Source organism: Lycium barbarum, chromosome 5 (assembly GCF_019175385.1).
Source record: "Lycium barbarum isolate Lr01 chromosome 5, ASM1917538v2, whole genome shotgun sequence".
Classification (NCBI taxonomy): domain Eukaryota; kingdom Viridiplantae; phylum Streptophyta; class Magnoliopsida; order Solanales; family Solanaceae; genus Lycium; species Lycium barbarum.
Genome location: NC_083341.1, coordinates 128,425,944 through 128,485,996, shown reverse-complemented (window position 1 = coordinate 128,485,996; position 60,053 = coordinate 128,425,944). Strand labels below are relative to the sequence as shown.

Sequence of the window (60,053 nt, the reverse complement as noted above, 5' to 3'; positions counted from 1 at the left end):
CCTTTCGGCCTTTGTTATTTCGACCTGATCAGACAGAAAGCTTAGCATATTAGAACTAGTTTTGGTTCTGCAACCATAGTAGGAAAAGATAACTTGATAATGGCCATAAGAACAGAATTTACAATAAAAAAGCTCGTAACGATTTATAAACCTAAGCATAAAAAATATCTGACTGGATGCAGAATGATTACAGCTGAACTGGCAAATACCAGTTCCAGTGTTGTTAGCATTTTGAATATATGTGTCGAATTCATCAACAAAAATACCATCCGAACATACTTTCTTCTGAAATACTATAATTTTTCACCTTATGACAATCTTATAACCTGATACTTCCCTAAAGTGCTTCCAAGGTTTCATGTATTGCATGCATGTAATATGCATTTGTTAGTTTTTTAGAGGTCCTTTTCACTGTATCATCATAGAGCAATTCTAAGAATGAGTTGGTTTCACATTGATTGGTCAGAACAGAAAATAAGGGAATCGAGCATGTTAACTGAAGAAATATGCAGAATGTCTGTTCTCCTCTTCTCACCGTCCTATTCGTTCAAACTCAATCAACCACTTCAATTTTCAGATTAAGCTGAAATTAACCTCAGAGGTCAAAACGAACCTGCAGCACTCAACATGTTTTTCAGACTTACCGTACTCCGACAGTGGATCTTGTTCCGCTTTCTGAGTGAGATAAGATTTCCTATTTCAGATCGATTACCAGAGAAAATGTGATCAAAGAAGACTGATGGGGTTCCAGGGTGAGTCAGGATATAGGCATAACCTTGCATCTCCTTCCCACCAGGAAATCTCCAATGACCCTTCAAGGAAAAGCCAAAGATACAGGAAAAAATATTAAGGATGAAAAACAAGTCAATTCTTATGCTTAATATTATTCCATGATATCAGCTATTACAATAATCAATCACAAGCCCATTGAGGAGATCATATGACAAGCCCTACAGATTTGACTAGAGGTTCAGCCTGAGACGGAAGAATATGGAACTAAAATAAGGTTATGCAAGTAACCCAAACAAGTAAAAGAGAAAGGGTTCCATTTGGTTATTTGATTGCATTGGGCTCGTGAGGACTTCTAAATTTGCAACTACAAGCTAAGTACTTGTGAAAACATAAAAAAAGATTACATCAATGGAAGAGTTTGGAGTGCTACCTAAATTGGGAGACAAAAGCCATTTCAAAGTTTACAATTATCCCATTAGTTCATCTTGGAAAAAAATTCAGCTCAAGTGCATGGATTTTAATCAATGAGTCCAAATGGAACCTAAGAGAGATGTCCTGTACCAAAAAAAAAAAAAAAAAAAGATGCTGAAGAATTTTACAGCCTTGTGTTGCTAGAACTTTTGCCAAATAAAGAGATATCGACAAGCAAATTGTGGAACATCAAGAGAAAAGAAACTGGGGAAAATCAAAGTTGACAACTTGGACAAGGATTTTAGTTTCTTCACTGATTCCAAGGAGAACTATTCTTCCTAACTATGTTGCTCGGACTCGTAAAAAATGTCAACGGGTGCGTGTCAGATTCTCCAAAATACTTTTGGAGAATCCGACATGGGTGCGGCATCAAAATGAAGAGTCCGCGTAACTTAGCTTCCTAATGGTGGTCACAGCTGTGCACTAGTGCCAATAGAAGAGACGCTACAGGGATTCCATTTCATCATGATATATCTAACTCTAAATAACATTTGTAGGTAGTTCCCAGGATTCAAGAGAACATTTAGCTCTCATGCTTGAGGGATCAGAACATTTAGCTCTCATGCTTGAGGGATCCAACCACACTATGCAGGAAAAAGGTATTAAATTAACTGAATAATCAAGAAAGGCATAAAATTGGTTCAGGCCAGCGGACATGCTGAACTAGCTGCCTCCTCATAAAAGCCCTTTTATCACTGTGTAAGATCAAGAGAGGAGCCTCTTTAATCCTCTGATAAATAAAGAGCATATTTACCTGTGTAGAACCTGTATCATGATTCTCTATAAAGGTAACAGCACGAGATGGCCACCATCCAACAACACCGGGAGGTCTTCCTTTCTGATCCGATAATCGCCAGTATTCACATCTCCCAATTGCCTAATTACATAAAATTTGAAAGAGAATGCTGTTAACACTAGAAAAACTGATTTCCCTATCCTTTCTTTTATTACATACTGCCGGTCAAGTAGTTGCATCCACTGTGCCAGGAGTAAAGTTTGAAACACTTACAGAATGAAGAATTCCCTTTGTTGTCACATCAAATGCTCCTGCAGTTCCATTAGTAGCATTAATCCAGTCAACAATTCTCTGCCGATGCGCATCTTGATTGTGATCCATCTCTCCGTAAGTATAGATGAGGGAATCCCAATACTCGCCCACAGCGAAGTAAGGCTCAGTTGCTTCCAAGTAATCCTTCACATAACCACCCCAGAAACCACGAACAAAATCCAGCCTCCATCCATCATAACCAATCTCCTCCCTGCCAAACTAGCGTTACTATTAAAAATTCGTTACAAGATGACCTTTTAAGATGAGACATTCTTGAGTAACACATGGAAAAATGAAAGACAAGACACTTATATTGTATCGTATAGCAAGAAAACAGCATCTTCATACAATGAGGCAGAAACGCCCATGAAACAGATGGAGAAATACCAATTTCTTAGCAGATTAATAGTTGTGCAACTTGACTTGGCATTTCACTGTCGTCTTTATGAGCGGGTGCAATGCAAAGACAGTTAATTCCAGAGGAGTGGATGGGATAAAACAAGAACATCTAGTCGACATGGATGAGATTCTATTCCGCTGCTATATGCAAATGATTAAAGTAAGACCTACTGATACTGTTTTTCTGTTTCAAAATATATGGATAGTGCAGCAAAGAAAGCCGTAATTGAATTTTCAACTATCATTAAAGTATTTGTTTCTGAATGTTCATAAAGGATATTCGTTGCACCTTATTTAATTTTCACATTTTGAATCAAAGCATTAGTGTGGAGCAAGTAATCTAGTCCCCTTGCCAACCACAATCTCAATTTTAACTGCCTTCAATTAACAATTGTTTCCCTTGAATCATGGTGAATTTCTTTAAAAATTGGCATCTGATGTCTTCCAGAGTGATAGCAGTATATTTCAAGTCTTCTCTTTAAGCATTCTCCAATTTCAATCTGCCGTCTCTTTCCTATTCTTGCCACAGAATGCATCAATCTCCAGAAAACCAGAAGTCCTGTCTGAATCACCTGATATCTATATCCTGCTGGCTTCCTTTTCTAATGTGCTTGACATAGACACAGTAGAAAACCCCTTCACTTTGCTCAAGCGCTTTGCATTTTAATATGTAATGCTAAATATGCTTTGGTCAATTAAAATTTAACCCTGGTTTTACAGACATCAAAGGATGTTTATTTTGACAACGCCTATGTAATTATTGCTGAAGATCCTAGGTCACTAAAAGCTCAGGCATTACAAGACAAGGATGACATTCTCTTGATTTAACCATCAGACGGTCTTCAAACGAGAATAAAACAGAAAAATATGAAGGAGGAAAAAGAAGATCGATATAGGTCAAAGCAAAGAGAGTTGAACCTCAGCCAGAGCAACCATTCCTTGATATCCTTTCTCACGAAATCCTGGGAGTGATCAATGTTAGGAGCAGCATGGAAATTATCTCCACTACTTTTATTGCCCCTTCCCTGTAGATAAAAGAAAAGGTAGTTCAAACATCTGGTTCAGCATATCTTGTAAAATCAGTCAGTATTTCATTGAGGGGAAGCAAAAATGTTATAATAGCCACAATGTCTGGATCATTCTGGCTAAACCATAGTAAGGAGTCGCAGAACATTTCTTTGGCGATTAATAGATTCTTTAAACAGTAAGCTAGTCAATTTTAAAGCACAAATGAAAATCAAATGAGTATGGCAAAGTGCACCTCCTCACACACACCATCTACTTTTGGAAGTAAGCAAAATTGAAATCAGATAATGCACTCTGGAAGGAAGATAAGAGCAACCGGTAAAAGATGACGCTTTTGGACTCCTTTTTTCTGCTTCACCCAACCCCCAAGGAGCTTCAACCATATTTATGGGTTTTGCTTTAGTAGGTTAGCATTGTCTCAATTTTTCAGTTCTCAAATTTTCCCTTTAAGTTACCTTTGCCATTTTATCGCTTCAGGTTATTTTCGTGTGTTTGAGCCAAACTCCTTCCTCTTTCCCCTTATTTTCTTTTTCCTCGTCCCTCTTTCCCCTTAGTTACTCTCTTCTTCTTTTTAGATTTCTCTCTCACGGGATAATTTTGAGCATCGATGATCCAATGATAGCAACTTCTAAATCAACTACGAGAATAGCAACCACATTAATCATTCTTCTGTCTTGGATCATTTCCAATTACACATGTTTGTGATTAATTCAAAGACTACAGAAAACAATGTATGCTGGAAAATGTACAAAGCAAAATGTTCAGGCATGGGCTTCCACTACTAGTCCAAAATTGAAGCCGATGGTGGTGGTTCCAATGGAGTTCCGCAGTACGACGGTAGTGTTGCAATGGCTAGCACCACAGATCAAAATATGAAGAAGGGAAAACAAAAAGAAAAAGAAATGGCAGAGGAAAAAGAGGAAGGAGATGCTGGAACAAATTGAGAGGAATGGCAAAAGAGAAAAGAACAGACAGGGACCATAAGAAGCAAGGATTTGTTTGGTATTTCCCGAAAAAAGACAAAGATATCCTTATAATGAAAGAGATAGTAATGTAACATAAATGACAAATTTGAGAATAAAAAATGGGAACGATGTTAACCTACTACAGCCATATGTGTTTATATAAACACACACACACACATATAATATACTTAGAGCTTCATTCAGTTTTCAAGATTTAAATGTGTTTTAAATGATATATCGAGCACATGGTTCTAGTTTTTCAGTTATAAGCATATTAGAAGGCTAAAGAACCGTAATGTTAGTTTGAACAAGAGTCTCAGTTACTCCTACCATGAAGTTCCAACTGATACAGCAAAATCACTAGTGCCACATTACGATGAGCAATAGACAGAGACATTTAGACCTTTCACCTTTTCCAACTCCAACAGTCCTTTGAAAACCCTTGTTTTCACATATCAAAAATATTTTAATGTAAACTTTTTCATATCACTGCAATTGATTTCAAATAACAAAAATGTGGAAGGAGTATACTATTCACCCAGTGGTGGACCAGCACATTCCCAAATATTCCAGTTTGCTACTTCATCCTCTCTGAATTTGTGATTATTTCTACTTTTCCAGTGAAGGACAAGCATCACTGCAAAAGTTTCCTTTGCTAGTACAACAGCACAGAAAAATCTAAAGAGAAATACATACCTGGAAATGTGGATCATCAGAAACAACTGCACGCTCATCCCAATTTAACCGACCCCCAAAGATATTCCATATACCATTTTGATTCCGTTCACTTGCACATCTATGATTTAAGACAACATCACCAAGAACCTTGATGCCCACTTCATGGAATTTCTTTACTGTAACTTTCAATTCATCAAAACTACCATATCTGACAAAGATACAGGAAAATCACACAAAAATGAGATACCCTAAACAAGTACAGATAGAAAGGCACAAATCGAGAGAGCAGTAAATTTTATTCATTTAAGTCTCATTTACCTAGTAGGAACTATCTAATCATTGCTCAACATGAAGGATAAAAATAAGATGCTAAATTCTGTACTAAGGAACAGTCTGCTTGAACCAGAGAGAGACAGAAAGCAGCTTCAGTAAATCAAAAGAACAAAACAGATGTTCTTGTTGCAAGCCACTTTTCATGTTTAATCATAACAAACGAGTATAAAATGAAGAGATTGGAAATAGGAATGACGAAGTACGAGCAATGTGCCCCCTCTTAATTGTTGGCATATCCCCTATTATAACTTCAAATGAAGAGCTACTAGACGAGAAATTGAATTCTCGCCAGTAAAACCTTAACATGACACTGCCCTTCCTAATATTTGGTGTATTTCCTATTTTAAATTATAATGAAACAAATACTAGAAATCGTATGAGATACTTATAACTTCATCTCATAAATCCAGATGGGATATCCATGACTTACGCAATAAATTAGACCAAAAATGAAAGCGAAGAGGATTTGATCATAATACCTGGAATTTAAGTTATATAAATCCGTAGGCATGTATCCCTCTGGTGACACTGAGTCAGTTGGTGGAGGTAACCAGATGACAGTAAATCCAAGTGCAGATAACTCTGCAGCTTTTTCATGCATCTCCTTGTACCATCTTCCAGATTTATGAGATTCCCAATTAAAACCCTGGCACAAAATCTCAAATCCTGTACCGGTTCCTGAAGATACTTTCACGTCAGCTTGTGAAACCTCAGCTTCAGAAACCACAATTTTTGACATTGCTGGGCTTGAACTTCTGAATATACTATAAGCTTCTGCAGCAAGCTTCTCAATTTCTTGAAGAATGGTTTCCTGTATTTCCTTGCTTTTTGTCTTCCGGCTCTTTTCAGAGGAAATGTCACTCACCAAATTCCTTATCTCCTTTATTATATCATCAGTATACACAGACACTGTTTGATTCTCCTCAGGTGAACTGTTGACTATCTTGGAAGAATTTGACTCCTCGTTTTGTTTTCTCTCCTCCAAATGTATGGTGCTAGACTGATGCTTGCTACTTGACAGAGGTATATAAAAGTCGTTTCCCTTACAATTTAACCACGTATCATCATCCAGCTTCACCGCAAAAACAAATCCGGAAAGTCCTCCATCCAAAGTGAACTGTCCCGAAGAACCATTGCCTCCCTCTTTTCTCTGTCACGGGAGAATATATCATCAACATGCAAAGGTAGCTGGTCTTAGAAACAAAAGGTTACTATATTTTTCGGGATACTGAGAAATTTTCCAAAGAGAATCTAGAAAAGGAAAGTGAACAAGATGATAACCCAAAGAGAAAGAGACCCACAAGTATGGCATTGCAACTTTGTTTCGCATATGGATCCATTCTAAGTAACAGATGTGCGCTGCATACATCCAAATCCTAACTGTGGAGACATAAACTAGTGTATGAAAAGAATGCTAGACGCACCATTCTATCGGACCCTTCCATCATGGGGAGATTCAGGGAAAATCTAAAATACAACAGTTGTTGAAGGGAAAATATTGCAAACTTTTAAGTGCTTGATGACAGTAGCAAACTTATTTGCCCAGGTTGGACCTTATCTTTTCATACAGTCATGTTTAAGCCTCCTCATGAGAAGCATTAGTTCAGAATATGTTCACGTTCCCAAACGACTAACTTCCTTGTACTTTCTCCTCTAATCACGGTACACAAACATCAAGCATCGTCTCTATTTACACGTTAGATATTCAACTGATAGCAGTCTAGATGATTCTAAGTTCCCTAGCAAAAAAATTGTTTTAATTTTCCCTACATGCTGGAATTTCCCTCTTATAAAAACGAGCAAATAGATTAAAATCTGGGGAAAAAAGATCAAACATCCCTTTATTCATTAAAGAAGAAAAGAAAGGCTAGTTGTTTTGATGTATATGTGCTAGTAAAAACTTGCACATGTTAAGCAATCTGCCGTGCCATAGCAGCCCCATTTCATGTCCAGAACTATTCAGCCACTTTCACTAATTATGCGTAGAGAAGGAAAAGATTCTATGATCCGTGGAAACTAAAATGTAAGCAGTATAGTAGATATCAAAGGGATAAACAAGTGACCAAATGGGAAAGAGAAACAAAATAAAATAGTACTCCCTCTATCTCATAAGGAAAATGTCTTATCCTTTGCAGACCATCCAAAATTGTTACCACTTTCTTAAGAGAAAAGTTCTTTTATATATTTTTTTTTATAGAGTTTATGCACTCAAAAAATCATGTAGGCTCCCATTTTACACTTTACAATACTATATTTAATCTACTCTATTCTCTAAAACCACAAAAATCAACATACCGCGCCCACATATTCCCCCACGAAATACTAAATAAATTACGTCTTGCACGCTTCCTTTAACTGATACGCTGAATTACCCTAAGACAATTAATTTTGAATGGAGGGAGTATCAATGAAGATTCCATGTTTTAAGCACTCCACAAAATCCATGATTGGAGGTTACGGCAGCATCTATTCCAAAATAGCAAGTTAGGAAAAGCATGGCTGGTAGAATCCAATGACTTACTGGTAAGAAACAGATCCACATGACACTTCCATTTTTCCTTTTCATAAGTAGTTTGATTAATATACCAGCATCAAGATAGTGCTTACAAAATTGAACCAGCAACCTAGACTCACTCCTTTACATCGATTCACATGGCATTTTCAATGACTAGAATATTAAATCCTTGCTAGACTTAACTGAACCAAAAACCAACATAAATTGGACCAACCGATTAAAAATCTTAAAATAGAAAAGGTTATAATGTCCCTTCATTCATTAAAGAAGAAGAGAAAGGTTAGTTTCTCTGGACATACAGATACTAGCTATTACAGATACATAACCTTACACATTACACCAACAAGCCCTGTTTCATGTCCAGAACTACTGAGCCACTTTCAAGCAGAAGGTGTAGGGTAACCAAATTCCATTTCCCAAGGAACCCAATATATTAAAAGCAGTAGATCCATCCAAGGAATAACAAACACAAGACCAGTGGGAAGGAGGCACCCAAAAAAAAAAAAAAAAAAAGAGGAAGAAAAACAGTACTCCATCTATCCCAGAAAAAGTAATCTTACTTCCCTCTTTTGGAGTATAATGTTAGCTTGAGATGAATTTAAGTGGGGAACATGGTGAGTGGGGTTTTATATAGCCAAGCCCAACTTGTTTGGGACTGTGGTCTAGTTATTATTGAGTTATTGTACTTTCCTCTTTTGGACCGTCCCAATATTGTGTCCAGAAAAGCTTTACTACAGCTTAGATATTGAAAAAGTTATGTAAGGCCACAAGATTTACTCTTTAAAATACAACTTTTACTCTATGTTCTGAAGCCAAAAATGTCATCATATTAGGCCCACATGTTCCCCCCTAACAATTACTAAAGATTTCACATGTTCAACTCTTTTCCAATAAACACACCAAGTCAAGCAAAGCCTTCTAACTTGGATGAAGGGAGTATACATGAAGATTCCAGGCGTAAAGCACTTGGAAAAATAAAGGATTGGAGATTACTATGACCACAAATCTACAATAGCAGGTCAGGAGAAACCTGGTTGTAGAACCCAATGACTTGCTGGTGAGAACAGCATTTTGATTGGCTAACATTAAAGGCATGAACTCTTGCTAGAGATGAACCACACAAGGAATCGGAAGTTCATTAGCCCAAAAGTAAGTACCTGGAGCAAAGTCCGCAGTGCCTTATTCTTGAAAACTACTGTTTCCGCTGGATATGGCATTGCAGGAAGTTCCCATCTTTTAGCATCATCTTTGCAGACTCCCCAGTGAAGAATTACATCTCCAGGTAAGTCGGTATCTATATACAAAATATTCTTGGCAGTCTCTGGACACTGCTTAACAGAGACACTCAATGTGTTATCAACAATAGTCTCTTTTCCTATGAAATGCTCCTCATAGAATCCTTCAAGACGCCTGTTTTTCACACTAGGCCCATCATTGCTGCTTGATTCCTCCTTAGAAGGAGCAGCTTCTGGCTTAAGGAGGATGTTCGACAGCTGCCCTAGCGGTCCTGCAATGAAAGAAGAGCCACTGAACTGTCACTTTCTTTTCTCAGTACAGCTTGAATTTGGAAAGACACAGAATTATTTGGAAAGACACAGAATTACTCAAACAATATAAGACATAACGGATCTATCTGCCCGTGCTGATATTTTAGCTAAGCAGAGGAATGGTTTGATTAGAAACTACTATAGTATTAGAACTTATAATACAAAATAGCTTGGAAATATAGAAACTCAAAACAGTAAAGTAGTGCATCAACAGATATACCAACATACCATAAACAGATACAACTCTTGTTTAGCCTGGGTGAACAATCTTCATATTTAGAAAAGACAGGTTTCAACACAATTGAGTTAGTTCTCCTCTCCGGAGAAAGTCAGCCAGGCTAACATGAAAGACGTGATAAAGATTGAATATAAGGGAGAGGCAAGAAATATGAACATACGGTATGCATTTCGCAACAAAAAGTGAAACCCTGGCCATATCCCTGATCCCTCTTTACCTCCAACAGTATTAGCATCATCTTCAAGGTAGTCAGTAAGAGGAATCTTGAAGTCCCGCCCTTTGTGCTGATACCAATCTCCAGTTTCCTCATCCTGCATCATCAAAATAAACCAACACCAAAGCACCATCACCACCAAAAAAGTGAAAACTAAAGCTATCAGAGGAGCAGCATACATAAAGAAAGAAAGTTGAAAAATCTAAGCATAGAAGCTAACCTTCAAAACAAAATTTATAGCTGCAATAGACCACTTAGAACTTATGTCAATCTTCACCTCTTGAAGTGTTTCTCCTTTCAAAGGGGTTTCAATTGCATAATCCTGTAACGGCAATGAGATTCACATTTAGAGAAAAAATATGAGAAAGCAAATGTAGGAAAGAAGTAGATGGACACCTTCACAGAGATTGAAACTAAAGCGATTAAATTCACATGCAAGAAGAAATATTAATAGAACAGGGATGAGGCGAACTAGCAAGAGAGAGAGTAGTAGACACCTTTATGGCGATTGAACCCGAGGGCCGCATCTCTGGAGGAGGTTGATCCCATTCACTGCCAGATTAAAATAAAAAATTTACAAACAATCCTGAGTCTTTAGGAATTTAATGACTATTTTAGCACAAGTTCATGAGGTATAAATCTCCAAATCAGAACATAAAAGGCTATTATCCCCATCTTAACGACTACAACTTGACATTACAGTTAATTCCTTTCTATCCATGATATTGTAAAATATATTCACCTAGTTATTCCTACCTCCAAAATACAAAAAAATAGCAGTACTTCCATCTATCAAACCAGACTAACCTGCCAACATCACCAGTATAGTGGACCCCCCAGTGAAGAATCCATTTTCCCGGCACAGTACATCCCAGAGAGAGGTGCCAATTCTCTTCATCCTTCCCCTTATCCAATCTGATGGCTATCTTTCCTTCAGCCTGCAATACCAAAATAAGCCAATGACACCGCCTCTTAATCTTTCTCTATATCACTAATGGCCAAACCAAATAACACTTACACAAAGCACAAATATTTAACAAAGAAAACAGAGGAGATTCAAATATATTAAAGAAAATTGCACATTGAATAATGAAGGCCGAAACATTCAGTTTCTCTCTCTCCTTTTGTAAGCTTGACCAGTCTTCTTCTTCTTCCTTTTTTCTCCCTTTATGCGAACATATAATATGAATTGCTAAACACTGGTCCAAACAGGGATAAATTTCTTGAACCAACAGAGAATACACGACTCCAAATCATGAAGAGTTTGATTTTACACTTAACAGCAATTCAAACAATGTTTTGAATAAGTTAGTGGGTGTTTGGACATAAAATTGTGAAATTTGAAAAAAAAAAAAATGTTTTCAAGTTGAAAATGGTATTTGGAAATTGGAGTTGTGTTTGGACATGAATACAAATTGGAGTTGTTTTTGAATATTTGTGAGTTATGTGGAGTGAAAATTGTGAAATCAGTTATATGAAGTTTTTCGAATTCTCCGGAAAATTGTAACAATTCCATGTCCAAACAGTTTTCCGAAATAAAATTACAGGAAAGAGGTGAAAAATACCCATGGCCAAACTGGCACTTAAACTGCTCGGGTAATTTAATAAAAAGGAATTCTTAACAGAAATGGCGGGAAACGCGAAAAACACAATTCTTCAAGCCCCAAATACTCATTAATTCCAACAAAAACTCTCATTTCTAATGATCCAATAAACTTTCAAGCAAAAAATAGAACACGCAATGTACAAATCTGAGAATCTCTAGGTCAATACACATATATATACACACAAAAAAACTGCATACAAATACTTAACAAACAATACTATTTTTTGAATAATTTAAACCGCTTGGGTAATTTAACAAAAAGGAGGTTCCTCACAAAATGGCGGGAAATGCGAAAAACTCAATTCTTCAAGCTCCAAATACTCATTAAATCCAATAAAAATCTCTTATTTCTAATGATCCAATGAATTTACAAGCAAAAAATAGAGCATGCAATGTACAAATCTGAGAATCTCTAGTATAATAACAATACAACAACAACAACAACAACATCCCAGTGAAATCCCACATCGTAGGGTCTGGGGAGGGTAGAGTGTACGCAGACCTGACTCCTACCAAGGTAGGACGGCTGTTTCCGAAAGACCCCCGGCTCAATAAAAGCATAAAAAGAAGTCAGATACGGTTAGATAAGGTTAAGAGATTCGGATAAGAGATTTAAAGCGATATGAAAATGAAATAATGCAAGCGACACAGATAATACAGGATAATCAGAGCACAGAAAATAACCGATAATAGCAGAAATCAGAGCAGATGACACAGGATAACCAAAGCACAGGAAATAACACATAATAACAGATAATAGCAGAAATCGGAGCACAAGAAATTATATTGCAATAATGCGACTACTAATAAGAACGGATAACGAGACTATCTACTAGCCTTCTACCCTAATTTGGGTCCTCCAAACCCTCCTATCTAAGGTCATGTCCTCGGTAAGCTGTAATTGCGCCATGTCGTGTCTAATTACCTCTCCCCAATACTTCTTCGGCCTACCCCTACCTCGTCTGAAACCATCCATGGCCAACCTCTCACACCTCCGCACTGGGGCATCTGTATCTCTCCTCTTCACATGCCCAAACCATCTCAATCTCGCTTCTCGCATCTTGTCTTCCACCGAGGCCACCCCCACCTTATCCCGAATATCCTCATTCCTAATCCTGTCACTCCTGGTGTGGCCACACATCCATCTCAACATTCTCATCTCGGCAACTTTCATCTTTTGAACGTGAGAGATCTTAACTGGCCAACACTCCGCCCCATACAGCATAGTCGGTCTAACCACCACTTTGTAGAACTTGCCCTTAAGTTTTGGTGGCACCTTTTTGTCACATAGCACTCCGGAAGCAAGCCTCCATTTCATCCACCCTGCCCCAATACGATGTGTGACATCATCGTCAATCTCCCCGCTGCCTTGCACAATAGACCCAAGGTACTTGAAACTACTTTTCTTCTGGATGGCCTGGGTACCAAGCCTTACTTCCAAGTCAGCCTCCTGAGTTGCTTCACTGAACAATCTAGTATAATAACAATACACACGAAAAATAAATCTAATACAAGTATGGGAAATTCTCAAAAATATACAGCCCAACATAAAATATTACGCCATGTAGCCAATATACAATATTATACAACATTATATTTGGGAGAAAACATTATACATAATGTATCAACCTTATATAAACGTGTATAATAGTTATACAAGGTGTTTATATACAAATATGGGCTAAAACGGGCAACAAACTCAAAGTATGGGCTACGTGGCGTAAATATTTTCTCCCAGTAGACATAGAGCGTAATTTTCTGTTAACAAGAAAAAAGAAATTCTTCACAGAAATGGCGGGAAACGCGAAAAACTCAATTCCTCAAGCTGCAAATACTCATTAATTCCTAGAAAAATCTCTCATTTCTAATGATCCAATGAATATTCAAGCAAAATTTAGAGCACGCAATGTACGAATCTGCAAATACAACAACAACATAGCCACTGTAATCTCACAAAGTGGCATGGGTAGAATGTACGCCGACCTTACCCCTACCTTGGCAGGTTAATACATATACACACACGAAAAAACTACACCCGCTGCCCAATTTATGCGGCACCTTGCCCTTTTTAGTCTGCCCCAAAAAAAAAAATCGCATTTCTATAATCAAATCAGAAACAATTTAACTTTATAATTCCTCTAATACCCTTAATGAAATGATTTATAGCCACAAAAAAAACTTCTAAGTTTTGTTTTCGACCACGCAGAATAGTATTCTTTTCTTGCTTAAACTTTATGTCAAGTCAAACGGTGCCACAAAAATTGGGATTAGTGTGTGTGTATATATACTAGTTATGTGAGGCCCGGGCTTACTCAAGATATAAAAGTAGATATTTTAATTAAAGAAATATAATTTGTGTTAGTACAAGTGTACAACAACAACAACCATATACCCATTGTAATCCCACAAGTGGGTAATTACGTTAGTAATAATTAAATTTCATATAAGTATATTTTCAATATATGAAAGCAAAACTTTCATTCCACTCCTTTAATATTTTAACTTCCATTTTGATGAAAATCAAATGCGGAGCCAGAATTTGACATTTATAAGTTATGTATCTTAATTTTCTGAAGTTATTTAGTTCTAAATAAATAATCTATACATAGTTAATGAACTTTTAAGACAAATACATAATTTAACTTGCGTAACGGATGGAGCTGCTCCTCCCTTAATTAGGGATTCGAACATGGATATGGAAAAAATCTTTGGAGGGAGCGCTTCTCTCGAATGGGCGAAATACAGTGTAAATTATCTGGATTAATTGGGCTCAAATGCGAATATCAACATAAAAAATGAGGTAGAAGGTTCATAACTTTTGAAAAATAGACCTTAAAGATAAAAAAGAAAAAAACAAAAAGAAAATTAACTTAAATAACATTAGGACCTAAAAGTAATTAATTAAAAAAAATTAAAAAAATTTGGAAATTATTGTGAGGACTATAAAAGTTCCTAAGTTTGCCCTTATATATAGTAGTAATATATATATAATACAAGTATTTACCCTTTGGGGTCGTTTCAACGAGAAAGTCTCCGTTAAAACGACGTCAGACTTTTCCGACGTGTCAAGGACGGCAGCATCGGTGGAGCTAGCTCTTAGAGGTAACGTCCGTCTACGCCCTGAGTTGCAGAATCTCAAAGTTGCCTTACGGGAAAGTTGCGGTCTCCGGCAGTAATTAAGAAAAAAATGAGGGGTTGTTTTTGTATTTTCATAAAGTTTTGGGCTTCGTCGGAGATAATTGCCGACGAGAGGCTCTATAGTAAGTGTTGACATTTTTTATTTTAATTTTCCGGTCACTATACACTAGATCTCTCACCTGAAAAACATGAGAGAAAAAAGAGAGAAGGAAATAAAGCCATCGCTTTTGCATGGATATTTATTCCGTGTGCGATTCAAACACTTTTGGAAAAAAAAATCTTTACTTTTTTTAAGAGGATTATTATGAAAAGCACCCCTAAAGTAATCTGGATTAATGATCAGATACCTTCAACTACACGATTAGTGACACACTCCTCCAACTTTTTTAAAAAAACAAGAAGGTTGTTGCAATAATACTCCCTTTCACTTTTTAGTATATACATTTTGTACTTCCCTTTGATAAAACATTAGTTAAGTTATTTTACTAAGTTACTCATATTTACTATTTTTTGAAAATCTAAATTTGATTATTAATAATTTAATAAGTTTGAGAAATTTTTACTTAATAATAAGGTCGAAATTGAAAAAAAAAATCTCTTGATTTACTAAAAGTAGATAAGTAAAAGAAAAAAATGTATAGTTAATATACTAGATAAGTAGAAAGGAACGAAGGGAGTAGTTTATCATCCTAATTGGCCGTCAATTTAGTTTTGTAAAACATTTTGCACATAACTTTCATTGCGGTTAATGGGCAAAAAGATGTTTTCTTTGAATTCATAGGTACGAGAAGAGGAGCGATGCTGCTAAAACCAGCGAATGTTATTTGTACAGTAGTAGATGCAATGAACAAAAGTCATGATAAAAGGTCCCGTCTTAAAAAACATGCAGCATTACGAGCTATTCATCAAAGTGATATACTGTTAACTGCAGAGAATCGAATTATTTAATCAAGTAATAGTTCTAAGATTCAAGAGACACTAGACATTATAGTTGATAGAACAAATCAAGAAAAGTATTGTCTTTAAAAATATATTTTATATTGTGGAGGAGGTTGATGGCAATTGAGGTAGTTTACAGGAGCTTTATTACAATAATGACAATAAAATAATGACTTGAGTGTTAAAATGATAAAAAAATATTAGCTCATTGTCCGAAAGGGTGTGCACTTTCCATCGGCTGCGGACGTGGGACTTGGGGTGGTACAATTTTTCTATAATAATTCCAACTTTACGTAGATTCGAAGGGTCTCTCTCCCACACAATTATTGGTCCCAGAGAAATAATATCGAAAATATCTTACTTAATGGCTTTTTCAATAAAGACCTGTCATTAATTCAACTGGTTGTGCTGTGTTTCAGATGGTTTTAACACTTAATATTAGAATTTTCTGTATTTGTATATGTAGGGACACAGTGAAAAGTTAGACAGGACCACTGATCATTCTCCAATTGATTATACTTTGGGAATGTCGACCTGTGCGCTAAGTTCTGACTCAGTTCTCGAACTAGCATATTAGCAGTTTCTTATTTGGTTGTACATGTACAATTTATCAATTTCTAAAATTTAAGAGCACGACTTAAGGTGTGTCCGTTACGGAGGAAAATATTTTTTCAATTTTTTCATGTTCGTTTAGTTAAAAAAATTAAAAAATATTTTTTTAAAGAAAATAAATTCCTCAAAAATAGAAAAAATAATTTTTCTAATTAAAGTAGAAAAAACAAATCCACGAGTGCATTTCACCGACCACTCTATCACCACCAAATCCAACCACCCTAACCCACACACCCCCACCCCACAACCCAACAACCCCCCCCCCCCCTCGTAAAAAAAAATTGTTTTGGAAAAAAAGTTTGGATTTTTTTTTTTTGCACTACCCACCCCCACCCCCCAATTACCAAACCCCAACCACTCCTGTAACCCAGGCACCACCCACTCCCCCACCCCCTCCCCCATCCCACACACCCCCACCCCACGACCCAACACCCTTCTCCCAAAGAAAAAAATAATTTTGTTTTGAAAAATAAGTTTTGAATTTTATTTTTTTTGCAGCACCTACCCCCCCCCCCCCACCCACGTAACTATCAAATCCCAACCACTCATGCAACTCATGCACCACTCTCAGAACCCCTGCCAATTTTATTTTTAAAATTTTTCTTTTGGGTTTTCTACACCAACACATCTCCCAACCCCCCCCCCCCCCACATGGACACCCCCATCCACCTCAATTTTATTTTTAAAAAAAAAAGTTTTAAAAGTTTTTTATTTTTATTTTTCACCCCACCCACCCCCACAACTGCCCCCTCCTCCCCACACCCCACTACCCCCTTCAAAAAAATTAATTTTTTTTAAGTTTTGAAAAGTTTTCTTTTTTGATTCTCTACACTCACCCCCGGCACGAACCCCTTACCCCCTCCTGAATTTTTTACTTCCTATTTAATTTTATCCTTATTAAAAATTTATAAAAATTAAAAGTTTGAGTGATTAAAAATTAAGATTTTTGGAGGGGGTGGGTGGTGTAAAAATGCAAAGAAAAAAAGTAACTTTTAAAATTTTTTTTAAGATTTTTTTTTTGGGTGGGGGGAGGGGGTGTCCGTGTGTGGGGGGGGGGGGGGGGGGTTGTGGTAGCAGAAAACCCAAAAAAGAAAATTACAAACTTCAAAGTTAAAAAAAAAAAAAAAATGGGTGGGGGGAGGGTGGGTATGGGGATTAGTGTGGTATGGGTCGACTGAGGGGGGGGGGGGGGGGGAGATGTGGTGGTGTAGAAAATCTAAAAAATAAATAAAAAATTAGGGGGTGGAGATGGGGAGTTGGTGTGGTATGGGGAGGTGGGTTTGGGTGGAGTTGGCGGGGCTTGGGTGGATATTTTTCGAAAAATATTTTCTACCAACCAAACGAACATGAGAAAATAAGTAAGAAATTCACTTAGTTTCCACTACCCAAATGAATATGAGAAAATAAGTTGAAATTCACTTATTTTTCAAGAACACATTTTCTTAGAAAACATTTTTCTCCATACTGAACACACCCTTACTATCTAATGAAGTAGAGGAAAATTTCGGGGATCAGGTTCAAATTTCAGTAGAAATAAAAAGATATTAAATGATTTCTTCCCACTTGTTTAAGCATGGTGGACAGATTGTTGCCCAATATTTATGCTGATGAAAGATAGCAAACATCTGAAGGCGTGGTCAAAACATGCTTAACCTGTCCGAACACTACCATTAAGTGGCTTTTTCAAACTATTTGTTAGTTGTCTATCACTCAGAATATTTCATGCATTTTCAAAATGTATAAGTTTTAATTTTAATGGATCAAGCTAATAATACTCCTTCAAAATGAAACTAGCTGATTCATGTATCACTACTAAAAAAACAGGGTTTTTCGATCAAAAAATTTCGACCTCGTTCTTCGCAGGAATGCCCGTTATTCGGGGTGGTCTTTAATTTTGCCCCTCAAAGTGCTGGTCTTTAATTTTTGTCCTTCGCCTAAAATACCTTGAGGTTCTGAGTTCGAACCCCGGCTCAGGCATAAAAATAAAAATAAATTGGCAAGGCAAGACTTTTGGAAAAGTCTGTCTTATGCTGCATAGGTTGTCTTAAGGCATAAATAAAATTCTGCCGGATTCAGCAGAGGTTGCCTCATAAGACATATTTTTAGTTTTGCCAAGGCAACCTATGCCGCATAAGACATACTTTTCCCAAGCCTTGTCTTGCAATTTTTTTTTTGATTAAGCGGGAGTTCGAACCCAAAATTTGAGGTATTTTCAATCACTTTTTTAAGCGAGGGAATAAATTAAAGACCAGCAATTTGAGAGACAAAAATTAAAGACCACCCAAAAGAAAGGACAATCCGCGCAAAAAATGAAACTAAACATGGCCTTTACTTCTAAATGGGCTTATTGGGTTACAAAGACACTCTATTGGCAGATGGGCCAAAAAGAACGAATGAGCAATTTTCCATTTACGCAAATGTCCTGTTCGAAGTTATCATTTAGATTGTGTCCCTCATTTTAATAGTTTTACAAATATAGCCCTTAGGAGTAAGTCTTTCTAGATAACACTAGACTCATGTCTAAATATTTGCTCATATGTTTCTCAATCTTAAAAATAAAATATTAATCTATCGTCTAATGTTTAAATAACTTACAAAATTTTAAATCAGGATCTAACATTTTCTCATACAATTTTCAATTTGCTCAAAAAGAATCTTTAAATTGTGATCTAAAAGGTTCATGAATTGTATAAAAATAAAAAGAGGATCATTTACTAAATAGGAACACTCGTGGAAGTTGCTTTTCATCTCAATTAGGATATTAAATTTAGTTATAGATTAATTGAACTCAAAAACAACTATCAGGCACCTAATAAAAATCAACCAGAAAAAACTCTCGTACTACTTTAAATTCGGTGTCTATTTCATGATAAAAGAAGTTCTACAAAAAATTATTTAACACTTTCCGTAAGTTATAAAAAATTGAAAAAATATCCCCTTCCCTGGATAAATATCGTACAAGGCTTTTCCCTTTTTCTATATAAAAACAAATTTGGTCAGAATCTCAAAAACAATTCAATCACTTTCATTTTGTGCTAATCCAATACACGTGTAAGTGGGTCCCACTAGTATTTTCGTCTATAGCTGGTGATAACTATACATTCTCTAGCTGACACAAAACGTTACGCAACAGAACACTTATATTAGATACTGTACTAGAAAAGAACAATTCTTGAAACTTCATTTCACTTGTAATTACCAATTAAAGTACAAACAAAATTTTGATAAGCAAATCAAAAATGTCATCAATGATCAGATTTCCTTCTTCCATGTTTTCTTTACATTCATTTTCTTCCATTAAATCATCAATTTCACCTTTTTCTTCTGTTTTCAATTTTAACAATTCCAAGAATTCCATTTCTTTTAATGTTAATTACCCTTTTTTGAACTCTAAAATTCCAATGGAAAATAGGAGTTTATCAGTTTTATCTGCTTCTAAAACCCATGATGGAGCTGTAATTCAAGATTCTTCTTTTCAGGTGATCATTTAATTTCATCATATATACCCCTTGTGTATAATCATTGATATAATCCCTTTTACTATGTGGGATTGTATGTTTTATTACAAACATCTTACCATTTTTTTGTATGTGGGGTACTGGTTCATCTTCTGATAAGAAAATGATTTTTTTTCTACAGTTTGATCTAGCAGGTGTTAAAAAGGAACAATCTTTTTCTTTTTGTTAGACTTTTAGATCTGTAATACGTTGCTCAATTGAGGATCTAATTTTTTTTTTTGGTGGGCCAAGAGTTAGAAATATTTTTATTGATAAGTGGTTAGACTATCTCCAACCTTACATCATTTTTTACACCAAATGTTATTTTGTTACAAAAAATGATGTTTTGGAGCTCCAACCTTGTAATATTTTTTGCACCATTTTAGTGCATGAATAGTGTTGCACCAAATTTGATGCAACACTATTCATTGCACCATTACTATTCATTAATAATTTTTTTTACGGAAAAGGTCCAAAAATACCCCTGAACTATTGAAAAAGGCTCATAAATACCCTCCTTCCACCTTTTGGTCTAAAAATACCCTTCCATCCACCTTTTAGGTCTAAAAATACCCTTAAGGTTTGTTTTTGGCTCAAATATACCCCTCAAACTAACAAGTTAAAATTAACTCTTTTAAAAAGCCAAATGGCAATTTGTAATTGGTCAATAATAAAATTCCGTAATTTAAAAAAAAAATTGCCAATAATAAATTTCCAGTAATTTAAAATTCCAGATTTAAAAAAAAAATTGCCAATAATAAAATTCCGTAATTTACATATTTGTTTAAAAAAAATTGTGTGGAAACTTAAAAATTAAAAACTAAAAAATTTAAAAATATGAACGAAACTGTTTTAATTTTTTTTTGCATTTCGTGAATTAATCAAAGAAATATGTTTTTTTTTGCATTTCGTGAATAAAAAAACGAAATAGGAAATTATAATTGTTTTTTACATTTCGTGTATTAAAAAACGAAATAGGATAAAAAAAAAAATTCGTTCATATAAAAACGAAATAGGATAATTTTTTTTTTTCGTTCATATAAAAACGAAATTGGAAAATTGGACAAAATATATTTTCCAATTTTGTTTTTATATGAACAAAATTAATTTTTTTATCCTATTTCATTTTTCAATACACGAAATGCAAAAAAAATTATAATTTCCTATTTCATTTTTTTATTCACGAAATGCAAAAAAAAATAAAAAAAATTCGTTGATTAATTCACGAAATGCAAAAAAAAAATCAGTTTTGTTCATATTTTTTAATTTTTAAATTAAATAATATATGTGTCCAATCACAAAATGCCATTTGGCTTTTTAAAAGAGTTAACTTTAACTTTGTTAGTTTGAGGGGTATATTTGAGCCAAAAACAAACCTTAAGGGTATTTTTAGACCAAAAGGTGGAAGGAAGGTATTTATGAGCCTTTTTCAATAGTTCAGGGGTATTTTTGGACCTTTTCCGTTTTTTTTATTATATAACACTTTTAATTTAACATATTATAAATTTTAATTTTTACATTTAGATTCCTAATATACCTAATTATTTTTTATGTAATATCTTATAATATTAATTTTACATCTTAATTTTGGAGTGTAAGTTTTATAAATTAATATTCGTATATATTATTTTATATAAAATTGTAAGTTAATTTTGTTATAAGTTATAATTGTATTAAAAAATATAATCATCACAAAAATGAAAAGTGTAAATATAAAATATAATATCTTTTTGGAGAAAAGAAGTGCTACATGATATATTAACATCATGTATTATACTGCACAACATGATAACCGAGGATGAGTGTGATCTTAATGCACCAATTCAAGATGCTTGGCAAGGTCCAACTTCAACAGTAAAAATGGTAGTAGATGAAAATTATCGATTTGAATAATTTTTAGCTCGACACAAAAAAATTAAGAACAAAGATGCTCATTTTGCACTTCGTCATGCATTAGTAGAGCATTTATGGGAGCATCGTACTAATCATGGAAGTTGAATATTTATGTAGAAATTAAATTAAATTCTACCTTAATGTAATAGTATTTATTTAATTATATTTTATCAATTATTTCACTTTTATTTGAATTATCCATTAATATGTATAACATATAATATTTGCTTACAATTTATATTATTTAAAATTTTATGGTATAAAATATTTTATATTAAATGATTATATAACAAAGGATTATGAATTACATGGGATGAATATGTAAAAAAGAAAAAAAATGATATTTTTTTTATGAAATTAAAAATAAAATTTAAGTAAAAGAAAATAATATAATATAAAAGAGAGAAGAATATAAAAGGAATATTTTTTTTTATGCAAAAAATAGTGCAATAGGTTGGAGTTAATTTGTACTATTTTGGTGTTTGCACCATTTTGGTGCAAAAAATAGTGCAACAGGTTGGAGATGCCCTTAGGGCACTATGGAAGAAAAAATTAGTGTACTAGTTGGGAATAGGTTTTGGACTTGTTTAACTTATTTTTCACTTTTTATTTTATTTAGAATGATGATTATATGAAAGAGAAAAGGACCAAAATCATCCATAATGTTTGGGTTTGGATCAAAATCATACATATTCTTTCACATGGTGCACTAATAGTACATTATGTTTGCATAAGTGGTGCACTTTTAGTCACAATCCCAAATAAATTTAACGGAAAAGAACAAAAATGCCCCTGAACTTTTAGAAAAGGTATAAAAATACCCTTTATTCATCTATTTTGCTAAAACTACCCCTCAATTCAACTTTTTGGCTCATTTATTCTCCTTGACTAACGGACAACACTAATTTTTTTTTAAAAAAAATAAAAATAAATTGCACATGACATTTTATTACTGAAAAATTGATTTATTCTTTTAAAAAGAAATCTGAAACCTTGGAATTTTTTTAAATTTGGAAAACTTTTTTTTAACGAGTAAAACCTTGACTAACGGACAACACTAATTTTTTTTCTTTTCAAAATGTGAAAAATTGGATTTTTATAAAAATCTGAAAAAATTAAATTTTTTATGGAAAAACTGTGTTTAAAAAAAAAAATCAGAAAACTATCTTTTTTTAAATCTAGAAGAAAATTATGGAGTATTAGTTTGCACATTTTACTTAAAAAAACAATCAGTTTTTCAGATTTAAAAATTGAATTTTCTAAAAAAAAAAATGGGGTTTCCACCCGTTAAATTTTTTTTTCCAAACTTAAAAAAATTCCACATGTTTTAATGAAAAGCCAATTCTGTTTTATATATATATATATATATATATATATATATATATATATATATATATAAAAGGCTTACTACATTTGTTTTTTTAAAGAAATGGATGTTGAAAAATTATTTTTCCTTATTCTACAAATAACGATTTTTCAGATTTCTTTTAAAAGAATAAATCAATTTTTCAGTAATAAAATGTCATGTGCAATTTATTTTTTTTTTTTAAAAAAAAAAATTAGTGTTGTCCGTTAGTCAAGGAGAATAAATGAGCCAAAAAGTTGAATTGAGGGGTAGTTTTAGCAAAATAGATGAATAAAGGGTATTTTTATACCTTTTCTAAAAGTTCAGGGGCATTTTTGTTCTTTTCCGTTAAATTTATTTGGGATTGTGACTAAAAGTGCACCACTTATGCAAACATAATGTACTATTAGTGCACCATGTGAAAGAATATGTATGATTTTGATCAAAACCCAAACATTATGGATGATTTTGGTCCTTTTCTCTTATATGAAATGAGCTTAAATGAAGAAGTGAGTCAATATAGCCGAGGGCAACTTGTTTGGGAGTTGGGACCGAGGAATAGTTGTTGTTGTTATGTACTGGTTGTGAGATTGGAATCGCGGTTTTGCTTTAATACCATGTTGAACTCTTAGGGTTCGTTTAGTGGATAGTCGAAATTATAATTCCGGAATTAATTTATCCCAGTATAAGTAGGATAAGAAGGTATAAGCTGGATATCCAGCACTAATTTTTATATCATATTTGATAAAAGATATATACCTTGTATCAAACATAATATAAAAATTAGTGCTAGATATCCAGCTTATACCTTGTACCAAACACCACTTAGTTACTTTAGGTTTGAAACGCTATTTTCATTCTTGAGTGCAAATTTGGTTTTGTCTTTATTTTTTGGGTGGAGTTGAATGCCTGAAATTTTTGGACTTACTGTTCAAATGAGTATTCAGGGAAGTGAATCATTCTTTAGGAATGTATTGACAAACATGGAAGCAGTATATCTGAATAAAAACCCCACTGCTAAGGCCATTTTGGAGCTTGTTCGTTCTGCTGATGGTGATCGAATTTGCTATGATCATTTTGCATTTAGGACATTTGGGGTAAGAGAATTCTTATTCAATCGTAGGATGAGAAAACTTTTGTTTATGTAGCATACTCACCACAACAGATTTTTTTTTTTTTTTTTTTTGTTGATGCTGATGGCTGCAGGTAAATGGCCATGGCATTGATTCTATGTCAAAATTCTTCTTGGATTTTGGTTACGAACAACGAGAAGAGCTGAGATTCCCTGTTAAGAAGTTGAAGGCTTTCTGGTTTTCTCCACCGAAGGTTTCAACTTCAGATCCTGGAAGTGGGGTTAAGGGGCCTTTACCAAGAATATTCATATCTGAACTTCTTGTCGATCAGCTTAGTCCAGAAGCTCAGGTATTTCATCAGCTTCTTGCTTTACATAATCTTTTTGTATGCTTTTTAACAGAACAATTTGGGTCTTATGGATGAATTTGACATTTCAAAAGTTTGCGCATTTTGCTTCTCAAGTGCCAATTTATTTGGATATTGGACTTTAATCAGATATAAAGGGTAGCCCGGTGGACTAAGCTCCCGCTATGCGTGGGCTCCGTGGAAGGGCTGGGCCACAAGGGTCTATTGTACGCAACCTTATCCTGCATTTTGCAAGAGGCTGTTTCCATGGCTTGAACCCATAGCCTCTTGGTCACATACCAACAAGTTTAATCAGATATATTAGATTAAATAAACGAAGGAAGGGAGTATAGTTCAAAAGGTTTTGTAATTGCACTGATTTTAGTAGTCGTGATCTCGTCGGAAGGCACCCCGACGATAATTTTTTCAGGACAGGTATTGTTTTTACTCAGTAACCGACCTGCTTTAATTGTTCTTGAATATGATCTGAACTTCAAATATGATGTGAGTTCCTCAAAATCTGTCAGAAGTAGAGAGAGAACTTTCATGTTTATCCTTACTAACTCTTATATTTCTCTAGTTTTTCAGTTTGTCAAATTTTCATTACATGAATCCTTATTTTTGGCTTGCAGGAAATAATCAAAAAGTACACTGACATCTCTCGCTGCGGAAAAGAGTATGCTGCAATTGCAAGTGCATTTGGGATTTTGACATGGGATAAACCCTCATATGCTGAATTTCAACAACTGGCTAGGTACTGATCATTGTCCTCCATGTTATATTGAATTCTATCCCATGCTAGCTCATGAATCAAACTGAATAGTGACATTTCAATAGATTGTAGCTTACTGGTGTCATTTAGAGAGCGGTAATGATATTATACATCTCTAGCAGAATCAGTACCCTTTTACTTTCAGACAACCAACTGAACTATTCAGATGCTAATTTCCATTAGAAGCATCGTCAAATTAATTCTGTGGTGATTGTTGAATACCAGGGAGAGCGAATATGCTGCCTGGACACTTGTAAATGGATATGCATTGAATCATGTTACCATATCTACCCATCGGTTGACATCAAAGCTGAGAAGCATCGGAAATCTTAATCAATTTATTGAGGAAAATGGTTTCAATTTGAACTCTGAAGGGGGTATCCTAAAGGGTTAGTACAAAGTAACTTTTACATAAACCTGCAATTAGTAATATTGTCTACTTAGTTGCAGCTGCATCATTTATTTTTGCATGTAGAATCTGTTGTTTCTGAAATCTCATGCTTTTAAGTCAGAAACTTTTCAATTTTAAATGGTCGCTGGATATTGGAAACAAGTTCTGATTTATTCTCTTCCTACCAGTGAGCCCTGATGGTCTTCTGTTGCAAAGTTCAACTGTAGCAGATTCTACCTCTTTCGAATTTTCAGACGGCATTACAGAAGCAGTCCCTTGTTCATACATCGAATTTGCTGAGCGACTTTTACTACCACAATATAAAGATTTATCTGCAGAAAAGGTTAGTTCTAACTATCCTTCAGTTTCTTGCAAATTTCTCTGTAGTGAAAAGCAATAAATTGATACCTTGGTACTTCCAAGACCTCTTTATAGCTGTATACGAGATGTAAGATATGTGCCACTACAGTTTCATGAATGTAGAGTCATTCTACACAACACATTTGTTGAAGCCTATTTCCTCTAAAGTTGGAAAATGGTTATTTATGTCTGCTTAAATACTTATATGGCAGTGTAACAGAATAAAATGCTACTTGCTTAAATTTTGAAATGGAAAACATTGTCTGTTGAGTTGAAAACTAAAAACATCATCTTTTATGATCTAACCGGAGTAATATCCTAGCTCGAAGTGGTCTCCAGGTTTTGATTCTGTGATTGGCGGTTAACTAAACTCAGGGCGTTGCCTTTTGCTAAGTTGCATTCGTGAACTTTCAACTATATGGGAATATAAGATTAACATATACTAGACTGTTGCACCTCGATGCAGTGCCTCTTTTTCTCTTGTTTCCCAAGGTGTGCCTGTTATGTCACACTATTGTAGAACATGTGATAAACTGTATTTTGATACTTCCTTAGGTTGAGGAGTTTCATAGACGGGAAGGGTTTGAGGTTGGAAATGCTGACAAGATATTCGAGAGTACATCCAAGGATCAGTTAACCCGTCGTGCTGCATAAGAAAGAGCGCTAAGCGGTTGAATATTTTGACTGTGCGAGCTAATTCTTTTGGTATGTTCAGCTGGAAGACTACTCCAAGGTTAACTGTTGGAAGATGATATGGTAGCTCTTAAGTGTATTATCTGATCTTCTGTAACTATCTAGAAGAATTAAATTGTTGTGTAAGACATGTTTCTTGAGTCATCACCTTTTTTACCATCATAAATTTCCTTTGGCATGCACATCTTATATCAAGAAAATTACTAAGAACATGATTACCATTTTCAGAAACTTGGATGATGAGCAAGTTCAACTTTAGTTTGGATGATAAGTAGATAGATCGACTAATTAAACAACATTATTGATATAGTCAGACCAAAGATAAAGTTTTCAATGCAATCCATCTTATGATTTTCTCTGACAAGTGACAAAATCAATTCTTGAAAGACACAACATATATTAAGGTTTGCTCATACCATGAGAATGGAGAGCGTAACTATCAGCTGGTAATATAGACGCTGGTGAAAAATAGAATAGCTTTCCCTGACGCAAGATCAGTAGTTGATTTCAACGCTCGAATTCGCAGCTATAAATTACACGGAGACAACTTTATCGTTGTTGCAAGACACTTTTTTGATTTTGACTTCTTTCAAAGGCCAATACAATTACCTCAACCATAGAAGTCTTATTCTTTAGGTTTGGGGGTTGGGATACGCGAGGGAAAGCTCAGCTTTCTACTCTGCCGCAAAAGGGGGCCGCTTTCTTCCCCCCCCACCCCAAAATACTAGTTCCGCCATCAGGGCCTAGCAAGAAGCATAATTCTGTTCCAAAGCTTCGCTAAAAAAAAATTGTTGTCTTTTTGATATTTATTGTTGCATGTCTTGTGATATTTTCTTTTGGAATTCAGCCCCTTTCCATAGTGAAGCTTTAGCTTGCTTCTTTTCTCGATTGATAGAAGGACGGATAATTTGTTTTGAACCTTGCTCGCATAAAGTCTTATTTCTATTTCAATCCCCCGCATCATTTCCCGTTACTAACAGAAAATTAATAGAGTACTTCCTGTGGTAGTTGTTATGAGTTTAAACGGAAAATAAATAGAAGAGGCTAGTAGTTGGTCATTTAAAACAAGAATTAGCGCTTTGTAGTTCCATCTTTATGCTTGTTTGTTTGTTTTAAAAATTATAATAGCGGTCGTGTCAGAGCCAACTTGTGCACACCTCAGCTGTTCCGTCAAGTATCTACTAGCTCCAACTAGCACAGGTGTCGGATAATTCTATCCTTCGAGGTTCAATCCGATTTTTATGTTTGCTTATCAACTTTATCATCGAATAGAGTGATGGTGCTTGCGAACTTCAATTTTCTTCTTTTTTAGAAAACACTAGCCCATCAGAAAAACTAGTTACAAGTATTTTGCCATACTCGAGACGAAAAGTGAAAGAACCCAGACAAACCAAGGATAAGACCAGAGACAGATACATGGACACAAATATTTACTCCATGAGCTTGAGCTCCGCTTACAATACATTCTTTTCAACTGGGAGTTCAGCATTTTCAAAGATCACAACTTAATTAAATTGTGCACTCCTTTCCCTTTTGCCAGTTCATCCAACGACAAATGGGAAGGGGCCAACAAAATATATTCATAGCTCGAGATAAAAAGAAAAGAATGGTAGAAACAGAAAACTGCCAATCCAATAATACTAAGTTTTGCCGTTTGGTTTTGGTGAGTTCTGAGGAAACTGATGATGATATGGAGAAGCATGCGAACCATTTGGAATTGAAAGACTTCTAGGATGTTGTTGTCCATTCCTCCCGAACGATCCTTGTGTTCTAACTCCATTTTTAGTACTTGGACTCGATCCAACTCGGTCTGCTTGCATTGTCTGAAAATAGTAAGATGAGCTGGCCATGTCTTTAAGATTTGGTAAAGGCTTCAAAGCTTCAACCACTTCACTCATCATAGGCCTAACTTTGGGATCACGGCTAAGGCAGCGAGCAGCCAGCTGTGCCGCTTTCTGAGCACCTTTTATAGAAAAATGGCCTTCAAGTCTAGGATCTACCAGTCTGTAAAACCTTCTTCTTTCACCAAGATGAGGCCGTGCCCATTCAACAAGGTTGTGTTCACCATTTGGTCGATTCTTGTCCATCGATCTCCTACCTGTTATCATTTCAAGTAGAACTACACCAAAACTGTAGACGTCGCTCTTTGACGTTAGATGTCCTGAGAGAAATAAGCGCGACAAATTACAATCAGTAAGAGGTACTCAGCCATCTTATGAAAGTTCTAGGGTGTGTTTGGAACGGAGGAAAACATTTTCTTTGGCTACTCCAAATGATTTGGATAACATTTTCTCTAGGAAAACAAGTTCCTTAGAAATAAGGAAAATGACTTCCCTAGTGAGAGTAGTGAAAACAAGTTTCATAAGTGGCCTTCGAAGTTCATTGTCTCCTCCACACCCTCCAATGCCTCTAACCCCCCCCCCCCCCCCAAAACCCCTTGACCACCCAACCCCCCACCCCATAGTGTTTTTCCTATATTACATATAAATGCTCTTGGGATAATATTTTTTGCCTACCTACCAAACACTAGAAAATAAGTAAGAAAACCACTCTTTTTCCAAGAGAACATTTTCCTTCATACCAAACACACCCTTAGTCAACAAACATCAAACACACTGATAATTCTTCAACTGTGATTCAGGTTATGGAGTTGGACACAGGTAGTCAAAAGCAAGAAAACCAGGATAAAAATGATTTGCCGTTCCGAGTAGAATAGTCTCTTACTAGGTTAGACTTGTAGTGACACATTCAAATTGATAAAATTGAGTCAAACATATGAGTAACTATTGTAGGAATTATGAGAACGACCAAGATCTAAACCCTACCTGTCATCACATACTCAGGAGCTGCATAACCATATGTTCCCATGACACGAGTGGAAACATGTGTCTTGTCACCCTCGGGACCATCTTTGGCAAGGCCAAAATCAGAAAGTTTGGCATTGTAATCCTGAGAGGGAGTGTATTTTAGAGGGAAAAAAAAATCAAAAGGGAAAGGTCTTTCTTGTTTCCAATGTATTGAAACATACCGCATCTAGTAGAATGTTGGATGTTTTGAAATCACGGTATATTACTAGTCTCTCTGCTTCCTCATGAAGAAAAGCAAGACCTTTTGCAGCACCCAGAGCTATCTTCATGCGGATAGACCAAGGAAGAGGCATTGATCCTGCACATAGATACTTTATTAGCAGAGAATACGAAGAACATAAAGATTTTCTGCAGAAAGTACGATATACTAACATAAAGATTTGCACTGAATTTTCACGAGACCAGTGCACTATCATTACATTCAGACTGCCATCTTTAACTAAGGGCAATAAAGTAAAATTCTAAGAGCCATCATCTTTTGGTTAATCCAACAAAGATGCTCAAACAGAAACCTGGAAATATAAGTATGATATCATCTATCTTCCCCGTAAACACCATCCCCTCCCCACAATTTCACTTTTTCCTTTCCAACCCAATTAGATTAATGGATGAACCAATTCCATCTAGAAAAAGCTCCTGCACTGCATCTCAAAAGAAAGGTACTTACAATACTAGTATCTAACAATGATCAAGAAATTTTAGCAAGATAATAGGAAATACAAAATTTGTGTATGTTCCATTTAGAAAGTACCCCATTTTAGTGGTCCAGCAGGTAGCAAGACAACACTTTATTTCTATGCTATATCAACTTAGTTGTTCTAGTGTTTTGAGCTTAGTCCAAGCCTACCAATCAAAGTATTCAAGTTTGCTATCTCTTCTTTCTTCAATTGCTATGTTCCCCACTGGGATCATTAATTTCTTGAATCAAACATCACCCATCATAAAAACCTCACTCAAAATACAAGATTCCTTGATCCCAGTCGTTACATATCTCCTTCCTCTTTGCTCCCTATCTGTAGCTGGCCCTTTCTCTCCATTTCAAGCTCAGCCACCACAGTCCACAGCCCTGCCTCCACATGTCCCTCAAACTAGGTCTTGTAACTGCCTCTCTTCTCTCTCATTCTCACCCACTCTTGCTCATCTATAATATATCTCACAGCCGTCCACCATCAGCCACGACGTCTAAGCTCAAATCCTCACTTTTAAGTTAGCTTGTCTTTAGCTTGATTTGTCAGCAGTTACAAGAATCAGCAGCAACAAACAAAGTTCCGCTAGATAAGAAAAGGACAATAGATAATGACCATAGAAATTTTGACATTGAGTGGGAAAAAAGATAATATATACACTTATTCTTTGATTGCTAGTGTTTTGGCATTAAAAGAAATAGGTAGAGATTCCAGCGTCAGGTTTGTCATTTTAATGGTTGATGTTTCAGTGATTGCTTATGTTCTTTGGGTACTTATATTGTTTTGATTTATTAGAAATCAAAGTTCTGGTGCAGTACGCATCAGGTGTAGCAAAGAAACAAGCTGGCTAGACTCCGGCTGAAGCTCAGGTTTACAAAAGCGACAAGCAAAACTTGAATCTTGAACTTGTAGGCTCAGTTACTCCCAAGTTCAAGCTCGAGGTTGGTCCTCTAGCTACGCTGAGCTAGCATAACCTTTATGTAAAATTGATCTTGTGACCAATATGTCACTAAGTTCGAGCCGTAGAACTGAAACACGTATCAAAGGAGGAAACTTAAGTGCATCTCACTATTTTTACATTATTTATACTTTGTTTGCAGGCAGTTAATACTCTTTTTGCAAAACATTTGACTAGACACATAGCAAAAATGTTTTTAAGGGAAAATGGAAAACAAGAGTAAGAGCAGCACAATCACTTCAAACCACTGTAGGATCCTAATCACGTGAGGGTTTAGAAGACTTGATTGTATCCCAAAATGGAAGACTGTGCTACCTTGGGCTAATTAACTTAAGAGGGATGACCATCATCAAGAGCATGTAAGTGAAACAACTATATCCATCCTGCAGAAGGCAGCATATATCAGCTAGCTAAAAGAATTAATGGTTCCCTTTGGTGGGTAATGGGTACAAAATAAACTAGAGAGTGAATATTTCTACAAACATGTTATACTACATGAAAAGCACATCTCTTTTGGGCATATGACTAGATTTAAGGGGTCTTACCTGTTTGAAGGTAATCATAGGAGGCGATGACAATAGTGAGAAATAGCATCAGATGACAGTCCGGTACCTTTGATATATTCATTGTATCCTCAAAGACATTATTCTTTGCACTTGTTCTAATCCCAGAAGTGCAAAATGTACTTTCTAGTAAAAGATTTTCTACCAACTTATGGAACCAAGCACTAGAAAACAGGAAATATCTTCAATCAAGCTTATACGTCCTACCAAATGTGTAATGATCTAATTCCCGCATCAATGGTAGCCTTGACAATGTGGAGACTGGAGAGCCTCAAATACCATTTGAACTTCAGAATTTACAAGGTTTAATTGAATTACATTTATCGTAGTAGATTTTCTATTAACGGATTAAATTTGTCAAATCCTACAAAAGCTACAGAGCTTAAAGAGAATCAAGTTCTATTCCACAGGTAGAGACCTTATGGGACTAAAGCAATGCTAACAAAAGATACCAGCAATACACGTTAATAGTTGGTGTACTATCAATGTCTTTTTCAAAGATTGATCACTAGTAAATATATTCAAGAATACAAAAATGCAGAGTCAGTTACATACTCCTGAACAGATGGTTTTCCAAGCTTCCTCGAGGCATAAATTCATACACTAACAGCCTCTGATCATCTTCAATGCAGTAACCAATCAGTTTCACCAAATTAGGATGAACAAGATCACCCAGGAAATTCACTTCAGCCTGCAATATTGGACAACACTTAATAAAAAACCAAAACTGAAAAAGAAGACATAAAAATACAGAAATATGATTCCATAAAGAAATTAAGAGAGCAGCAAACCAGCCATTCTTTATGACCCTGAAGTCCATCATGATTTAGAGTTTTCACAGCAACAGTAAGCCCCGTCCCTGGTTTAACAGGCGCTGTCCCATTCTCTTCGATCCACCCTTTGAAGACACAACCAAAACCCCCTTCACCAAGAAGGGACTCCGGTCTGAAGTTTCTTGTTGCCATTTTCAAATCGTTGAATCCGAACTTTCGAAGCCGAGAAGAAACTTTTAGTTCTTCTTCAAGTTTGGACATGGATGAATTACTTTCCGCATTACTAGTAGTTGTAGATGAGATAATTGGAGCAACGGGTTGGTCTTTGCTTGTGTCATTTGTAGATTTACTTTCTGCAGAAAGAACGATGCAAGAAGTTAGAACATAGGTAGATAATCTTCAAAGAAAGACAAGTTATACTACACAAGTTTCTGCTTACAATAAGTGTTGAAATGATTCTAAACAATCAAGCAAAATGCATACAAGATGCAGCATTCGCATAAGATAATAAGAGCTACAATCGCTACCCGTGGCACAAAGTCATATCACAAAGAATAAGGATAGGACAGTATATAAAAGAACCCAGTATTGTTTCCTTTCTTCCCACAGATAGGTGATTGCTAATTAAGTGCCTCTTTCAATTTCACATTATACAAGCTAATTCTTAATTTTTAGCTACTACATTAGACCCTCTACATGCAAACCTGAAAGTAAGGAAAACCCAACCAATGACAGGAATAAGCTGCTTCGTTACATCAACATCTTAATGCAAATACGAACGTTATCACCCCTAACAGAAAATATCCCTTTGCAACGGGAGGTTTAAGAGAAGTTCCCATGTTTTACTCTAGAAAGGCCTCTAGGAATTTTCCAGATTCAGTGGTCCATCTTAAAACTCTTTACAGTGCCCCATTATTACCCTTTTGAGTTAACATCATCAACTACTACCAGTACAAGAAAGATGTGCAAGCCAACTTTTTAACTCAATTTATCAACTAATGATTACACAGTAACTGACTAACCACAAGGCATTTCACTAGATAAAAACATGAGACTAATACTTCAATAACCAAAACACTAAGACATCTTAGTCTACTTGGAAAATATGAACAATCATAAGACATGCACTTGGTACTAAGACAACTTTCTTCAAAGAATCCAAAGAAAAGAAGGCAATTACAACTTCAAATCACAACATTTTTTCATGCAACTTTCATCAAAGTGAGTGAAGAGAGTTACCACAGTGAGTACTGATACCACTGATGGAACTATCAACTTTAGATCTTGAAGAAATACAGCTACCAATAAACCACAACTTAGTCCAACATCCAGTAGTCTCCTCATCAGCAACAACCTCTTTCTTCTCCTTCTCCTTCTCCTTCTCCTTCTTCTTCCCCTTTGATGATTTCTCTACATCCCAAGATTCCCCCTTTACTAAACCATCACCACTTAATCCCATATTTTGCAAAATCCCTAAAATCAAACTCAAATATCATGAAAACCCCACCAAGAACCAAACTTTACCCTCCCACCCACCTTCATCAACCTCCTCAGCCCCTAAAAATGTCAACTTTTTTCTAACCTGTGCCTTAAAATCACCAACAAAAAAACCTAAAATCAAACAAATAACCAAAACACCAGTTCCTTAAATCACCTCATCCACCACCTCAACCCCTAAAAATGTCAACTTTTCACTAACCTATACTTTAAAATCACCAAAAACCCCACTTCCCTAAATCACTCATAATAGGAAATACACAAATTTCCAAAAAAAAAAATCCAAACTTTTTCAAGAACCCCAAAAGAAGAAAAGCAAAAAAAAAAAAAAAAAAAAAGATAAAAATAACTCAAACCCAACTGATAAAATCAAGTAAATATGACATTCAAAGACTCAAAAAAAGAGCTAAACTTTGATTTCAGATCACATGCTTTTTTCTTGACCTTACAAATAATAAAAAAGAAGAAGTTTGCAAGCACCAAACACTGTGCAAAAGCAAAGCTGGAAATCAGATAAAAATCCCACTTAACAAAAAAAAGTGCAAACCCCTAAAATGTTTGTTCCCTCAAAGATATTGAAATCTCAACAAAAGACTCAAATATGCTGAGTGCTGACCAGTTCTTGGCTTCTCACAATAGGAAAAAGTTAAAAAGGAAAAAAAGAAAATGATATTTTTATATATTTCACTACAGTATATTTATATCTAATGTGGAATATATGTTTGTGTGGGGTATATAATAAAAGCTGATTATTAATAATTGGAAAATGAAAAAGTTAAGGCTTAATACATGAGCCCGTTTGGAGCGTATGGCTTTTGACTTATTTTTATTTAAAAATAAATATTTAAAAATATTTTTTTTATGTTACTCGAATATAATAAAAATGTCTAAAAAGCACCTAAATAAGTCAATCCAAATATGCTCATTGTCACCGTCTTAAACTTGTCAGGTTATGTCATTTAGACATTCAAACTAAACTCTGTTGCAATTGAACATCACAACTCTTAATAAAGTGTTGCAGTAGACGCTTTCAATTTGAACCTTAACTTTTTTTACATGTGTTTTTTAATTCAATTAGGTAGTTAAGTTAATCACATAAAATATATTATCTTTTTTAATTATACTCATTTGTCTTAATAAGCTATAAAATCTCAGACATTTTATGTTTGAGTTTGATGCTTATGATTAAAAGGAAATGATATTATTTTGTGTGGTTAACTTAACTACCTAATAGATAAATGAAAACACACACAATTGCTTTTCAAATTTGAACCAAAAATATTAATTGGGTTGAGATGTTCAATTGAAATATTATTTATTTGAATGTTTAAATAAAATATCCTGACAAATTTAAGAAAGGCTCATATGTTAAGCCTTTAATAATTTGAAAATGAAAAAGTTAAATTAAATATATATAATTAAAACATATGAATAATCGGCGCTCTTTGCCTTTTTCTTTCTTTCAATAGAATCGAAGACCAAGAAAAGCAAATCAGAGAGCTGCCCGAAAAAATGCGGTCAGGGATGTTGAGCTGCCCGAAATGCCCATGTGGAAGTTGACGGTATTTAAGGAGCATTTGGAATGAGATGAATTGTTTTTCTATTAAAAAATATTTACCGTGAAAAGCATACTTATCTTTAAAAAATATTTGTTTGATTATTTTTAGTAATTGGCAGGAGTTAAAGACGTGTAACATAGAATATTGGTACTTTACCACATGAAAGATAATATATGGAAATTAAAAATACAATTTACTTAGATCTGATACATGCGTTGAATTGTATTAATTTATTATAATTAAGTTTTAATAAATTGCGATAACAATATATTTGTGTATAATAGACATATAAATATACATACTACTTTGATCATATACCGAGTCTAAATAAATGTTTTTAATGAATATATTGCTAATAATTTTTATTTTTCAAATATAAACAATAATGCTAAAGTAAATAGTGTGAAATAAGAATTGTGATGTTAGCACAGATAAATGATGTATGTTTCATAAGTAAGAATTTTGGATTTCTCTCTGAAAAGTTAAAAGCTTAATACATCGACGGGCCCACAAATTTGCTAGTAAATTTCAGTTAGACATTCAAATTATAGTTTATTTTAATTGAGCACCTGAACACATGATAAAATATTTTTATTAGACATTTTCGATTCAAATTTTAAAATTTTCACGTAGATCGTAGAGAAGTTAATCACTTAAAATATGCCGCTTCTTTTAATTATACGAATTAGTCTCAATAAACCATAAAATTGCAGGCATGTTCTAATTGAGAATGGTGTGTATAATTAAAAGAAATCACGTATTTGAAGTGATTAACTTATCTACGTAATGTGTATTTGAGATTGTGTCTAATAGAAACACCTTATTATGTATTCAGGTGCTCAATTGAACAGTCCGTAATTTGAGTTTTTAAATAAAATTTACAGACAAGTTAAAGGGTTGTCTATGTATTAAGCCATTAGAAGTAGATAAACGGGGAAAATGTTTTGATCAAGCACACATAGTTTTTGGAAAAAATATCAAAAGGCTAGTTGAAAAGAAAGATGATCCTAGTGGTAATTCAGGTAATTCACATGCCAGTTCGAGAAGTGGGAAGTGGGAAATGTTGGGCAGCTATTGGGCAGGAGAGAGAATGTGTCGGTGCGGGACCCACTGATGACGTGTCAGTCTAGGTGCTATATTTTTTTTTTTAATATTTAGTTTAAATTTGTTTTTGTGATAATTTCCTTTCTGAAAGTATATACTTACATCTGAAGAATGTGATTATTTATTCTTATACCCCTCCAGAAAAAAAAATTATAAAATGATGAGTCTTTTTTTATAAAATACTCCTATAAACTATGGGTCAAATTTACATTTTAAAAAAATTGAAATCACAATTTGTAATTTGAAATCCTGCTTTTTGGAGAACTTAGGATTAAAATTATGATTTGAAATTAAAGTTGAAGTTTTGTCACTTTTATACGGATTTTATAAATAAACGTTGATTTCAAATCAAAACTTGAAATTGAGGTCCCAAATCCTATAGCCAAACGCCTACTTCGTTTCAATTTGTTTTTGTGATAATTTTCCTTTTTAGGATTTTTAAAGTACATTACATTTGAAGACTTTGATTATTTTTTATTCTTATACACCTGCAAAAAGATTTGTTTGGAGATATCGTACCTCTCCAATTTCTCAATATTACTCGGTTGATTAGCAAGCCTATTATATTAGATCACATAAAAGAGTAAATCCTGTTTAGTTTGATTTTTTCGTCTTATTTAAATGATCCTTGATTAATTTATTTTCTCAATCACACATCATGTTTGAGTATTGATAAAAAAAAAAACTAATTTAAGGTCTAATGACTAGTTATTCCTATTACTTAATGAAACTAATTATCTTAACCAATTCATAGCTCACAATATCATTCTCATTATAAGAATGAATAGTACTATTACATGGTCACTTATCAGTTAAAAAAAGGGGGGGAAAGAAAAAAGGAAAGAGGAAGAAATAGGTTATTTGAAATTTTATCGTTTATTATTTCAAGTTTCAAGATGTATTATCTCCCTTAGCAAATTAAGTTCAAATACCATTTCTTGTAAGTTGTATATAACCAATATATATATATATATTCGAATGAAATGGGTTCAATGAATTGGATATGATAATTTATAGAGTCGATTCTTGTTCATTTGGAGTTGAAGTGTAAATAATGATTCTTATTGCATATTAGTAAAAACCAAATTGCAATGAGCAATAATATTGAGAAAGGGTACATAAAATTCACTAGTGCAATATTTTATATTTTGTCATACTACTTACTTTTTCTACCATTTCTTTTTCCCCGTGCCCTCCTCTTGTAATGAAGGTCTCGTTTTAAACACTTTTATATTTTCTTGAATATCTTATTTAAAAGATAATTCATATCTATAAGCCTATATTCAAAATAAGTGGCTAATTGTGCCAAAAAATGGGTAAAGGTCAAAGAAATATGAAGCAATTATCTTGTAGATAGTAACCAAATCCCAAAGGTACCGTGTTGGATGAAATCTGCCAACTCATCAAACATTATTTTTATATACATGATTTCGCCATAGTTCAAACTTTAAACATCGGGATATTATTAGCATATAAAAGTAGCGGCCGGTTTAGAATAATCAGTATTCTAATATTTGTAAAGAGTAATTTCCAGTATTTAAACTTGAAATGAAATAATGAAATACTTATCCAGAGGTGTATTCTAGTGAAATACTAGTTCCTATTCATAAATCTGTGGTTTGCACAATTTCTTTCTCAAAGAAAAGCTCATGTTTAAACAAAACTTGATCTACATCTAAAAAAGTGTTTTCAACTTTATCTTCGATAGCATTTGGTGATTTGTACAAAAAGGATATTATGGGGCGGTATATATTTAACCTTGACATTTATGCGGAACGAACCATTTTAGGTTTAATAAAAAATACTCTTGCGCTGAGTGATAAAGATGGTAAAGAGACGTAGGCAAGTGAAATCAAAATCGGTGAACTATGACATGCAGTCATGGCAAATCGGTATAACCTCATGGTGATGTTATTTTCAACCTAGCTCTCTAATTTTATTAGATTACTCATAAATCATACCGTTTTGTCATGATAAATCATATTATACTGTCATGACAAATCGATAGGTGTGCCGTTTGATCACTCTCAAATCATACCATATCACCACAACTATATATATATATAGTTCTGAAACACACTGGCTTATATTGCAAGGGCAAATATGCTATTTACTTTGCCCATAAAATAAAATATACCTATTTTTGCAAAATATAAAAAAAATGAGGACAAATATTAAATAGCAATCTCGCATGGACTCCCCGCATAATTTCTACGATAATGTTCTCTACTTCATCAACTCAAATACGCATGTAAATCCCTACATAACTCATCATTCAACAAATTCAAAGCATTAGCTAAGTAGTCAAGATTCTATAATATAAAATCATCAACCTTAGGTCAATATTAGTACAAGTACCTCATGAGCCTCAAAAGGATGTCTACAAATAAGGATAATTTAAGAAAAGAAAAAAGAAAGTTATCCTAAAGTAAGAGAAAATGAGCAGCAAATCAAAACAAGAAGACCTTTTTTAATTAGTGACATAAATAGCCACTTCAAATTCTTATTTGCTTTATTTATGTCACGCCCATGACACATACTTCTATCATTTTAATGGTGCGGCTAATTGTCAACTCTTTTGTTCCCATTACTTTTGTCTTAGTTTCAAACAGTAATCTTCAACAATAACCTAACATTATTGACAACTTAGTGTATACATATATGATGATCTGGCCTTCTAGTTGTCAACCACATAGAGTAAATTAATGCTCTATGAATACAATAATTTAGTTGTAAATTTTCATGGAAATATCTGCAATAAGGTTTAGTCAGAGATGATGTAGTAATCCATAATTTGCAGCGATGCTATATATAAATATTATTTAGCGCCCACTAGTTAAAGTATTTTAAAAAGTTAAAATGTGAAAAAGATTATAGATTATTCGTTCAAGACTATGAGATTCAAAAGAAAAAATGCAAGAGAAATTAGTTTAAGTATCAATACAGAAAATATGTTTAGTTAACAACACTGATTTATTAGGTACAAGTTATTATCCATATATAAATGAAAATTTATGAAAAATATATTATGGGTGTACAATGTACACATCCTAAAGCGTAAATCCTGAATCAAGAAATGTGCTTTGCTTATTGCTTGCTACACAAACTGAGTACCATGCAGGCCTAGGGGCGAAGCCACAGTGATAATTATGAATTCGATAAAATTCAATAACTTTGATTCTTTTATTAAAAAACTATTTGGTGTGTATAAGTAATTTATCAAGAACCGAAAAAGTAAAAATAATTATAATCTAGAATCAATATACTAAAAATCTTGTCTTCGCCTCGGATAGCATGAGGTTAGAAGTTAAAGAAGGTTATTATAGTAAAAACGTGGCTAGAATAATTACTACAATTTTACATGGACAAGGAACCAACAAAAGACCTAATAGCCTGTTTGGCCAAGCTTATTTTTCCCCCAAAAGTACTTATTTTTTCAATAAGTGCTTATTTTAAAAAAAGTGAGGTGTTTGGCCAAGCTTTTGGGAGAAAATAAGTGTTTTTGAGGAGTAGCAGAAGTAGTTTTTCAGTAGCTCAAAAAATAGCTTTTGCCCAAAAGCACTTTTTTGAAAAGTACTTTTGAAAAAAATACACATAGAAGCATTTTTTAAAAGCTTGGTCAAACACTAATTACTGCTCAAAAGTACTTTTTAGGTCAAACACAAACTGCTTTAAGCTAAAAGTATTTTTTTAAAAAGTACTTTTTTAAATAAACTGTTTTTAGAAATTTGGCCAAACAGACTATAAATTTCCTTTGCAAATTCAAAGGTTGTCTCTGTTACGCACGTAAAATGTGACTCCAGTCTTGACATGACTTAAGTAGGTCAAGTGCTTATCTACCACTGTGCTTTTGGCCCAATTAACTCTTCTTCAAATATATATATGAAATTTGGGAAACTAGAGTGAATGTTAAAATGTTCTCTATGTCGGAACACAAGGGAAGTGAAGGGTAGGGATCTTAGTAGTCAGTTGGTTGGCTACCTAAACTTTCATCTTTTTGGTGGGTGTTTGAATCCCCACGTTGTAATCCCCTTCCCCTATTTAAAAAAAAAAAAAAAAAAGGAAGGGAAGGGAAAACTGGCCAAGTTTCATGAAACTGGAATTATTTAATTTTATTTCATCAATTTTTTTATTAGCCGTGGAAACAATCATTGCCGTCGGAGTGGGTTGCATTTATTACACCACTTGGAGTGCAACCCTTCCCCAAATCCTGTGTGAATGTGTGATGCAAAACGGATCGCAAGAGAAGGAGATCCATGGGGAAACGATAAAGTTGTCTCCTTGTGACTTATAAAGTTAGGGGTTCTAATGTTGCGGTCAGAGTAGACTGCATATATCATACCCCGGGGATGCAACCACTCCCCAAATCCTACTTTGAATGCGGGATGTAAAACGGATCGCAAGAAAAGGGGATCCTTGGAGCAGCAGTAGAGTTGTCTTCTTGTGACTTATAAGGTTACGGGGTTCGAGTCATGATATCAACTGTGATATTGCAGTTAGAATAAATTGCTTAAATTACATCCCTTGGACACAACCCTTCGTGCACTAAGGTGCCTTTTTCAAGGCTTTAGTGAAAAAAAAATTGACTTTGCACAAATTTGTGACCGTTTTTTATGACCAAAATTATTCTGAGACGACAGGAAAGATGGATGGACTCCAGCCCTGAACAAATTGGCCTACGACATATGCGGCACCAAATAAGGTGTTTTTTTCTAATTTCTGTAAGGAGGATTTGGAGGGTGGGAGTAGCATAGGATAAAATCCCCTAAATTTATTAGGCTTTACGTGTCTTCGTAGAAAGCTTGTAGTTCAACAATAAACATTATAGTAAAAGAGATGATGCTTATCTAGCTTTCCTTTTGTTTGGTGTATTTGATTGGAGAAGAAAATGCTTGACCACCTTTTCTTTTGTTTGGTGTGCGCGCGCGCTGGCGGGGGAGGGGTCACCATGAAATACTTAAAATTATTCAACATTCAAAGAACTAAAATAATATAATTCCCTTCGAGGATTCCATTAAAAAAACAAAGAATTACCCTACCACGGAAAGGGGTGGTAAGATGATTGAAATATACAACGACGACAACAACATACCCCGTGTATTCCCACAAGTGGGATCTGAGATTGAAATATCTTCACTCTCACTCATAAATCTCAGGTTCAGGATCTGGCAATAGAAAACTTGCCAATAAAGAGCGTTTTAACTAGAGTGAACCTATCAGTTACGGCGGGAGTCCAGATTAGTCGTTTAAAGGAATTTCGAATACTGGATAGTTGAACCGATAAAAAAAAAAAAAAACTTATTAGGACCAGTTGGTTGTGTAATATGGCAAGAGCAGCAACACCAGACACACTTCACATAGATCAAAGAACAAATTAAAAATAATAAATTGCACACCCAACAAACAGAGAGCAAGAAATCTCCAAGAATCTGAAATGACCTGACCATCCTGATCAACGATGGTTTTGGTCCTTTTGGAACATAAACAATTATACACAAACATAATAGTGTTCCTTTTGCTTTCCACTTTTTTGCCGTGGTGGGCGCTTCGAATTGAACATAACATCATCTACAATAAGGTACAGTCACAATCCCTTCGCGTAATCCATTCTCCTTTAGTTCGTCAATCACATGCCATTCCTAAAGACTAGCATATTATAAATCTACACAAAATCATCACACCAAAGGGACTCCTCAAATTTACATCCCGTCCGCGTATCATCTACGTATGACACTAGCACTATGAGTATCTCTCTGTCCACGTATGACATCTGAAACCTGTAAATAGTCACCTCAGATAATCCCAGTGGAAATGCTTGAAGTTGCATTGATCTTCAATGACTGCTCAGGAACATATGTCACACCTGCCAATTCAGAGTATTTGTATCAGTAAATTCATTCTCTTGCATTGACTTTCAACTTGCTCTGGACTCAAATGATCATCATAAAGAAAATCAACAAGCAATATCCACAAGATGAAAAAACATGTAGTAGCACATACAATAGAACATTTTCGTAGAATGTTTGGAAAAACTATTAGAGACATGTACCATTGGAAGGGATCACTCATACTTTCCTCATAAATTACATCATTAGTTCGGAAATGCACCCTGGTTCATAAAAGATAACACAATAAATCTAACTATATCAAGGGTTAACTCTGCTTTCTGCAGTCTACCCAACAGAAACGGTGCAAATAGAGGAATGAAAGAGAGAGATTGAGATAATTAAAGAAGGAGCCTATATACCGCATGGATAGCAGGTGAAGATAAATCCAACGAAAAATAAAAGGCTGCAGACTCGATAACTAGAACATGCCCCTAGAGCATAGTCCCATTTGATGCTGGAATGCTTGGAGAATAGAGGATATCCTCAAATTGGAACACCCCGAGACCGAGAAAAGTAAGAAAGATAAATAAAGAGAGGGATCGGATTAGAGCAGTATTTATTTTTTCCTTATTTGTTTCTTTATAAAAAATATATGGTCACTAATTTGGATCTTAAAGCAGGGTAAGATTGCATATTTACAGTTCATTTTCCACCAGAAATTGGAGCAAAATTGTAGCTCGATAAGTTCTAATTTTCATCCAACCAAATACGGTCTTTTTTCCATTTTTATGCACATAGAAGAGTATTACTGACATGTCATCCAATCCTCTGTTTTCCCTTCACAAACAAAATATGGAAAAGAATTTCTCTTCTCCTTTCTTCCCTACTTTATTTTCCTCTCAACTGATCCCATCTCTGTTCTTCAATTCAACCAACCCAATAAAATTGCCAAGGCGCGTAATTCACACCCAGCGCTAATTTTTGAAAAAATAATTCAAGAGTGGGACAAAGGAACCAAAAATAATATTATATTAATTAAACTTCCTGGTATTTCTCATATCAAGTGAAAATGCTTAACAAAAAGCCCATCCATTTGCAAACCTTTGCAAAACCCAGCATTACCAGGATGGACCTGTGAATTCATAATTCCCAAGGTATTGAGGAGGTTAGGCATTAAAAACCCCTCTCCACCATTCATGCAATTATTCTCAAGGATACCAATATAGAGGCAGATGCCAAATGCCGCTACCTCAACAGATATTTCAACAAAAGAAGAGGCAACATATTTAGAACTTCGAGCTCTGTTAGTACATTTCTGGGCAGGGGTTGACGCCAAATCTTCGGAATCTCAATGTGGATGTTTAAATAAACAAAGGGTAGGAAACAAGTTTAACAATTTGAGCTCAGCTAATACCTTTCTCCTTAACATCAATCTGTAAAGAATCAAGCGTGATTATACCATCCGTCAGGGGAAGTACTTCAAGTTTGATAGTTGCGGTAGATTGAGCGGGCACACATCTGAAGAAACCAAGAAGGGGTGTAAGCTTAAACTCGAAATGAGAAATAAAGAAAATTTACAAATAAATGCTTACCCTAAGGGAACTCTGCTCTGCAACCATAGATGTGTACAGCCTAAATCACCACTTGGAAGCACATCAGGTATGGGAGTGGCCCTCTCACTAAATGAAACTGATTGAGAAAGATTTTTCCGTTCTGGTACTTGATTTACTGATACCAAGCTATTGCTCTGAGCAGCACTAATTTGCTTATCAATACTCACCCTCCCTGCAAAATCAGAACCACCAATGAAGGGACTCATTGGTGATGTCGGTGAAGTACTCAATGACACCACAGAAGGTGGGGAAGTAAAGGAAGCTGGAGCAAGCACTGTCATTGTCAGATCTTGTGACGTCAGGTTTGATGCCTGTAAAGTCAGGACCTGCCAAATTGAACAATATAAGATAAACCTTCATCTTGATAAGTAAAAACACATGTATTCTCATATCATGTACAACCTGCACTGGAAGCTGAGCACCTCCTTCAAAAGATCCGAGGGTTTGTTTTGTCATTTCAGATGCAACAGAGATCATAAGGTCCCTAGAAATTCGTGGTCTCCAGCTTGTTGGCTGCTTGAAGAATAACTTTGATTCTACAAGTATCCACAGAAGATCCAAGAACTTAAAAAGTGTAAAACCCATAAATATTTTTCAGATACATGTACCTAAAAAGAATTCCTTTTTTTCCGATTAATACTTAGAAACAGTTCCTACCTGTGTAATTGCATCGACATGATACCAGAACTGCATATTTATCAGTAGCTGACCCAATATTTCTTTCCTCAATATTGGAGAAATGGCTCCATGTTGATGATGCATTTCTAGAATGTACTCGTGAAGATCGAAAAGTTTTTCCACTATGACCATTGGAACTCTTCAAGATGGGATTGACTGGTCTGAGAATGAAAGAGTGTTCTTCACCTCTCCTGCAAAGGGCACATTGCAATTACTCTCTTCGGACTTGCAATCCAGCGTTATAACAATTACAACAAAATTTAGGCCAACGCTGGAATTGAAGCTAGCAATAAAAAATAATAGCCTTAAAGCCTGTTTCACCAAGCTGCCAAAAACTGCTTATTTTTAGCACTTTTGTCAAAATAGCTTTTCAAAGAACTACTTTTGGAGAAAAGCAGTTTGTGTTTAACCAATTCGTTTGAGAAGTGCTTTTTAGGTAGTTGATAAGCAGGTTCTGTTAGGCCAATCTTTTTTTTTTTTAAAAAAGTGTTTTTGACTGTCAAATTACAAAAAGGAAAAGTATCAAGGTTCATTTTATAATTAGGATTACTTAAACAGAGAGATAATTTTAAGTATTTATTATGAAAGACTTTAATTAAGTTTCTATTTTTAGTTAATTAAAATATAAAACAATAAAATAAAAAAATACATAATAAAGGGAGAAACAACTCATATTTATAGTTGAAAGACTACTACACCAAACAGGAAGAGGACAAGGAAAAGAGAGATAGAAAAAAAACCACGATAGAAGCCAAAAAGAAAAAAAAGGAGAAAAGAGTTTGTATTCATTCGAAAAATAGATGTGCTAGATTAATGAGAAGAGTTTTGCAAAAATATATTTATGAAAAGGATATTTTCTCCTTGAAAAAAAAATAATTTTCTACTTCAGCTTCTTGGGAAAAGGATATTTTTTCAAGAAATTTCTACTCCAGCTTCTTCGGAAAAGCAAAAAATTGTAGCTTCTTCCCAACAACAGAAAAACTGCTTAAGCTGCTGCTCAAAAGCACTTCAAATCTCAGAAAAAGTGCTCTTAGCCTCCAAGAAGCTTGGCCAAACAGACTATTAACTTAGAAACACCTAACTGGTGATTAGTGGCCCTCTGTTTGAGTCAGCACACTAGCACTATTCAGAATGGTTAGATAAAGTAGATAAACACTTATTAAATAAAGATAAAGAAGTTAAACAGGAGAAAACCTGAGGGCCAAATTTGGCAAACCATAGTCTTCCCCAGCTTCAATACATGCAATTGGTAATGATAATGGAGGCCCACTTTTTGAAGCTTCTTCAAAAATGATTGTTACAGCATCTATGTAGACAACAATGTCAGGCGCATGTGCTGGACAGACATTCTGCAAAAGAATACTGATTTCATGTTAATCGTTTAGACATGCCCAAGCTATAAGTTACATTAAATTCCTAGCTGCATACCTATATCCAATAACAGGTTTCAATACCATAAACTATGAAGGAGTTAATGAAGTTACTCAGACTAAGGAATAAAGCCCACCTTGATCTGGACACACAGGAGATCATCTGTATTGCAGTCAGCAGCAAAAGAAGTAATTTCTACTGGTTGAATTATTTCAATTTTCCTCCTCCATCTCCTTCCGGGAATGAAAATACCTTCTAAACCACAGCGAACCGAAAATCTTTCTGGCTCAAGAGATACACCTCTAAAAGATAAAAGCCCTTCACTCCCAGTCTTTTCACTCTTCACTGACCGTTGAAATGAAAAACGATCCCAATCTTCTGGACTAAAACTTGGTCCAGTAGTGGAGGTCGTTGTAACAGATGGAGGTGGTGCACTATTTGGTGGAAGTGAAGACATGGAGTAACTTCTAAAGTTACCAAAAGAAAAGAGCTGTGATCCAGAAGATCCAGATAAGGTGGGCTTTGTGGATGTACTACGAATGCTCGCACTAGAACTTAATTGAGGCGGGGATAAAGGTCGTGCTGAAGGGGGAATAGAATTATCTATAGGAAGTAGCCATTTCAACAGTTCACCACAGGGATCCTGCTTTGCATAAGTCAAATTTTCCTCATTCAAAGATGACAAACTTCTCTCTTGATACTTCTCAAATTGAAGAATTTCAAGCACAGGATCTCTCACAAACTCGATACCGACATTTACTTGTAAAAGTACCTGCATCCTTCCAGACAAGAAAATTGTACCTACATCAGTTGTTCTCCAGGAAAAACGGCATACCCAATAAGTAATGCAATTAAAAGTCTATAAGCATCAGAAAGAGCTGGAAAAGATGAACTGTTTTTCATACTCTGATTTAAATGTTCACACCACTAAAACAATACTTGTCTAAGATCCGTAGTTATGATTGTCTTCAATGGAAGTTATATAGATCGAATAAGGAGAAAATAAAAAAAGGGAAGAGATCTGTAGAATCCACTTGTCACCCTGCACTACATTGAACAGTAAAGTCATTCTTCTAGAAGAAACACAAAAGAACCCATCATAGCCTGGAGAGAACATTCACAGTTTCCCAGAATTTTTACATCACCAACACAGAAACCCAAATTTTGCTAGCCATACAATTCAGCACCACAACAACCTTCTCCTGGACCCTGATACTGCTCTCAAGAAAAATACTCTAAATCCCTTATTACTTACTCCTCCCAGAACCCCTTTCCAAACAACCTCCATCCCTGTCGACAAGCTTATGTATGACACCTGACCACCATCTCCACATCTAAGCTTTTGTTTTGACAGGACAACAACAAATTTTTGCCACTTTTGAAAACTCAAGCTGAATATGTTTCGAGAACTCAAAACTATGTTTCTTTTAGAACTGCTAGACATATTCTAAGTAACAGGAAACAGGTTCATGCAGGGATAAGTTGAGTCCGGAACCAAAATAGCTCCAAAAAAAAACATTTTGAACCAAAATGCCCCAACAAAAAAAAAGTTACCAAAGTACCTATAGCGCAGTATTTTACTGCGCTATAGCACTAACGGAGACGGCCCCGTTAAGTCCTATAACGCAGTAAAATAATGCGCTATACGGAATACGGTCCAACGTATAACGCATGATTTTACTGCGTTATAGGACTTTGCCTCTCTCCTATAACGCAGTAAAATCATGCGTTATAGTTATCACTATAACCCGATCGGGTTCCACCACTGCCCCCTCCAGTGGCAATTTTTTTTCAAAAACGTCATTGGAGGGTAGGATTCCGTGGTCCCCACCCATTAAAAACGTCGTTTTCTAGTAAATTTCATCCGGAAAGTTTAGATTCTCGGTATATTCAAGTCAAGGAGCAAGATTCTAAGTTTGAATTTTGAGAAAAAGCGGCGTACAACTCAATTAAAATATCTACAAAAAATCTTCGATTAAGGTTTTCTACTATGAACTTTTGTTATTATTTTGTTATATACATTATATTGCATGCATGTTTAACATTTAATCATCATTAATAAAAAAAAATGATTTTTTTTTTTTTTGGGTTTGATCGCTGGGGGCAGTGGCTTAGGCCACTGTTCCATTTTTTTTTTTGGTTTAATTCATTATTTGTTAAATGTTTATGAATTGTTAATTATTAAATGTTTATGCATTGTTAATTCGTTATATGTTTATGAGTTGAATTTGGTTAATTATTTTATGAATTGTTAATGAATTATTATTTTGTTAATTGAGTATTTATTAAATATTCTTTATGAATTGAAAGAAGTTGATTGGTAATGAATTATTATATTGTTAACATTTTTTTTTGGATGATTGTTATGTATTGTTTTGACATTTATCGTATTATGTTGTATTATATAGGACCAAATCAGTCGTTATATAAAATAGAACCTCTCGTCGTTACATAACAATAAAATTAAAGTAGCAATCAAAGCAAACATTTTATTTATACTAACAACATAATATAATACAATAGGTAACAACCATCCAAACAAGTTGTAAACGATTATGAAATGTTAATCTATACAATTTTAAAAGCATGAATATATATGTTAAATAAAAAAAAATTATCTTAAAAAGAATAGTTAAAGTTCTTCTTTTCATAAATACATAAGCTAACGAAAAAAATATAAAGTTTATAGGAAAATATGTGGTCGACGAATATGAACTCTTAGTTTAATTTTATCGTAGTTGTGTTGGCTATTTGGTCAACTAAAAATATATCACATATTCAAAATATAGTTCCAAACAAATATTACTGCTAAATTTCGATTAGTTAATATAATTTATCTTTCATTTCAAGAATAATGACTAATTTAGTTTGTACAGACCGGACTCTTTCATGGATCCGAATGTTCCCCCTGGGGCCGATGATCACCTGGGGCCCGCTGATAGATCAGTATTGTCTTTGCAAGACAATCATAGGTCAGAGTTATTATGGGCCGGTAGTATAGGGATATCTACTAGGCTCCGTCCCCGTAGGCTGCAGAGAGCGTGGACTCTTTTACGCGAGCACCCCCCCACATCCTCGCGTGTTGGAGATATTATTTCGGGGCGGCATCTACCATTGCGTGTCCGTTGGTCGGGTACAGCATGATTGGGCGCTCATCACGGCCATGGTTGAGCGGTGGAGGCCAGAGACACATACCTTCCATCTTCGCACTGGTGAGGCCACGATTACACTTGAGGATGTAGAGGTCCTCTTTGGATTGCGGGTTGATGGAGAGCCACTGTACACTCGGTACGAGCCTCCTCCTGGTAGGACGTGGGTGACAGAGTTGACTAGGCTCACCCACTTCGTGCCTGATGCCGCGACCCAGATATCCGGACAGAGTCGGGTTCAGCTTAGTGCACTCTGCACTTATTTGGAGGGTCTGGATCCGGTTGGCGACGGCACCCCGCAGGACGATGTTGATCGTCATACCCGTTTGTACCTGCTTATTATATTCGGGGGCATCTTGTTCCCGAATTCATCGGGTGCCTTTGTCAGTTTACGTTACTTGGTTTTTTTGGAGCATCTGGACCGCTTGGGAGACTACAGCTGGGGCGGTGCTGTTTTGGCGTATCTTTACAGATGCCTGTGCCGAGCGTCTATTGGTGATGTCAGAGATGTGTGTGGATTTTTTGCTCTTCTCCAGGTAATATTTATGTTGCGTTCCTGTAATGTCAACAAACCTCTTGAAAGGAAGGGCGACTAAAAAATCGTATTTTCTAATATGGCTTACAGTTATGGGCGTGGGAGAGGATGCTGCCTTTTCAGCCCGTACCTAGACATCACCTCGAGATTGACATGCCTTATGCGAGGAGGTGGACAGCGGGTTTTGACCGGGATGTCGATACGCACCACAGTATTCTTCCATTCCGGGACCAGCTTGATCACATGACGGATGATGCGGTAAACTATTTAAATTTACATTAATAATTTAATTAAACGTCTTTTCTACATGGTGATCACTGATTTGTATTTATATGTTATGCAGCTATTTATGTGGACGCTGTACGCTGCTATATTAGATGGTTTGCCCCCCTTCTGTAGGGCAGGTCAGGGGGTTTGGAGGTCGCGGTGTCCATTGATACACCTGGACATCGTAGAGGATCACATGCCCGAGCGTGTCTTACGACAGTTTGGGCATACACAGAGTATACCCCCTGATGTCCGTCATGAGCTCCGACACTACCAGCGGGACGATCGGGCTGCCATTGATGATAATTTTTTGGCTTTCATGGATGTCCAGCTCCACCGTTGGGAGAACAGGTTGGGCACTTTAGCGGTGGTCGGCCATTTGACTCCCGTTGAGCATTACATGCGCTGGTACCATCAGATCACACGCCGATTGATTGGCAACCCAGCTTTGCGTCCCCCTAGGGATGTAGGATATTCAGCACTCGCGGGGCAGTACGAGGCATTGGTAAGTTTATCGTATTTAAATTTATCTAATTTCATTAATTGTTACGTTTTAAAAATAAACTTTTTTTGTTTCTGTTAAACACAAATGCAGCTGGTGGCCGTACAGCGTTTACGCATCTTGGGGTTAGAGCATATGCCTTACCCTGGGCTTGCGGGGCTTGCCGCGGAGATGGTTAGGATTTTCGAGGATGGTATCCGCCAGGCAGGCGAGATTAGGCGCATGGCGGAGCTTGTTCCGGAGGCTGAGTATCAGGCAGCACCGGGGGCTCCCAGAGGAGGAGGCCGTGCTGGCAGAGGACGCCGTGCTGCCGGAGGACGCCGTGCGCGTAGAGGACGCGGCACTGCTGCCGGAAGACCTAGTGGTGGAGGACGGGTAGATGAGGCGGATGAGGCCGATCCCATTCCAGAGGGCGTTCACGGTCTAGTCCATCCGCAGCCCTTCCAGGCCGGTGGCAGCTCACCTGGAGACTCACCTACGTTTACGCCGGCGCTCTTACTTGCTGAGATACCCGGGTCTTCATCACAGCCGAGCCATAATGCATACATGGAGGAGCGTGATAACGTTGATTGGGCGGCGTTACGCGCTTCATTAACTGATGAGCGGCCTGTGAGGAATTCAGAGGGAGCCCGGATTCTTGACTTTGATGAGTTTTTGATCCCGGTTAGTATTTAAAATACATATTTGTTCATTTAAATTATTTATTTTAAATATATATATATATATATATATATATATGTTATTCATTATTTAGTAATATTTTATATTTTAGGATTCGGCGCCAGCGGGTCCATCAGAGCCACCCACTCAGCCTGCCGAGGCAGAGGTGTCTTCTCATGAGACTACCGAGGCGCATGTAAGTTTTTTACTTAAAACTAATTTTATTCAATATAAGGTCAATATTTAATATACATATTTGATCATTTAAAGTACTTATTATTTCATTTTTTTCATATTTTAGGATTCGGCGCCAGTGGGTCCACAGGAGCTGCCCATTCCGGAGCATTCTCATCAGCCTGCCGAGGCAGAGGTGTCTTCTCATGAGACTACCGAGGCGCATGTAAGTTTTTTACTTAAACTAATTTTATTCAATATAAGATAAATGTTTATTTAATTTTTATAACCTTTACTTGGACTTCGAACAGCATCTCGTCCAGGAGACTACCTCATATTCACCATCACACCCATCTCAGGAGGCTACAGACCCATCTCAGGAGCCTTCTCAGGCGCCCGTTGACACACAGGTTTGATTAAATAAATAACGTTAATGTATTCAACATAAATAAGTAATGGTACTAATATTTATATATTTTTCAGGTTCATCCTTCAGCGCCTGCGGTGGCGACTCCCAACGAGGAAGAGGTCCAGTTTCCAGACCCAGCTCAGCCTGAGGTTCTGAGCGTGCCAGCGGGACAAGATCCCAAGAAGAAGCACGTTCTAGTTAAGGGCGCAAGGGCTAGGGGAAGAGGAGATGATCATGACTTGGAGCGCCCGGTTATTAAGAGGAAAAAGGGCGACGGAGACGATGGCGAGGGCGGTGGGGATGGTATGAGCCTTAGGCCTAGGGATAGTCTCCGCCATACTACATGTGGGACCCATCCTCGATAGTGTATATACATTAGTGTTGTACAATTTATCGTAAATATTATACATTTTTTGCATATTTATAAATATTATCATTAGTCTTTATTATTGACAATAAAAAAAAAACGTGACACATTGGAAATAAAGTTAAGCATTAATTTAAAAATAAGACGAAACCCTAAAAGATAAATAACTTAAAGCTAATGACTACAAGTCTTCAAACAAAAAAGGATTTCGAGCACTTTTCAACTATTAAAACGACAATTGAAAGTATCACGTATTCTTGATGTGTTGAGCATATTTTATTAATTGTACAAATATAACTAGAGTTCTATATAAAATATTGAAGTTTCGGAGTCTTAAAGCATGATTAATATACGGCTAAACTACGTAAAAAAGATAAAATTACGTAATAAGGGAAGAATGGAAAGGGGGACTTGTGATTTAATGGTCTCCTATAACGCAGTAAAATCATGCGTTATACGTTGGACCGTATTCCGTATAGCGCATTATTTTACTGTGTTATAGGACTTAACGGGGCCGTCTCCGTTAGTGCTATAGCGCAGTAAAATACTGCGCTATAGGTACTTTGGTAACTTTTTTTTGTTGTTGGGGCATTTTGGTTCAAAATGTTTTTTTTGGAGCCATTTTGGTTCCGGACCCGGATAAGTTCAATATAAAAACAGAAACATGACAGCAGATACCAAAGTCAACCCTATGAAACAAACAAGATGCCTTTGTACAATTTGAGTAATGGCATGTGGATTTCTGTAGATATTTCACTAGAGATTGGGTGTAACAGCCGACACTAGAAATTTTTGCGGAACATACCACTATATCTCCATTTGGAAGGGCACAACACTTGACAGCATTTCTTGCCACTCCACCAGAGGTTCTAGCATCAAAATTTCCCTTATCAGTGGAAGCACTCAAAGATAGATTCTTATTAAGTGTCTTTACTGTTTCTGAACCATCTGCTCCAATCATATCAGAGACTTCCTCCGTAGCTTTTCTTTTTGACCACAGAGGCTCATCAGACTCGGCAATTCGAGCGAAAAAGTGAGAACTGTTAAACCTTTGTACTAGTGATTCAGTTTGTCTTTTGTAATCTTCCAATCTCAACAGATTTTCACCAGCAGAAACCTCCTTTTCGGTATTAATCTTTGCATTACCATTCTCACTCCCACTACTATCATCCACTGCTCCTCCAGGGGAAACAGACCCCGAATTACTCCCTGTGTTACCATTTTGTTTCTGGTTGCTTTGTCCAATACCATTTTTATGCATGACCGCCGCAACTTTAAAAGGTGTAATAATTTCTGTATCCTGCTTATAGGCTGAGAGGCATGCAAGTATATGGACCTGTTCACCTATAATTGATGAAAATTTAGAAATAAATAAGACGGGAAACCTGAAAAAGGTGGAAGATGATACAAAAAGAGGGGAGAGGAGGCAACAAGAAGAAAAGGAGATTAATAGTAGCTACCAGGTATAACAAAGAAGCGGTCCATTGAGCATATGGAAGATATATCTGGTGCCTCACTCCAGTTATCAGGAAGCTTATCTGGAAAGGCACGTCGAGACTTGGTAATTAGTTCATTGAGATATGAATTTGGAATTACCGGATAAACATTTTGAACTTCAAAAACTATCTTTTGAAACAAAAAAGCAGTTAAGACAGAAAAATCAAGCACGCAACTTAGATTTCATCAAAGACATAACAAAGTATTCCATAAATATATTAGCTTTCAGAAGATGAAGAGAACAACAATATTATGTGAAAAAAGATATAGAGCCATCTGCCTCCCTCTTAGAAAAACTCCCGATCATTGTGAATATAAGAGTTGTATTATCCAATTGTCCACCGAGATGAGAATATCTTTACAAGTGTCCTTTTTCTCCTTCAAAAAATGGACAATCTTTCCATAATAACTATGGTAATCTAAAGTTTAAAATCACTATCGAGCCAGTAGAATGCCCACAAGAAAGACTCAGACAACAGGATTGTAGACTAACTCCTAACAAAATTCTTTGTTACGACTTGAGGTAGAAGGACATTATGAAATTAGGCATAAAGGTACTATCCCAATCTGTACTGGAGATTTTTAGGCAATAAAATTTTAAACTTTATAGACAAAAGACTCCAGAGAGACCCGCAACTCATCCAGACAGTGAGTAATAGGAGTCCACACAGTTACAACAACAACAACATACCCAGTGAAATCCCACAATGTGGGGTCTGGGGAGGGTAAAGTGTACGCAGACCTTACCCCTATCTCGGAAGATAGGGAGGCTGTTTCCGAAAGACCCTCGGCTCAAGAGAAAACACAACGAGAAAGGTTAGATGAGCACAAGCAGTTCAAAGCAAAATGCAAATGAAACTAAAGAAAGCGAATAAGTCAAAATAGAGCAGTCTAAAAAAGGGAGCAGTAGCTACCACAGATAAATAAGATAATCGAAGTAGAAGAAACAACATATAGTAGCAAGAAACAAAGGACAGTCCACACAGTTAAGGAAATAGAAATTTCCTGCCGATGTTGCACAAACTCTCACTCCGCAGGAAACCAATTCAGGTTACTCTCCCTTTCTGACAACTAATGCATACAGCCACATGCTATGTATCAATATAGGACAAGATATGTGATGCAGCATATCTTATAGGTAATGAGCATACAGATTCAGATACCATACATCAAACACAAGGCAGAAAGCAAAAATGAAGAAAATACACTTTCAGAGCAAAGGAGAAAAGCAAGGATGTTACCCTTTGGGATAGTTATCCATCCTTCATCCTCTTTAACATCAATGTGGTTGGCAGCAAATTGAGAGTTGGTTTTCTCATTTATGTCGGCAAGATCGTCATCCTCATTCCCATATTCATCACCCTCACCGTAGCGTTTCTCACTCTCTGTAAAAGGTTCTTCAGCAATAAGGCCCTCTAAAGTAGTACTTGGTTTGGGAGCATGATTTGGCTCGGATTGAACTTCACGAGCAGGTGAAACTGCAGTCTGATTAGACCTCAGCATCAGGAAGTTCATGATTTCCCCTGTAACTCCCTACAAAAATAAAATCTTAGCTTTCACTATCTAAACTTACTCCTTTTAACCAAAGACAGAAATCAAGGTTAAAATGGAGCAAGTCCAAAATATACATGTGTGTGTTAATTTTCTTCTCAAAGCATTGCATTTTCTATTCAATTATGACTATATGCTTGTAACAAAACTAATTAAATTCTAACAAGCTGATAAAATAACCGTAGACTTTTGCTTCGAAGAAACAACTACATTCAACTAGTAATAAACATGAAATTAACATAGACAATTGTCAAGGCAGTAAAACTAGAAAATGAGAATAATAATAATAAGTAGTAGATTCAAGTAATAAAGACAAAGTAAATAACACAGATAAATACAGTAAAACTAGAAAAATGAGAACAATAACACCAAAAAGTAAGAGAAATAGAAAAAATGATTGGATCATTATCGAGTAAAAATCGTGTTTGTGGTTGGAAGGAAGGACTACATTATTCAAGTAATAAATTCGAAGACTAATGAGTAATTTGAGGAAATGAAATCGGAAAAATACCTGATCGGAAAAGAGAGGTTGCGATAGGCTTTGGATCTGTGTGTGTCACAACTCAGATTTATTTATTATTCAAACTACGACCACTTGTTTCAATTGTATTAACAAACAATGACAATACCTAAACTTACCAGTACAAACTTATTCAAGATCTTACAATTGATCTCCTCTCTTTTGAGCACAAATGACAAATTAAACTCTTTCAATAAACATTTTTAATTAATCTAAAACAATAATAATATGCAACAGCGTTTTTTTTTTTTTTTTTTTTTTGCTAAACAATATGCACAGCTTCAATCACGATATATATTGAAAGAAATAAACAAAAAACGGAAAAGGGACAAAATTAGCCTCAACTTTGGGAAAGAGTTCGTCCATAGCCTTCGTTTGCTTTAGGATCAATTATACCCTTACCGTTATACTATGGGTCAATTATAACCTTATGTCTAACAGCTGCCACGTGGCATCATCCTAGCCCTTCAAAATTATTTTCCCCTCAAATAATTTTTTACCCACTAAAATAACCCAACCCGACCCGAAGTTTTTTTCCAGCCAAGGGGTAATGGGTTGGGTCTGTATCACTTTAGCTAGAAAAAAAAAATTCGGGTCAGGTCGGATTGAGTTATTTTAGTGGGTAAAAAATTATTTGAGCTGAAAATAATTTTGAAGGGCTGGGATGATGCCACGTGGCAGCTGTTAAACATAAGGGTATAATTGACCCCATAATATAACGGTAAGGGTATAATTGGCCCTAAAGTATAACAAAGGATATGAATGAATTATTTTTTAAAGTTCAGGGATAATTTTGGCCTTTTTCCGAACAAAAAAAAAAAGGGTGAAAAAGAACGCGTAAAATGTAGATGAAACTCAATATGCGTAAATACTTATTTAAAAATATCACGCGTCATGGTCTTTCACGAAAAAATATTTACAAAATAATAAGTGTGTGTATATATATATATATATATATACTTTCGAGATATAAATTAAGATATTAAATATCGTATATAGTAGTGTGATTCAACTTTTCTTATTATTATGACTGCTGCAATTAATTTTGCTACATTATTTATTTTCCTTTATTTTTATAGGCAATGACACGGTTACGAGTCAGTCAAGAGCCCACTCGAACACATACTCCGCACAACCATAAGGAATAGAGCCATCAAAAGGTTCATCTGGAAAAGTTCTCTCCTCAACGAACCTATTTCGGTAGTCGTAGTTGATTTGAGGATCTTACACGACAGAATGAATTCTTCTATATAAAACAGGTTTACTTACTAATAAAGCGACAAAAAACACCATATTTCTCAAAGTCATCTCTACTTAAGGGACAAATGCTATAAATAGGTGCCTGTGGGGGTATATTTTGTTCTTCATAAATACCTCTGATAAAACAATGGTGGAAATGGATCAATTAAACCTTTTATAATCTATATATAATAAAATGACCATGCAAAGATCTCTTATATGTTATATCTAGTGCTTCTTATGTGTAAACATAAAAATCTTTTGTAAACAAAAACATAACCTGAAAATATATTTGTAACAAAATCAATTAACTCCAAACAATGACTCCTCTTGACCTCTTCCGTGTTTGACCCAAATATCTTGTAATTCAAGAAATGACGCTTGATGTTCTCAAAAGTGGTCGGTCTTGAATTTTGGTCATGCTTAATAAAATCCTTTAAAATATTTTAAAAATATTCTTAACTTGAAAAAATCTACTGGAAGAACTTTTGTTGCCCGTCAAGCATAAGTTCTAGCTTTTGCTTATAAAGTAGAACTTGTGGAGAATTGAGCAGGTTCACTATCTTGAAATATCCTAAACTTCTGCCTTATAGGCAAAACTAATAGATGACCATAATTGATGCCCGATGGCAACAAAAGTTTTGCCTCTATTATCCATCATGCATAAGTGCTAACTTTTGTCTGTAAGACAGAACCCATGGTCAATTGTGAGCTGGTTCACTGTCTTGAAATATTCTAAACTTATGTCTTATAGAAAAAACTAATTTATGTCCACAACTTATATCCGACGGGCAACAGAAGATTTGCCTAGCTAATTTTCTGAAACAAGTCTATTTTTCAAAAAATTTATTAAGCGGAGACAAAAAGTCAAGATCAGCCTGTATGTAGGCCATTTGTGAACTGAACCCCTTGTAATTGTATTGCTATAATGTAGGTAACAAACTTAAAGTAAGAAGGGCTCTTGGCTTATTGGGCCAGATTGGAGGTAACAAACTTAAAAAAGGGCTCTTGACATATTGGGCCAGATTTTAGGTACCAAACTAAAAGAAGGTCTCTCCCATAGATGGAGCCCAAATCTAAGATGTGTGTAGTTCGGCAGGCAATTTGCAGGACTACCCTTCGCTGTGTGTAGTCTTTAATTTTTACCCCTTAAAATGGTGGTCTTTAAATTTTACCCTTCAGGCAGAGGCAGAATTTACATGGCACAGACAGAATTTCTGCCCATGCAAATTTTGCCTTAAGGACCAAATAGGCAGAATTTGCATGGTCAGATTTGCAAAATTCTGGCTGGTGATTTTTTTTTTACTGAGCTGGAATTCGAACCCATAACCTCTGGGTGTTAGGCAAGGAGCAAAACTTAAAGACCACAATTTGAAGGGCAAAAATTAAAGATCACCCCAAATGAAGGGCAATCCGCACAAAACAAAAGTGGCTCTTGGCATATTAGTACCTAGTTTTTATAGGGATCATGCATATTTTGTCCTAATTCTTTTAGTTATTACATAATAATATTAACTTTCAATATTTACATGTGAAGTGAGACCTCATCTTAACAGTGTTAACATTTCGAAGCAATTTAAAGTTCATCCTCGCTTATTTGTTAGTTTATGTTGATAAAGATAATATTTGATGCTTAACTTTTACTATGTATACAAATCCTTTTAATACGTTAGTCTTTTTTAAATTATAAGATCTATTTATTTGTGTTTTTTCCAGTGTAAAATGAAAATCAATCCAAGTTAATTGTTTTTTATTGTGTTTGTACGTGGTAGAATTTGATTTACTCGTCAAGTACTCTCCACATTTTATCTTGAAGCATATTCTGCATTATTGAATCTATGAGTTCTGATATACTAGTTGTTACAATTTTAGTGGAACTTTGTACACAAAAAATTATGCTTTTCTTGGAAGTACGGGATTCAGATGACCCAACGATCCCAACTGTGCATCCGCCTCTGCACCCAATACACGAGTGGAAGTGGAACTTTGTACACATAAAATTATGTTTTGCTTGGAAGTACGGGAATCAGATGACTCGATGATCCCAACCAGTGGCGAAGTCGGGATTTCCGCCCGGGGGATTCAAAATATAAAAAAGTAAATATACGAAGAAGCCTAAGGGGGTTCAACATCTACCGTATATATAGAAAAAATAATTTTAACCTTATAAAAACAGTATTTTTTTGGCCGAGGGGGTTAACCCCCTTGGCTCTATGTGGCTCCGCCACTGATCCCAACTGTGCATCTGCCTTTGCTCCCAATACACAAGTGAAACCCGATCATCCCAGTAAACGTTGGATATATGTATACAACCAACAATCAGGAATATGCAATTTTGAACTGTAACCGAAAGAGAGTTAGCGATCACATGTAAACTTGTTTTTTTTAAAACGAAACTATTTTGGGTACTAAGCAGTTTATGTCGTATCAAACAGGACTCAAGTAAAAACGAAACTTCTTTTTCAGTTAGTCATACTCCTGCAGTTGGATGTTTCGCTTGGCAACTATATTAATTGTCATTGTGAGATATTTGTATAATTCAATTAGGTAAAAAATATTTAAAAGGTGCTGTTCCCTTTACCCTCAATTCAAATAAGTCAATGAGCCCGTTTGGATTGACTTATAAGTTGCTTATAAGTTGTTTTCAGTTTTTTTGAGTGTTTGACTGACCAGCTTAAAGTCATTTTGTGCTTAAAATAAACTAAAAAAAATAATTGGGCCCATTTGACTTAGCTTATCTAAAACAGCTTATAAGCTGTTTTCAGCTTACAAGTCAAAAAAAATAAGTTAGACTACTCAACATATTTTTTTTAGCTTATAAGCTGCAAACAGCTTATAGGACCCATCCAAACAGG

General features: G+C 35.4%; 5 protein-coding genes across 9 annotated transcripts in view; 2 read left to right on the top strand and 3 right to left on the bottom strand.

Moving 5' to 3' along the window:
• Positions 1 to 15,136, bottom strand: part of LOC132641520 (alpha-amylase 3, chloroplastic) — a 15,732-nt gene extending 596 nt beyond the window's left edge. The window contains exons 1-13 of one of the 4 annotated variants that reach the window (XM_060358547.1): positions 14,777 to 15,132; positions 10,974 to 11,104; positions 10,664 to 10,718; positions 10,387 to 10,488; positions 10,113 to 10,263; positions 9,325 to 9,674; positions 6,132 to 6,802; positions 5,338 to 5,527; positions 3,569 to 3,675; positions 2,213 to 2,462; positions 1,958 to 2,080; positions 645 to 812; positions 1 to 24 (exon numbers count right to left, since the gene is read on the bottom strand). The exon at positions 1 to 24 is cut by the window's left edge and continues 596 nt beyond it. In XM_060358547.1, the coding sequence (XP_060214530.1) occupies positions 1 to 24; positions 645 to 812; positions 1,958 to 2,080; positions 2,213 to 2,462; positions 3,569 to 3,675; positions 5,338 to 5,527; positions 6,132 to 6,802; positions 9,325 to 9,674; positions 10,113 to 10,263; positions 10,387 to 10,488; positions 10,664 to 10,718; positions 10,974 to 11,104; positions 14,777 to 15,046 (2,592 nt within the window). In that variant the 5' untranslated portion in view covers positions 15,047 to 15,132. Of the gene's footprint in view, positions 25 to 644; positions 1,288 to 1,957; positions 2,081 to 2,212; positions 2,463 to 3,568; positions 3,676 to 5,337; positions 5,528 to 6,131; positions 6,803 to 9,324; positions 9,675 to 10,112; positions 10,264 to 10,386; positions 10,489 to 10,663; positions 10,719 to 10,973; positions 11,105 to 14,776 lie in introns of those variants that run through there. The other 3 variants (XM_060358548.1, XM_060358549.1, XM_060358550.1) reach the window with 3 other exon arrangements.
• Positions 15,137 to 19,626: 4,490 nt separating this feature from the next.
• Positions 19,627 to 26,997, top strand: LOC132641519 (2-oxoadipate dioxygenase/decarboxylase, chloroplastic/amyloplastic). The gene is made up of 7 exons (XM_060358546.1): positions 19,627 to 19,940; positions 24,144 to 24,293; positions 24,403 to 24,618; positions 25,248 to 25,369; positions 25,613 to 25,776; positions 25,967 to 26,121; positions 26,694 to 26,997. The coding sequence occupies exons 1-7, from the start codon at positions 19,701 to 19,703 to the stop codon at positions 26,790 to 26,792; spliced, it is 1,146 nt and encodes a 381-aa protein (XP_060214529.1). The 5' UTR covers positions 19,627 to 19,700; the 3' UTR covers positions 26,793 to 26,997.
• Positions 26,998 to 28,244: 1,247 nt separating this feature from the next.
• Positions 28,245 to 34,852, bottom strand: LOC132641518 (serine/threonine-protein kinase PBL34-like). Its single transcript, XM_060358544.1, has 6 exons — positions 33,918 to 34,852; positions 32,697 to 33,031; positions 32,461 to 32,596; positions 29,860 to 29,996; positions 29,657 to 29,780; positions 28,245 to 28,992 (listed from the first exon to the last, which is right to left on the bottom strand). Exons 1-6 carry the CDS (start codon positions 34,135 to 34,137, stop codon positions 28,472 to 28,474), a joined length of 1,473 nt encoding a protein of 490 aa, XP_060214527.1. The 5' UTR covers positions 34,138 to 34,852; the 3' UTR covers positions 28,245 to 28,471.
• Positions 34,853 to 42,258: 7,406 nt separating this feature from the next.
• On the bottom strand, positions 42,259 to 56,227 carry LOC132641514 (uncharacterized). Its single transcript, XM_060358541.1, has 11 exons — positions 55,951 to 56,227; positions 55,130 to 55,421; positions 53,852 to 53,929; positions 53,197 to 53,735; positions 46,465 to 47,100; positions 46,152 to 46,306; positions 44,937 to 45,148; positions 44,682 to 44,815; positions 44,259 to 44,605; positions 44,081 to 44,184; positions 42,259 to 42,701 (listed from the first exon to the last, which is right to left on the bottom strand). Exons 2-11 carry the CDS (start codon positions 55,401 to 55,403, stop codon positions 42,631 to 42,633), a joined length of 2,550 nt encoding a protein of 849 aa, XP_060214524.1. The 5' UTR covers positions 55,404 to 55,421; positions 55,951 to 56,227; the 3' UTR covers positions 42,259 to 42,630.
• Positions 50,132 to 51,898, top strand: LOC132641517 (uncharacterized). Of its 2 annotated transcripts, XM_060358543.1 has the most exons (3): positions 50,132 to 50,270; positions 50,390 to 50,784; positions 50,875 to 51,898. In XM_060358543.1, the coding sequence occupies exons 2-3, from the start codon at positions 50,476 to 50,478 to the stop codon at positions 51,454 to 51,456; spliced, it is 891 nt and encodes a 296-aa protein (XP_060214526.1). In that variant the 5' UTR covers positions 50,132 to 50,270; positions 50,390 to 50,475; the 3' UTR covers positions 51,457 to 51,898. The 2 variants fall into 2 exon arrangements, with proteins under 2 accessions (XP_060214526.1, XP_060214525.1); XM_060358542.1 differs by having other exon boundaries at positions 50,155 to 50,784.
• Positions 56,228 to 60,053: the final 3,826 nt, after the last annotated feature.

What these genes read in the sequence shown, in the direction of transcription:
- LOC132641514 (XM_060358541.1), bottom strand. Translation starts at nt 55,403, where the DNA reads ATGAACTTCCTGATGCTGAGGTCTAATCAGACTGCAGTTTCACCTGCT. An exon ending in ATGTCGATGCAATTACACAG is followed by an intron (nt 44,816 to 44,936) that starts GTAGGAACTGTT and finishes GGATACTTGTAG; the next exon opens with AATCAAAGTTATTCTTCAAG. An exon ending in CAGAGCAGAGTTCCCTTAGG is followed by an intron (nt 44,185 to 44,258) that starts GTAAGCATTTAT and finishes TGGTTTCTTCAG; the next exon opens with ATGTGTGCCCGCTCAATCTA.
- LOC132641518 (XM_060358544.1), bottom strand. Translation starts at nt 34,137, where the DNA reads ATGGGATTAAGTGGTGATGGTTTAGTAAAGGGGGAATCTTGGGATGTA. An exon ending in TGGTATCAGTACTCACTGTG is followed by an intron (nt 33,032 to 33,917) that starts GTAACTCTCTTC and finishes TTCTTTCTGCAG; the next exon opens with AAAGTAAATCTACAAATGAC. An exon ending in GGAAAACCATCTGTTCAGGA is followed by an intron (nt 29,997 to 32,460) that starts GTATGTAACTGA and finishes ATCTATGTGCAG; the next exon opens with GATCAATGCCTCTTCCTTGG.
- LOC132641519 (XM_060358546.1), top strand. Translation starts at nt 19,701, where the DNA reads ATGTCATCAATGATCAGATTTCCTTCTTCCATGTTTTCTTTACATTCA. An exon ending in TTCAAGATTCTTCTTTTCAG is followed by an intron (nt 19,941 to 24,143) that starts GTGATCATTTAA and finishes ATGAGTATTCAG; the next exon opens with GGAAGTGAATCATTCTTTAG. An exon ending in AAGATTTATCTGCAGAAAAG is followed by an intron (nt 26,122 to 26,693) that starts GTTAGTTCTAAC and finishes ATACTTCCTTAG; the next exon opens with GTTGAGGAGTTTCATAGACG.
- LOC132641517 (XM_060358542.1), top strand. Translation starts at nt 50,320, where the DNA reads ATGGTGATCACTGATTTGTATTTATATGTTATGCAGCTATTTATGTGG. An exon ending in CGGGGCAGTACGAGGCATTG is followed by an intron (nt 50,785 to 50,874) that starts GTAAGTTTATCG and finishes ACACAAATGCAG; the next exon opens with CTGGTGGCCGTACAGCGTTT.